Source organism: Malania oleifera, chromosome 3 (genome assembly GCF_029873635.1).
Source record: "Malania oleifera isolate guangnan ecotype guangnan chromosome 3, ASM2987363v1, whole genome shotgun sequence".
NCBI lineage: Eukaryota > Viridiplantae > Streptophyta > Magnoliopsida > Santalales > Ximeniaceae > Malania > Malania oleifera.
In genome coordinates, this window is record NC_080419.1 from 124,870,043 (window position 1) to 124,942,131 (window position 72,089).

Here is a 72,089-nt window from a genome sequence, read left to right on the forward strand (position 1 = left end):
TACATTTTCCCCTCATAAAAATTTCGTCCTCAAAATTTGTTTATTTATCAGTTTTCCATCTTTAGAGAGAAAACACCTCAATTTTATTAATTATCCTCACTTATGGCGGAGGAATACCGTGGTTATAACGAGGGTTTTGGGAGATTACAACTTTTTCAAAATTCTTCCAAAGTCAGTCATATTTCAACATTAAAAACCCTATATATTCTATGTTACACTATACAAATAAAAATATACAATATTATTCCTTTTATTTTGAGTGGCTCAACTCTAAGCTCCAGTGAATAAGTGTGGATATCTTTGGCACATCTGATCCTCTAGTTCCTAAGAAGCCTTTTCAACGGCATGATTGTACCACAAAACTTTCACTAGTGGAATCTTCTTCGTATGTAACTCATGTTCCTTCCAATCAAGAATCTACACTGGCACTTCCTTATAAGCTAAAGTATCACCCAACTCCAATGCTTCATATCTGATCACATGGGAGGGGTCTGGGACGTATTTCCTCAGCATAGAAATATGGAATACATCATGGATCCTAGATAGGACCGATGGTAATGCCAAACGATAGGCAACTAGACCCACTCTCTCAAGAATCTCGAATGGTCCAATATACCTAGGGCTCAGCTTACCCTTCCTCTCAAACCTCATAATTCCCTTCATTGGCGCCACATTTAGGAACACGTGATCTCCTGCGTCAAACTCCAATTCTCGCCAACTAGTATCAGCATAACTCTTCTGCCGGCTCTGCACTATTCTGATCCTGTCTCTGATGAGTCTGACTTTATAATAAGTCTACTGTATTAACTCTGGCCTCAATACCTGTCTCTCTCCAACCTCATCCCAGTATAACAAGGATCAGCACCTCCTACCATACAGCGCCTCATACAGTGCCATCCCAATGTTGGCCTGGTAGCTGTTGTTATACGCAAACTCAACCAATGGCAAATACTGCATCCAACGACTTCTAAAGTCCAGCACACATGCTCGCAGCATATCCTCTAGAATATGTATGGTTTTCTCTGTCTACCCATCAGTCTGAGGATGAAAAGTTATACTAAACGACAACTGAGAACCCATGGCCTCTTGCAGACTCTTCCAAAAACGAGATGTGAACCATGGGTCTCTATTTGAAACTATAGACAATGGGACACCTTGGAGCCTAACTATCTCTTAGATGTATAACTCAGCCAATATGTCCATGGAGTAGCTAACTCTGATTGTGAAAAAGTGGGCAGTCTTCGTCAATAGATCCACTACTACCCAAATAGCGTCTTGTCCATGCAATGCTGGCGGTAATCCTGAGACAAAATTCACCGTTATATGCTTCCACTTCCACTCAGGAATATGGAGTGGTTGCGATGACCCCACCGGGCTCTGATACTCAGCCTTCACTTGCTGGCACATCAAACACTAATCCACATACTGAGCTATCTCCCTCTTCATGTTACTCCACCAGAAGGACTCTCAAAGATCCCTATACATTTTAGTGCTACCTGGATATACAATATATAGGGACCGATGCGCTTTCTCTAGGACAACCTTCTTGATCTCAGGGTCGGCAGGAACACATAACCTGGTATGGAACCTCAAGGCTCCATCATCTGAAATTTTGAACTCTGGTTCTTGACCATCTTGTACCTTTCCCACAAGCTCTACTAGTTTTGCATCATTCTTTTGAGCTGCTTTAATCCTCTAATGTAGAGTCAGCTGTAAAACCAAGTCAGCAATGAACGCCTGATAATCGCCCTCTACTAGCTCGACACTGAGTCTCTCTAGATCCATCTGGATCGAATGTTGAATCTCCACTGCAAATATAGATGAATCCACTGATTTCCGGCTCAATGCATCAGCGACCACATTAGCCTTTCCCGGGTGGTAGCTGATAGTGCAGTCGTAATCCTTTATTAGTTCCAGCCATCTCCTTTGCCTCATATTCAATTCCTTCTGCGTGAAGAAATACTTTAAACTTTTATGGTCAGTAAATATCTCACACCTACTCCCATATAGATAGTGCCTCCAAATCTTCAGCGCGTAAACAACCGCCGCCAACTCTAAATCATGGGTAGGGCAATTCTTCTTATATTCTTTCAACTGTCGTGAGGCATAGGCTATCACTCTCCCTCGTTGCATCAACATGCATCCGAGCCCTTTATGGGACGCATCACTGTAAATCACAAACCCCTTTTCTCCTAAAGGAATCGTTAACACATGTGCAGTGATGAGTCGCTGCTTCAATTCCTGGAAGCTCTGTTCACATTCCTCAGATCACTCAAACTTCACTCCCTTCCTGGTCAATATGGTCAATGGGCCTGACAGCCTAGAGAAGCCCTCAACAAACCTACGGTACTACTCAACCAATCCCAGGAAACTCCTGATCTCGTGCACGTTTTTTGGTCGTACCTAGTCTACTACCGCCTCAATCTTACTTGAATCAATAGAAATACCACCCCTAGATATAACGTATCCAAGGTAGGTAACCTGTTCTAGCCAGAACTTATGCTTCTTGAGCTTTGCATAAAGCTTCTTTTCTCGCAACACCTGCAACACTATACTTAGATGCTCCTCATACTCCTCTGGGCTCTTCGAATACACCAGTATATCATCAATAAATACTATCACAAACTGGTCCAAGTACTGGTGAAAGACCTTGTTCATCAAATCCATAAACACTACAGAAGCATTCGTCAAACCAAACGACATAACCAAAAATTCATCGTGACCGTACCATGTTCTGAATGCCATCTTCGAAACATCTTCTGCCCTGAATTTCACATGATGGTACCTAAAGCGTAAGTATATCTTCGAAAAGATCTGTGTCCCCTGTAACTGGTCAAACAAATCATTAATACGCGAGAGTGGGTATTTTTTCTTGATAGTCACTTTGTTTATTTCTCGATAGTCGATGCACAACCTCATCAAACCATCATTCTTTCTCACAAATAAAATTGGTGCTCCCTAGGGCGACACACTGGGCCGAACAAACCCCTTATCTAACAGCTCCTGCAACTGCTCTTTCAATTCTTTCAGCTCTGCCGGTGCCATTCTATACGGCGCCTTCGAAATCGGTGCTGTCCCCGGAACCAGATCAATAACGAACTCTATCTTACAATCAGGAGGTAGTCCTAGCAAATCCTTAGAAAATATATCAGTAAAATCCCTCACCACTGGGATCTCCTCCACCGTCAACTCCCCTTATGATACTGCCTTCACACAGGCTAAATATCCCTATCAAGCTTCTAATAGCAATCCACGTGCCTGAATAGTAGATAGTAACTAAGGTGGGCTGCGCACACGTGATCCCACGAATCTGTACTCCTGTCCCTCTGGAAGTCTGAATACTACCTCTCTCTGATGGCAATCAATGCTAGCATAGTGGGCAACTAGTCAATCCATACCCAAGATTATCTCAAACCCATGCATGTCCAGAACCACCAGATTAGCCAACAAAAACCAACCCTAAATATCCATTGGACAATCCCCGAGTACCTTTCTATATATCCCCACAACCCCTGTAGGCGTAGTAATAGACAAACTAACATCTAACTGTTGAGGCTCAAACCCACACAACTTTACATAATACCGGGCGATAAACAAATGCGTCGCCCCAAAGTCAAACAAAACAGTAGCTTTAAATGATAGTATTGAAACTGTACCTGTCACCACATCTCCAGCTGCCTTAGCATCTCCCGGCGTCAGTGCACAAACTCATGCTGGAGCAGTATTCCTCTACTGTCCCCCTCGAGGTGCCTGATAACCTCCTCTGTATGGTCAAGGAGAAGCCACTACCACTGGTGGTGCCTGATAGTTCCTCACGATATGCCCAGGCTGATGGCACTGATAAAAAATAACCTCTCTCGCTCGGCACTCTCCTAGGTGCCTCCTCAAACATCTAAGATATGGAGGGAGCATTTTTCTGACCTGTACTGCTCGATCTCCCCCTCCCTTTCATCGTCCTCCTCTGGTATCATATCTCCTCCACAGCCCTCGACTAGGCCCTGCCTGAAAATCAGAAGGCGCGAGCCTCTTCCTCTGGCTCTAGGCTGCTGCGCCTCTCTGTATGCTGCTCTCAATCACCGTAGCCCTGTCCACTATCTCTGAGAAAGTCTGAGCTCGGAAACCTACCACTTGCTCAAACAGGTTTTGCCTCAAGCCCCCCTCAAACTTTCTCGCCTTCCTCTCCTCATCTGGCACCATATACGGGGCGAACCGGGATAGCTCAACAAACATCGCTGCGAACTGCTGCACTGTTATAAACCCATGTGTCAGATATAGAAACTCCGATACATTTGCACTCCTGATCGTAGCGGGAAAGTACCGCTCGAAGAAAATCTCCCTAAAGTGACTCCATGTCATCGCTATAGGATCCGACCTCTGCTCCTCCAGTACTCTCATTGACCTCCACCAGCGCTTTGCCTCCCCAGTCAATTTAAATATGGCAAATAACACCCTCTGCTCATTTGTACATGAGAGGACTACTAGTATGTCCTCTATGTCTTGAACCCAGTTCTCTGCTACCAGTGGGTCCGCTCCTCCAGAAAAAACGGGGGTCGCATACGCGTGAACTGCTCAATCGTGCAGCTTCGCTCCCCTAAGCTCCTAGCCATCTCAGCCATCCCTATTGAGTGACGCTACACAACACCGCGTCAGGGTTTGCACCACCTATACTGGAAGGTCCTACTCCATCACCTCCCACATTCATGTTACTGTTCCCTAGATCCATCCTGCAAAGGAAACAACTACTCTCGGCATACAATCACTATCACACAACCCATACACCGCTATAACTCATAAATTACTCTTTTATCCACATCCTTAATCCCCATTTAAAATTCAGTCTTACCACTCAGAAACAAGACCTAGCGATAGTATCCATGGTTTTCCTGAAATCGTCACCCTAGGAAAAACACCAAAACAACCCCGGTACTCCTGTCTCTAGGCCGCAAGATAGAATCCTAAATTCTCACCTCATCCTCAAACAATCACTAACCCAAATTTCAATCTACCCATCTCCTATTTCTCTCAAAATCCACTCCTATACTCTGGTATTGTATTTCGTTGTCTACTAAAGTCTGCAGAACCTAACAACCTAGGCTCTTATACCAAACTATGACGCCCCGATTTTCGTATAATTTTTTTATAAATAATAAATGAATATTCATCCGTCATCAAAAACATCCACAAACCGGCCACGTCAACAACCCTACTACCATTTGTACAACCCGACCCGCATTGGGTATTGGGTACAAAGTTATTTTATTATACAACCTAATAGCGGAAGATAGTGTATTTATATCATTCAGAATACAATACCCATAGTATTTACATACACACATATATATCATTATCACAAACTCAAAAACTACTCAACACTAGGGGAATTACACCTCCCCTTGTCCAAAAACACACCATGTGTGTCAGGGTCTCAGCTCCCAATGGTCACGAAGCTCTATCGCCTGGCCTATCTTTGTCCCCTGAAAAATGTAGATAATTGGGTGAGACAAATCTCAGTAAGAAGGAATAAATTATTTACAGTGTGTGGCCATATGAATACAATTATGATACACTTTACTTTTCAAATCATCATTTCATCTGAGAAAATATACTGATATACACATTCTCATAATCGTATAGATGTACAACACAAGTTTTTATAAGATTTAAAATCATTTATCAAATTCTATGATTTCCAACACATATTTATCCGCGAAGTTCCTGAGAATAGGGAAAATTACCCGCCCATACAGGTAGTTTTCCTCTGCCCTAAGACGTTATACAGCCGGGTATGGCCACAACTGATACCTATCAAGGCACTCACCTTACTCAGTAAGCCCTCAAGCGGAGAGTTTCACTTCGCCTCAATTATTTATAGTATTAATTCACACGGTTCCATTTCTCAATTTTATCATTCTTTATTTCTCAATTTCCATTCTTTCTTTCATTTTTCATTTTAGCCAATTTTATCATTCTTTCTCATTTCCATTTTATTTTCTGACTCATGAGCATCCTTGGTATCAAATACTAACATTGCGTCTATAACTCATGGCCACCCTGAGGATCTTTCTATCCACGCCATGCTTCCCCCCATGGTCAAGGTTGTACAGCCCGAAGGCTGGATCTAACCGCGGTTGGCCGACCCGGTTAGATCAAAGTATCATATCACAAATCGCGTTTGTAGTACGACTGGTCAACCTATAACCCTAATCTAGATTCAGGGGACCCAACAACCCTACAAAATGGCTTAGTCGACTGTCACGCCACACGCTCCAAGAGTCCGTGTGGTTGCACTAACACCACTAGCAACGATACCGTGCTCAATATCATAACCATCCATCAGGGTTCACTACCACATACCTGCATTCATTATGCGGTATTGGCATTTCATCAATCATATTGTATATCACAATTTAGTTCAATATAAATATTCTCATCATTTTCTGTGCACAATTCATCATCTCGTAATATCATATATCATATTTCACGTATTTTTCACATTTTCCTAAAATAATCATATCAACAATTTGTACAAACTCATTTCTCATCCAAATAATTTTCACTCACAAATAAATACCACGTTTCATTATTTTTCAATATCAGAAATTCACAAAATCTCATCTTTCATGCAAAACATTTCTACTCACATATAAATACCATATTTCATTATTTTTCATTAATCACATCAGTAATTCTCATTTCAATATTTTCTTAGAAATTACTCATCGTTATATTTTACACTCCAAAATATCACAATTTAAAATTACTCAAATGCCACACAATTTATCTAATATTTATATCATAATAATTTTCAGACAAAATATCATATGTTCATTTTCACATATAAATTCAAATAATAATTTTAAAAATACTACTATAATTTATTCTCTTTACCTGACTTATTGAGAGTCTCGTTAATACCTAGATCCTACGCCTTTGGCACCCGAAATTTAACTCCTATAATTTTGTATTTTTTCCAGATTAATTACTCTATTTCTTCAAAATAGTACCCATCTAACCTTTCTTAGGCTCCATATACCTCAAATTAATATTTAAACTAACATTTAACAGCCCCACTTAATTTTCTAAATTTTGCCTGCGGGTCCCAAAATTACACCCGCAGCACTCACCCGAACCCTAAATTCCGAACATTCTACTTCAACTCTAGATACTCAATATTTTAGTATTTCTAAATTAATCCTAATTAATTAAAAAATAAACCCCTTAATAACCCCGTACCCCAAATTTGGGGTTTTACCCACGACGACCTCACGAGAATTTTGTCCCGCTAAACTTGTAGAGAATCATTCCTAGATTCTCGTGGTGGTGTCCGTTCATCAATCATGCTTATAATTTGTAAGAAATTAAATAAAAAGGGGGAATTGGCTTACCCCACGAGATACGTCTACGCCGCTCCTACCACTAATCTGCTCTGATAGAAATGATGGCAGCGAAGAATTGAGTCCAACGATATCTTCCGCTTTTCGATCGGGTGAAAATCCGCCACGAAATCGAGGAGAGAGGGAGAGAGAATGAGAGGAGAGAGAAAGAGAGTCTGTCGCGCAGGCAGAAGAAAAGAAAAGAAAAGAAAAGAAGAAGAAGAAGAAAAAGAAGAGCTTCAGAAGCTTCAGGATAATAATAATAATAATAATAATAATAATAATAATAATAATAATATTTTTTATTAATAAAAAGAAAAATAAATTTTATTTTATTTTTTTCCTTTTCTTTTATATCCGATTATTTATTTATTTATTTTTTGGGAATCATTCCACTAATATTTTATATCTCTTTTTGAGGTGACTCTGCCTTGTAAGGAGAATTGGTTATGGCTCAATCCTGTAATTGAGTCGGAAAGTCTCCGCTCCGTAAGGAGAGTGTAAGTGGCGTTGCTCTGCCCGTTTAAGTGAGCATATAGTGAATCCTTGAGCTACTGGCTTAAGGCGGGGATGTAGGCTGATTTGACCGAACCTCGATAACAAATTTTGTGTCTCTCTCTCTTTTCCTTATCTATTTAAATTTCTACATTTCAATTTTTGTACATGTATGTTTAATTATACATTGTTTTGATTGTTTTGCATACATTGTTTTGATTGTTTTGCATACATGCTTTTATATACTGTATATTTGGAGGATTAAAATTGTATAAAAAAGACCCTAGGTTGCAAAATACTGATTGCGAAATTAATTTGACTTAGGAAGTTTTTTTAAATACCCAATTCAAACCACCTCTTGGGAATACACCATTTCTCTCAAGCTTGATATATGCTTGACATGAGATAGTAAAAATCAGTCGCTTGCTCCTGTGGACGTAGGCAAATTGTTGAACCCCGTAAATTTCTTATTCTGTGTGTTCTTGTTGCTTTCTTTTTATTCATTGTGATTGATTGCTTGTTATGTATATTCATCATTGAGTGTTTGCATTACTTGTTCTGAAATTATTTCAAGTTGTATAAGGTTTCTGCTGCGCATTCGCATCAAGAAAATTCATGGCTCAGACTCCATGTTTCCAAACTTATACACACACACACACACACACACACACACACACACACACACATATATATATATATATATATATATATATATACACACATATACGCACACATATTGCATATTATCCTTTCCTGTTTGACTTTTTTTTTTTTTCATTACAATTTGGTAAATAATTTGAGCAATCAATGTATGGTATGACTAGCCAAGCAAAAATAAAAAATCAAAAATAAGTATGGTATGACAAAAAAAAAATAAATAAATAAAAATATATATATATATATATATATATATAAGGATTTGTTTAGTGGTTCAAATATATTTCTTTTTTTTTATTTTTTTTATTTTAAATAGTACAAAAATATCACTTTGTTAGCATTTGGATCATATGGTTGGAAAATTTATTATTTTAAGTTTTTTGTTTAGATGTCGAGAAAATAGAAAATAATGTGATGTTGTTACTAATTTTTAAAAAATAAAAATAAATAATAAAAACTATTTTTCACAATTAAGTATGTTGAGTAAGTGCACTTCTATTTGTTTCATATGTTCTTTTTGATTCATATAAGTAATATATATATATATATATATATATATATATATATATATATATATATATTTGGTTATAAACTTCTCCCTAAATCTCTTGCCTTCAATTTTTTTTTAAATGATCCTACAACATATCCTATAAAAATATCTCAAATTTCTAAATACAATCCACAATAAAATGTTTGGTTAAAGGAGAATCTTCCTACACTATTAATGGGAGAAATTCTTAAATAGGAGAATTTATCACCTATTGGTAATTTGGAGAATGCAAAATACTAAAGTTAAGGAGACATTCTTCAATACTTTCTTAGTTGTTGATGCAATAATGTAATACAATTATTGGTCATTGTTATACAAATTTGTCTTCTTATATGCACTTTGGACCAATTAAATGGATTCCTACTGATAATAACCAGATGAAAATAAATGTTGATAATAACTCTTCAATCAAGTCAAGGCAAATTGGAACTGGTGGTCTTATCATAAATCATCTTAGTGACAATTGGGACAGTTACTAATACGATGGTAAAACTAGAAGCAATTTGGTATAACCTCAATCTAGTTTACAACGTAAGAATACATAATGTATTTGTAAGTTAGATTCTTTAGAGATTTTTTTACCACCGAATGAATACAAATCCTATGTGCATCCTTTATAATTGTAAAAATATCAAATATTTCAAATATTTGAATTAAAGCCTAATCTGTCAACATTCGTTGCGTGAATGAAGGAAATTAGTATGCAAGTTATTTATTCGAGTTTAGTAAATATTTTTTTGGTGTGGATATGGTGTATCCTCCTAATTTTTTTTTCCCCTACTTTCATCTTTGAGATTCCACAATTAAAAAAAAAACAAAAAATCACAGTTTTTTCTTGAAGAAGACTTATTAGTTAGACAATAAATTATTTCTTCACTGGAGCCTGCATTTAAATTGTATAATATCACACCTCGTCTCACATCATTCTTGTAAATTTAAAAATTTTAGTACATCTTCTTTAGAATCTTTGACTATGAAGGCTTTAAAAGAAGAAAAACTTAAGAAAATTAATTGAACTAAAAACCAAAACTTAAAAATAATGAAACAAAAAAGATATTTTTGGATATCACCAAGATAATTGATTGTGTCATGAAGACTTTTGCTGCATAAAATTTATTTAAAAAGAAAAACAATTAAGTATGAGAGAAGGTAGTTGAAGAAGCAGAGCCACGCAAGGTGGTGTTGGTCCAACCAGGACCCTTATTTTCTTATCCTCTCCGAGTGCTCTGCGCCATTCATCGGTATGTCTTTTTGTCCCTTCTTCTCAGCTTCCCTGTTTCTCTCATTGGTCAGTCCCCTTCTCCTGTTGATACTTTATTGTTCAGACAAAGAATATACGTGAAATTTCAGCGGGGAAGGGCCTTTGAGTTCTGAATTGCGCCATTTGTCTATTTGGGTATCCGCCAAATCTTGAAAAGATCGCTTCTCTGTAGATTTCTCTTCGATTTACTGTTCAATTGGCATGCGGGTATTTCCCAAAACTGCAAAAGAACTTGAAGAGAATTAGGGAAGGGCGAGACAATGAAAATTCAGTGCGATGTGTGCGAGAGAGCGCCGGCAACCGTGATTTGTTGCGCCGACGAGGCGGCTCTGTGCGCGAAATGCGATATTGAAGTTCATGCGGCGAACAAGCTCGCTAGCAAGCACCAGAGGCTTCTTCTTCAGTCCCTCTCCAGCAAGCTCCCTCCGTGTGACATTTGCCAAGTATATTTTTTTTCGAATTATTTCATCTTTATTCTTCTACGGCTATGATGTTTGTTTGTTGGAAATTGGTTGGATCTTTTAACCCCTCTAGTTGTAAGGTTGTAAATTTTCTTTTCCTTTACTTTTTTGAGAATCAAGTTATTTTGCTAGAGGTTTTTGCCTTGAGGACATAGTTTGTAGGCTTGTGTTGAGAATTCTAGTTGGGAGTTTGTCTCTCATTGGAAGTGAGTGGATAATGGGTTGTTGAAATTGGTGTGATCCCAAAAGGGGGTGAATTGGACATTTAATACTTTTTCGCTAATTTAAATAATTACGCCGATTCATCACATCTTATATCCCATTCAAAATAAAATATGTATATAAAGTAAGTGAGCAATGTGTGCATACATATACGGGTGTTGTATATCTCATTTAAATTAATTCTATGTGCATGCAAGATGGTTATAACAAAACATAAACATGCATACACATACTGAAATTAAAGAGTGGAAAGTAAATGAGATAAGGAGAGAGAGAGCGACACAATATTTGTTATTAAGGTTTAGCCAAATCAGCCTATGTTTTCGCCTTAGGCATACCTCCAAGGATTACACTATCCCTGCTCACTTAAACAGGCGGAGTAGAAGCCGTTACAATCTCTCCTTATGGGACGAGGTAAATCTCAGTTGAATTATAAGGTTGAGCCCAACTTATCTCACTTATGTGGCTGAGACTCTTCAGTTCAATTTCCTGGTTGAACCCAATCGGTCTCACTTACGGGGCTGAGACTCTCCAGTTCAATTCCGGGCTGAATCCAACCGATGCATTAAAAACATTTTTGTACATATGAAAATACTTCTACAACTAAGTTGAGATGTACAACATGAAAGTTCTATAACATGCACTCTAATATGATATGAGTTATATTCAGTAGAATAAGAGTGCTTTTCTAAAAATGATTTTGCACAAAATAAAAATACAAACATTTGATATTCAATGTGCAAATCAAAGTAAGAATGTATTTCTCCAGTATAATATTTACTATGGAAATATATGGAGAAATATCGAAGCAAACTCCCAAAATAATTTTCAAAGTGAAAAGGAAATGAAAGAGTTAATGCCTTGAATGAAAAACAAAATGCCTATAAAAATTACTCTCTTGTAAAAATGATTTACAAGTAAATGAAAGAGAGTTTTGGAGAGTAAAAGATTGGCCCCAAGAAATAGTTTTTGCAATAAAAAGTAAGTTAGAGGAACTTTGATTAACAAGAAGTTAAAAATATTTGAGAGAAAATATTTTCTAATCAAAGTTATTAATCAAAGCAAATGAAGGAGTATTTATAGTTTTTCAACAAAATATGACCGTTGGGGACAAATTAGGAATTTTGGAAATGTTTTAATTGAGTTTTAGCCTTAATTATCTCGGTAAAAAATTGGCAACCCGAGAGGTTCGGTTTGCTGACCCTTAGGGTTGGTCGACCCAACAAACTTAGAGAATTTGAATTGAAATTTAGGTTCGGTTTGTCGAAGGCAGTGGCCGGTCGACCAAGCAAGTCGAAAATCCAAACTTTCAAGGTTCGGTCGCCCGCCCTCAAGTTCTGTTTGCCAGATCATAAGGTTCGATCGCCTGGGGCCTTTTTGAACTACAAGTTCGGTCGCCCGAGAGCAGTGGAAAAGCTAGTGACCAGGGTTCGGTCGACCGTGGAAGCTACACTCATTTTGGTTCAATCGCCAGAGGCATGGTCAACTATTGACCTCTAGCCAGTTCGGTCGACCAAGGCATTTTATATTGCCAAGGTTCGATCACTTGAAACATCACAAAAAATGGCCTTAATGTCCTCTTTGGTCTCTTGTGCAATTTCAACCTGGTGAAAAAGCATGTGGTATTCAAGTGTAAGGGTCATGGTTCCTATTGTCATTCAATGGCTTAAGCTTTTTAATTAAACCCAAAAACCCAACATCGGTCGACCTGCCCTTAAGTCTGTCTATGGCCTTTGGTTCCCTACGATCAGTTTAAGGCCTATTTGAGCATTAAGTCATATCATGCAGGATGTATAAATTTATTACAGACCAAAGATATATAAAATTAATGCAATACAATTAAACTCAAATGTGTTCTTCTACTCCTCTGCTCTTTGACATCATGGAATACGCCAGTTTTGAGCTTTTAAGTCCTGTCTTGACTTCCATGTTCTCTTGATCTTATGTGTGATCTGAATTATATATGTTCAACATTTAAATACAAACATAAGAGACAATTGTGTTTGTCAGCATCAAAACAAAGATCGAACTCAAAAAGCCAGCAATCTCCCCCTTTTTTATGATGAAAAACACATAAGAGTAAAATAAGTACAGCCTAAAAAGGCTCCTCCCAACAATATGTATAGAAAGTATAAACAATAAAGTACAGACATATTCACGAAAGAAGACATTACAAATTATCATGCATTTAATTTTAGCATTCAAACACAGGCTCAAAAATTTGCCCCTATGTCATTTGCCCTCAAGAAATTTCCCCCTTTTGGTCATAAACATTTTGGTCATAAATATTTTGCTCATAAAAATTCTCCCCCTTTTGGCATCAGCAAAAAGGGTTAAATTAAGTAGAAAACCTTTGAATATTTAAAAACACACTTAGGAAGAGAACTCCCCTTTTTGAAAAAAATTTCAATTTGTTTAGAAAATACTCTCCCTTTATGGTTTTGGCATTTATTTTTCATACAACACAATATAACTGGTTATTAAAAAGAATACCATGATAAACATGGTCAAACTAGAAGTATACACAAACCAATTCATGTTGAACACAACATAAGACCCGCAAAAGATTGGAATTTAAAAACATGCGGCATATGATTGCAAGTGTTGGTTTGAGCATAAGAGTGGTCTAACTAGTTCATATGCATTTCATGAACAATCAATGAACCAGTTATGCAATGCAACACCCTTAAGACAATTTCATGATAAAAAATTTTTAAGACAGGATAGCATAAGTCATGAAGCATAAAGCATAAAGCAAGAAACTAGATATATATCATTTAAAATCATTTCTTGTCATAAGAATATAGATATATATAAATATATACAAGTAAATAAATATCTATATTCCCCTTATGATTATCAATAAATGTTAGGAGGGATGCTTGCTGAAAAAGAAACTTTAATTCAAGGATCAAGCAAGCATTATTTTTCTGGTTTTTCATTTAAACACAAATTACAAAGTACCATAAAAAATGCAACCACATAGATCCAAAGATGTTAAATAAATTTAAAATCAAGGATCATATGGCAAAGTAAAGAACTGTGGCAAACAAAATATTTTCATATATAATTTTCAAAACAACATGCTTTAAAGTACACAAGCCACAGAAATTTTCAAGAACAAATCTAAGTCTATAATGTTGGTGAGCATAGCAAGATATAATTTTAATTTCTAAGTGCTCCCCCTATCAATCTGAATATGTGCTTAGACACTGTGGATAACACATGCATCAGAAAATGCAAACATTAAGTTATGTGCAGTGTTCGTGCATACCAAGAACAATCCATATCAAAGATAATTCAGTGAAAATAGGATATGATGTTCAAGGTGTGCCAAAAGGTCTTAGGACTCAAAAAGTAGAAACAGTAATAATGTGAGTCCATGGGTCAGGTGACTTAAAATCCATTTCCTGAAGGATGGGGCTTAAACTCCCCGGTATAGTCTCAAGCACACATAAGTGCGTTTACGTCCAAGGATGAATTTTCAATTAAGCACATTCAACATGTGTTCATCCTTCTTAATATTACTTAGAATGCAAGAGATTATAGGCATTAAGCACTTATTCATTTTTCCTAAAAGTGGGGCTTAAGCCCCCCCTGTATATTTGCATGCATACATACTTGCATTTAGCTCAAGGATGATAGTCATTTAAAAGCATTCCTCATACGTTCATCCTTTCCAAAGGATTTCAACATGCAGCAAATATTAATCATTCAGCACGTATGCATGACATATTGCATTTCATTTTAAAAGCTTGATAGCCAATTTAGGGCTATACTCAAAGGTAATTGCAATAGTGGACCAATATGAAAATAACACAACTCAGAATACTCAATGAGTATATAATAAGTGAATGCTGCCCCTATGTCATGCAATTGCCCTAGTTTATGGACCATCATCAAAACATGTAACGATTGATTACAGGGATGATGTTTTACCATTTGGGTCCGGAATAAAAGTATATAACCCAAAGAATTGGACCAAATGGTGTCCATGAACTAGTTTCTCCTAGGTCCATAAAATGCGTACATGTTTTCAGTTTAGCGCAAACCAATAGGATTTAACATATACTAATCTATTTAATGATCTAGCAACCTAGGAAATAAACATGAAGACTGTGTATGTTATTTAGTTTAGCACATACCATTTATAATTCAACATGCACTAGCTAACTAATTAATTATTTTGCATGCATTATAAAAATAATCAAAAAGTTCACCTAGCATGCATTTTATCATCATTTATTCAAGTGCATGGTTTCATTTTTAGGAAAAGTTCTATCAAAATTTCGGCAACATGCCGTCTGTAAATTGAATATTTTCCCATTTTTCCATGTACCTAAAAACCTAATAGATTCACGCAATCAATTTATAATTCAGCTCAAACATGCGAGAACCTATATCCACTACCAGCATATAATTCATATCACTACATCCGCGATTTAGGAGGCATTCAATAAAGGCATGCAATTCAGTAGACAATATCTGTAGACTATCCATTAAATAATATATTCATTTTACAAGCAATGGATAGTTGCATTCAGCTCAAAGCAAATAATAAGGAAAATTATCCATTCATTAGAAAATATAATCATTAGATGAGAAGGGACATATAGAATTCAGTTCAAATGATTTTACTTAACCATCCATCAATTTATGTAACTTTAAAGTTAAGAATGGACAGTTGGCGTTCAGCCCAATGCAGTTTATAAAAAATATAGCTTATCCATCTTTATATGATTAATCTTTAAAATGAAGGATGGATTGTGAGCATTCAAAGTAATGATTATGATTAACTATCCACCAAGGGTTTAAACATTCCATAATATATGGATAGTGATTTTCAGTTTAGAAATAAACACTTTGCTCTCCCTCATTTATGCAGTCAACGAATATATATTCAATTATCAATACTTGGCATGGCTAATATTTTCTAATATGGGGATGAGCTTATAAGTTCCTTAAATTAAATTTATCATTTGAAAATAATTTATTGGTTAAGCTCAATGATGAGTTTAGGATTTTACATTTCATACCATAAGATACATTTCCTAAAACTCGATGCAGTATGAATGACAAATTATGCCTCTGCAATATCTAGTATGCCTTTTTATCCCTCTTCTCAGCTTCCCTGTTTCTCTCCTTGGTCAGTCCCCTTCTCCTGTTGATACTTTTTTGTTTAGACAAAGAATATACGTGAAATTTCAGCAGGGAAGGGCCTTTGAGTTCTGAATTGCGTCATTTTTCTATTTGGGTATTCGCCAAATCTTGAAAAGATCGCTTCTCGTAGATTTCTCTTCGATTTACTGTTCAATTGGCATGTGGGTATCTCCCAAAACTGCAAAAGAACTTGAAGAGAATTAGGGAAGGGTGAGACAATGAAAATTCAGTGTGATCTGTGTGAGAGAGCGCCAGCAACCGTGATTTGTTGCGCCGATGAGGCGGCTCTGTGCGCGAAATGCGATATTGAAGTTCATGCGGCGAACAAACTCGCTAGCAAGCACCAAAGGCTTCTTCTTTAGTGCCTCTCCAGCAAGCTCCCTCCGTGTGACATTTGCCAAGTAATTTTTTTTTTCGAATTTCTTCATCTTCATTCTTCTATGGCTATGATGTTTGTTTGTTGGATTGGTTGGGTCTTTTAACCCCTCTAGTTGTAAAGTTGCAAATTTTCTTTTCTTTTCCTTTACTTTCTTGAGAATCAAATGGAATTTTAGGTTATTTTTCTAGAGGTTTTTGCCTGGAGGACATAATTCTGGTAGGCTTGTGTTAAGAATTCCACTTGTGAGTTTGTCCCACATTGGAAAAAGTGAGTAGATGATGGGTGCTTATATACATGATTGGGGCCAAGATCCAATAGGCTTAAGCTTTTGGGTCAAGTTGGTGCTCACTCATGTGTATCGAGACACCTATGGACTCCTCTGCTTCTAACAAGTGGTATCAGAGCCGACTCTTAGATCATCTAAGCTTCCAAGATGGATCCAAATAGAGTCGTTGGGCCCAAGACCCAATAAGTTTAAGCTTTTGGGTCAAGTTAGTGCTCACTCATGTGTATCAAGCACATCTATGGACTTCTCTGGTGTTAACAGCTTGCAGTCAGCTTTGGATACATTAATGCATGTGAGTTGTTTTATTCAAGTATAGCTATAAGTGATTATCACCTGCGGTATGAACTTGGTGCAAAGTATTGGCAGGTATGATCCAACCTCATTCATTCACTTTATTGGGTCAAGTTGGTACTCATTCATGTGTATCAAGCACACCTATGGACTCTTCTGGTGTTAACAGCTTGCGGTCAGCTTTGGGTACATTACGGCATGTGAGTTGTTCTATTCAAGTGTAGCTATAAGTGATCATCACCTGCAGTATGAACTTGGTGCAAAGTATTGGCAGGCATGATCCAACCTTTTCCATTCACTTTATTGGGTCAAGTTGGTGCTCACTCGTGTATCAAACACGCCTATGGACTCCTCTGGTGTTAACAGCTTGCAGTCAGCTTTGGGTACATTATGGCATGTGAGTTGTTCTATTCAAGTATAGCTATAAGTGATCATCACCTGCGGTTTGAACTTGGTGCAAAGTATTGGCAGGCATGATCCAACCTCTTTCATTCACTTTATATGTTTATTTCATGCAATTCTCCCTCAGACATACAGCAATTATCTGCATCTGCTGGACAGGAAAGTTCAATGGGCTAAGATCAAATGATACTAGAATTCTTTGTTCAAATTTTAAATCTTCTTGATCATGAACAATAATGTTTATGCTAATTTTTAACAACTCAATCAGTGGAAATAGGATAGGCTCATGTGAATTACATGCATGGGTAGTGAAATAGAGTTTAATGAACCAGTGGATTAAAAAAAACATGTTATTTTTCTGGAGAACAAGTGGAATTTTAAGCCTGAAACAGCTTTCAAATGATCCAAAATGACTTTTAGAGCCCAACATTTCTAGTAGTCTTAGATTTTAAAAGTATATTTTGTCATAGGCAGTTGTTACAAATAGTTAATAAGGCTAATGATGCTTGGGCTGATGGGGAAGCTTACCTGTTTATTATTGCACAATTACGGGTTTAACGCGAGATAAAGTTGATGTGCTAAATCTTGGACAGTTTGCTGACAGATGGATTTATTCATATGGTCAATGGACTAAAGAAAACATGGTATTTTTCTGGAGAGCAAGTGGAATTTTAAGCCTGCAATATTGTTTTATGTAGAAGAGAATATCTGGTTAAAAGGAAGCAGTTTCGAAGCACAGCTGCGATTTTGATTAATCCACCTTGAGGCTTGCAGTGGCAAGTCCACATACTTGAAATCAATGTCAGCTTTGGTAAGAGATGTACATAAGGCTGACTGATCTGATCGGTATAGTGCAAAGAAAATTGGAGTTACCCTGCATCTCATAAAAGCATGCATCTCAAATTTATTGAAGTTCTACAGTCTAGGGAAACTCATGGTCCTGGGAAACCAAGCAGGAAAATCCGTGAAAAGTAAGGAAAATGTCAAGCCTCAGAGATGTTCACTCAAAAAATTAGGAACTATTCATTATATATGTGAAATTTGAGATTACTTCTTTAACTACAAAAAACTAAGTCAGGTTTTAAGGATGCTTAGTGGTTAAATACATATAACTAATAAGTGGGCCACTTTGTAGAAGATGACAGCAAGTCTTTTGGTAAGATATGTAGGTTATAAAGTGCTCAGGTACAAGCCTCCTTACGGGGTCAAAGACACCCTCACCTTCCACCTTCCCTTACCTACCTAATTTTAATATTACAAGAAGTGAAGAAGAAAGAAAGTTCTTTATGCTACTTATCAGAAAAAAACTCAAGCATTATGGTCTCAACCATGTTATGATTTGTTTTATGTGCTCGTGTTGCTTTTTGCTAAAATCTCTCTCTCTCTCTCTCATGTGCAGGAGAATGCTGCTTTCATTTTTTGTGTTGAAGACAGAGCCCTTTTATGCAAGGATTGTGATGAACCAATACATGCAGCCAATAGCCTTTCTGCAAACCACCAACGATTTTTAGCAACAGGGGTTCAAGTGGCCTTGAGCTCAAATTGTAACAGGGCCACTGACAAGAACTGCCCAGATCCACCCAATCAGAACATCCGACAGATTGCCATGAAAACTCCTGTACAGCAAGCCTCTGGCTTCACATCTCCTTCTTGGGTCATTGATGACTTGTTACAGATTTCTGATTTCGAAACTTATGAGAAGGTAAGGGAAATTTCTATGTATGAGAGGTCAAATATTCTTTGCTCATCTTACATGTTTATGTATGTTAGTGTAATCTCTATGCTAAAAATATATAGTTTGGATTCTGGAGAACCTGGAGACTGAAAGAGTAATTTTAGATGGCATTACTCACTCTTTTTATGTTACACTAGCATTTGTTTCAATGAGTGTAGAGAATCAAATACACACATATTAATGAAATTTGAGATTTTCTGCAGAAAGTAAACAAACTGCTCACTTCCTATGTTTCCATGCCCAAGTCGATACCATCCACTAGTTTAAAACATGTTTTCAGAAACTTTACAATTCATCAAGTAGCACTTCCTCTGTCCAAACAACTTGTTGCGCGTAAGACATGCATAAACCCACAGAGCTACAGGTCTCTTCATGTAGCAGAATAATTTAGCAGATAAACATACAGAACATAAAGTTTTAAGATTGTAAAAAATGAAGAACACTCATTAGAAGTTCTTGCAAAAAAAAAGAAAAATTAAAAATTAAAAATTAAAAAATCAAAAGCCACAAAAAGTTTGCAAATGTTAACCTTCGCTGGGGTTGATTTGGTAAATCCTGAAGCAGTTGTTTTGAAACTCTCAGACTTAATTTTGGTCACAAGGCTCTGGGATGTTGACTACCTAGAACCTTTTCAGGATTTTTCTTACTAACAATGAAAATTTATAGAGCTTCCGACTCATTTCTAAGCAGTATTTGATGCAGAAGTGAATTGCTAAAACCATCAGCATGATCTGTATGACTATATATGCTTTATCCCTTGATCCATTTGTTTTTGTTTGGTTTTCTTTTTTGTTAATTCATGTTTCTTCCCCTCTCTGTGCAGAAAGAACAGCTTGAGTTTGGAGAGCTTGAATGGTTCGCCGGGATGGACATCTTTGGTGAGCAGGTTCCTCAGGAGACATTAGCAGCAGCTGAGGTCCCTCAACTTCCAATTCCACAGTCCACCTCATACAGACCAACCAAATCCTACATGCCCCACAAGAAACCCAGGATCGAAATCCCAGATGATGATGATGATCACTTCACTGTCCCTGATCTTGGCTGAACTTCGATGCGAATAAAATGTATGGTGTGGAAGCACATGCCTGTAAGGATGATGGGTTACAATACATATCATGGATGTAACTATCAACATTTCTTTTTTCTTTTAAGGGGAAGTTGTAATCATGTGTGTTGGTAAAAGGTTTGTTTTTGGCAACTCACTTTCTGTCTTTCTTTTTTCTTCTAGGGGGCTTTTGGGCAAGGGAAAACTTGTCTATTGATTTACAGAATAGCGCTTCAATGCTGTAGTGTGCATTACTCATTACACTGTAACTGAGTAACTATTAAATACTATTGCTGTATGTTTATTGCTGTTAGCATTGTGTAAACTGTAAGCTTCTGTATATTCTACAACATTTTGCTATAAAATGGTGAAATCCCAATGGCCCATGCTGACATTCAAACTAATTAAAATTCTGAGCTTCAGCCTTGGTGTTCTGAGCCTCTTATTTTTTTAAAAAAAATATATATAATAATAACCAGAATCAGGCACATTTCGGAGACCAACATATAGGCAGTGCCTGCATGGAAGACCTTGTAACGTTCAGTCTTGGTTAAATTCAGTGCTTTAAATGTAAAAAAAATAGGCTGCTAGAATTACCGAGCATTCTGGGAATTACACAAATATGACAAGAAATTATAAGATTTGACGGAATAAAAAATTAAATAACTGATAAAAGTCTCTTCATTTTTCTCTCGTCTCAAACTGATGGCAGCAGTTTCAGAAAATGAATTGATGTCAAGTGCAAAATGGTTAAAAACCCTATTTTGAATTAACCAATTAGAAAATCCCATGCAGAAGCAATAAATGGCGCATCTAAGCCTTTCTGAATTTTTCTTTGAGAATTCAGCAGCAAAACACTGCATTATAAATGATAATTTCCCCCTCATTTTGAGAAATGACATTAGCAAAAAAACTATTTGATGATCTTAGAAAAATGGTGGATGGAAAGATTGCACTTTCTTCACTAAAGATGGTTAGGTTGAGAAGACCAGTATCTTCCAGACAAAAACACCATTTACCAACCAGGCTCTCAAGCCTCCACTTCCAGCACCCCACAAGTTCTTCTTTTTTTTTTTTTTTTTTATTGGTGCAAAAACGCCATCTACCAACCAAGCTTTCAAGTCTGCACTTCCAGCATCCCCAAGGCTTTTTGTTTTTTTTTGTGGTGGGGGGGGGGGGGGGGGGGGGGGGGGGGTGGCGGAGGAAGAGAGACCAACTTCTTGGCATGACCAAAGAAATCAACCTGAAAACATATTCCCTGAACAGGTTCTTTAAATGAAACATACCAATCTAGTTGATTCCCAACACCTACAACCAAATATGCCTATATAAAGACCTTCCCATGAACAGCTGAGACCACAAAACTTTTCAGATCCATCTGACCCCTAGCAACCAATGGCTAAACTGATGTGTTCCATGATCTCTTTCTGTTTCTATTGCACCATTCTGACCATCTGTCTGACCTTTATCCAAAGGATTGTTCATTCAAAAACCCTAGGGTCGGATGCTGAAGCTCTCCATTCTCTGCTGAGTTCTCTCGATCCCAATTCCATTTCCAGCTCTTCTTTCCTCAATAGCTGGAACTTTCAGGCAGACCCGTGTGAGAGTTCGGGAGACCAATTCCTTGGAATCTTATGCACCATCCCTGAGGACAACTCTAGCAGCAGGGTAACAGCCATTAATCTGGATAGAGCTGGGTATGATGGGTTCCTGTCACCAGAAATTGGGAACTTAACAGAGCTCATCATCCTTAATCTAAACAAGAACATGTTCCGAGGTCCAATTCCTGATACAATTTCCAATCTACAAAAGCTCACCACACTTACCCTGTCAGAAAATTTCTTCACTGGAACCATCCCTACCGGAGTTGGTAACCTTAGGAGGCTTGAAATTGTCGACCTGTCACAGAACAAGCTCTCTGGCTCCATTCCTGCCTCCATATCTGGGCTTCGGAGCCTAACACATTTAATATTGTCAAACAATGGGTTCTCAGGAACAATCCCCGACCTCACAGGACTCTGGCAACTAACCTCTTTAGATATTAGCAGTAACCAGCTCTATGGAGGTATGCCAAAGCTTCCCAAAAGCTTACAGACAGTATCACTCAGCCACAATATCCTTTCAGGCCGTATTTCTTCAATAGGGAACCTTGAACAGCTCTTATCATTAGATTTGAGTGATAACAGGTTTTCAGGTTCCATAGAAAAGGAAATTCTCACATTGCCCGAAGTGATTAGCGTAAACGTTTCACTGAACCGTTTTACATTATTAGAGGTGGGAAAATTTACCGGCAGCCAAACACAGCTTCAAGTGATTGATGCACAAAGAAATTCCCTGCAAGGACATTTGCCCGTGGATCTGGTCACTGCAGAGAACTTGACATCTATCAACTTGGGGAATAACCAGTTCTCGGGTCGAATTCCAAGGGAGTACGGTGAGAAGCTGGGGGAATCCTGGAGAATCTTGTTCTTGGATCACAATTTCCTTGTGGGGAGTCTTCCCCCTCAGTTCAGCAGCACTGGAGCAATGACGGTCAGTGGCAGCCTTGCAAACAACTGCCTTAAGTGCCCATCAAATGTCCCGTTGTGTCACGGAGGGCAAAGACCAGCTTCAGAATGTGTGGGGCAAGATAGTAGGAGATGATTAGAGACCTGAACGAGCAGAACTGTTGGTATGGTCCAGCAAACTCATAATACTTCCAGTAATGCATTTAATTAGGTAATTACATATTTAACCACCTGTGGTAGAGACCAGTCAACTAGAAAAATAGGTAAACAAATTATTTCACCAGTATCTTCTCCTCCGTAAAACGATGTATGAGTGAGTTTAAACATGTTTTACTGTTCCATGCAAACACCATTCCATTGTATTCATCAAGCAGTAAAAGTATGAGCATCCAAAGAAAATGATGGACATTTAAAGGATTATGATTAAAAAAGATATCAAAATCAACCAGCTGGAAATAACCAAAATGGCCAAATTGCCTTTAAAAAGTGAGTGTTAGGAACATGAATTGTTACAACTACAGTATAGAGAGTGAAAAAGCTAGAAAAGCCAGTGGACACTAATGTTGCCAAGCCATATGAAAAGAGGGAACTGAGCCAAAGCAATGAAGAGCAAGAGATAGTGATGCTTGCTGGAATCATAACTCCTCACTTCTGCAAAAAGAACTCGTTTCATTGTTTTCACCAAGAAGATCCCCATGCATAAGCAGGTCCATGGAACCATAAAATAATACGAATAACTCCAAATGATCCTTCCAAGAACTGCCAAACACATCCCTGTGAAAGTATATCCTGCATAAGCCACAATGTCCAGCAATGGTGCCTCTCCACTACCCAATGAAAGCAATGATACTTTCAGCAGCGAAACTTGCAAAGCCCAACCAACCAATCCCTTGACAAACAGCCAGTTCAGAGCTTCCGGGCTAAACCTGGAAGAAAGAAGAAAACATGTAATAAAAATCTAGGTGCATGAGAGAGAGAGAGAGAGAGAGGGTGGGGGGAGCAGATGAAGAAGATGAAGATGTGGATGGTTCTGACACAAACCATGAATAAATAAGAGTAGAAGAAAATGTTCAATTTCACTTTCAATGCATTACACAAGACTTGTTTGCAGTGAAGAAGGGTGTATCATCAGAGTTGCAACATTAGAAGGGGGTAGGGCCAAGGAGAGTTGGTTGCAGTGAGAGAAACAGAATATTTGACTGAAATAAGATATAATAAGTTACAGATCATCACAGACACTTTAGCCTCATATTCCTCGGTGCCAAGGATCACCATTCACCATTTCAAGAAGTGAAGCTATTTTAAACGAGCTATTTGTGTTGCAGATCCAGAACTACTTTCTCACCTTTTGAAAGCATTGAGAATCAAGAACATCCAGAACTGGAAAAGCATCAAGGAATAAAAAAATGAAGGCCGATTCTGTTCTTTAAAAAAAATAAATTTAACTGCCAAATATGGGCCCAATATTACAATTTTTGTTAATATTTAGAAACAACTCTGTTTTTCAAGAGAAAAATACAAATTTTAATTTCATTTGAATTTCATTTTCCACACCTTTTATTTAGTGACAACAATGATCTCTATGCTTAGAACTAAGCACAACAACCCATTTCCAAATTTTCCAGCATGTAAAACCATTGATGAAGATCAGTTATGCCTCATCACTCACATGGACAACACATGCACACACACGCATGCTTTGTTTGGGGGGGGGTGGAGGGAAGATATTTGATATAATGAAAAGAGAAATATATTGTGATCGGGGGAGAAATTAAAAAGAATGGAGCATAAGATGTCCTCCTATAAGAATAAGAAACAAAAAGGAAAATAAAAATACAAAATTGATTAGCTAAAACCAAATTTATCAACCCTGCAAAGCCAAAGAATCCCACTGAAAGCCTGTATGCAATTCCCATGAAGCAAGCAGACAAAGAAGCTTGTAAGATGCAAGAAGACCTTTTCTCCCAAGCAACTTCAAAGACAAAGATGGGCCCTTGAACATTAGAGCATTTCTCTCCAATCAGATGCCCAAAACACCACAGCATTCTAGCATCCTTCCTTCAATAACAAAAAAAAAAAAAAAACCAAGCCTCAGGTCCCACTAGGTGGAGTTGGCTACATGAATCCATTTCTGCCAATTCACACGTCAAGGGCATTTTCCTTGGCTTAAGATCTATTTAATCCCTCTTCACAATCTCATTCTGTGTCATTTCAGATCTACCCTTACCCCTTCGACTACCGGTAACAGTAACGAGCTCACTCCTCCTCACTAGTGCACTATTTGGTCTATGTTTCAAATGTCCAAGCCATCTAAGTTGCCCCTCCCTTATCGTGTCTTCAACCGGCGGCACTAGGCCTGACTTATTACAAATATGTATTTTCCTTGATTTATCCTTTAATTTTATACCACTAATTCACCTTAATATTCGCATTTATTTTGTTTCTTAGTTGCCCAACATTACCACTTAATGGGACTAAGGCTTGGTTTTGTTGTTGTTGTTGTTGTTGTAGTTGCCCAACATTCTGCTCCATAAAGCATGGCTACTCTTATAGATGTCCTATAGAACTTTCCCTTTAGCTTTAAGTGTACTCTATGATCACATAGCATTCACGACGCACTCCTCCATTTTAGCCAACCTACTTTAATTCTATGTACTACATCCTCTTCAATTTCTCCTTCCAGTTGCATGATAGATCCAACACATCAAAACCTAGTGCTATTAATTTCTTGCCCACCATGTTTAATCTTTTTCTCCTATATTCCTCTTACCATAGCTGAAAACTACATTTCATATATTCCATCTTATTTCTATTTATTCTCAAACCTCTAGATTCTAAAGCTTCTCTCCTTACTTTCGTCAATCAACACAATATCATTTGCAAACAACTACCATGGTACCTCATTTTGGATACTCCTAGTGAGTTCATCAATCAATAGAATGAAAAAATACAGGCTCAAAGCAGATCCTAGATGCACACTTATTATGATTGCAAAATCCCTAGTCCCTTAACCTGAGTGCTAATCATTTTATCATACATATCCTTAATAACATCAATATACCTACTATACACTCTCTTCTTTTTTAAAACCCACCATAGAACTTCCCTAGGCACCCTATCATAGGCTTTCTCTATGTCAATAAACACCACGTATACTCTCTTTTTTTTAAAACCCACCATAAAACTTCTCTAGGTACCCTATCCCTATGCAAGTCCCTCTTCTTTTCCCTAAAATTTTCTATTTAATCTTCTTAAAAGATCCAAGCATAAACCCAAATTGATTTTCTAATACGTAATACCATGTTTCTAACCTTATTCTATATTCAATTACCCTTTCCCACAGTTTCATTGTATGACTCAAGTTTAATTCCACAATAGTTATTACAATTTTGAATATCACCTTTATTTTTGCATATAGGAATTAATGTGCTCTTCCTCCATTCATTTCTCATTTTCTTTGTTTTTATAGCTATGTTGAATAAATTTGTAAACCAAATACATCCACTATCCCCTAGACATTTCCAAACTTCAATTGGGATGCTATTTGATTTTATAGATTTTCACTTCATTTTTTTAAGGCCATCTTAACTTCAATTACTCTAATTTTGCGAATAAATCTCATATTTTTTTTGCATTTTCCTTATTTGTCACTTTAAAATTTAAGCCTTCAATCTAGTTTTCATTAGATAACCTATTAAAGTAGCCTTCAATCCTGCATCATTCTGGACGTGGACAGGTAAAGATGCTAGTTCAAGAAACTAGGATTAGATTAGCAACTTGGAATATTGGGACACTAACGGGTAAAAGCATGGAAATTGTGGATACAATGATCAGAAGAAGAATTAATACAATTAACCTTCAAGAAACTAAGTGGGTGGGAGAGAAAGCTAGAGAAATTGATAAATCAGGATTTAAACTTTTGTACACTTGGAAAAGAAAATCATAAGAATGAAGTAGGAATTATTATAGATCAGTGTTTTGAAAGGTGTTTTTGAGGCGCGCCTTGAGCGTTTTCGGACAAAAACACCTAAAGGTGTATGTGTAAAAGCGTAAATCCAATAAAGCGTACGCCTCAGCCAAAAAACCATGCTTTTTTACGCCTCATATGTAAGGCGTACGCCTTTCGGTATTCGTAAGTCCAGAACCCAAAACACACTGAAACCCTATCCTCCCTCTCTCTCCTGCGAAGCTTCTTCTCCTCTGCTCTGTCGCCAAAGCCTAATGAAGCCTTCGCTCTCTCTTCGAAGCTTGGACGAAACTCGACGAACCCTCTGCTCTCTCTCAAAGCCTCAACGAAGCCTCTGCTCTCTCTTTCAAAGACTCGACAAAGCTCGGTGAAGCCTCTGCTCTCTCTTTCGAAGCCTTTGCTCTCTATCGAAGCCTCTACTCTCTCTTACGCCTCGACAAAGCCTCTACTCGAAGATCGACGAACCCTCCGCTCGAAGCTCGAAGCGTCTGCTCACTCTTACGCTTCTACGAAGCCTCTACTCTCTCTCTCTCTCCCTCTCGAAGTCTCTGTCAGACGGGTCTAACCATATTATTTGTACAATCAACCAAGAGTTGACTAAATGAATATTAAAAATTATTTCCATTTTCTCATAAGAGTTGGGTTCAAGCTGGAGAAGTTTCAAGCGTCTCCCAAACAACCCCTTAACAGGCTAGAGAAATTTGTAATTTGGCTTTTTATCTTCTGTTTGAAAACTTATGGCTTATTTTTAATACTTAAGAATTATATTTTTATTTTTTTCTCCATTATTCTAATATTTTTCTCATTTTTCTACTATATATAATTTTTTTTAATTATTAATTATTTTAAAAATACAAGCCCAAAATTCGCAGAGGGTAAAACGCCTCACCTTACGCCCTCGCCTTTTAAAACACTGTTATAGATAAAAACTTAAAAGATAGTGTTGTTGATGTAAATAAAGTAGGGGATAGAATTATAAAAATCAAGATGGTATTAGGAAAAGAGATAATAAATATCATTAGTGCTTATGCTCCTCAAGTCGGCTTAGCATAAAATCTTAAGAGACAATTTTGGGAAGATACGGATAGTATTATACAAGGCATACCAGGGACTAAGAAAATATTTATAGGAGGAAATCTAAATGGACACGTTGGAAAAGACAATAAAAATTATGAGAGGATACATAGAGGATATGGATATGGAGACAAAAATGAGTCTGGGGAGATGATCTTAGACTTTGCTATATCATATGATTTTAGTATAATGAATACTTGTTTTAAGAAGAGAGAAGAACACTTAATAACCTTTAAAAGTAGACAAAATATAAGTCAAATGGATTTTTTTTTTTTTTTAACTAGGAGGGTAGATCGTTTATCATGCAAGGATTGTAAAGTTATTCCAGGTGAAAGTCTAACCACACAACATAGAGTCTTTTGTGTTAGATATATGTATTAAATAATGGAAGAAAAAGGATAAAATAAATCAATGTAAGAGAACTAGATGGTGGAACCTAAAAGGAGAAAATATAATAAAATTTAAAGATAAAATGATCAAAGATGAGGATTGGACCATAGAGGATGGGATAGATACAAATACTCTTTGGATTAGATTAGCTAACTCTATTAAAAAGCTAACAAAAAAGATTTTAGGTGAATCAAAGGGAAGATTCTCGAATAGCAAAGAGAGTTGGTGGTTGGATAAAGATATACAAAAAATCATAAAGACAAAAAGACTTTGGTATAAAACGTAGCAAAAATGCAAAAACAGGGATAACTTTGAAAAGTATGAGGAGGTAAGAAAAGATGCAAAAAGGCTGTTAGTGAAGCTAAATACAGATCATTTAATAGTTTGTATGATAGATTAGATAAAAAAGAAGGGAAAAGAGATATATTTAAACTTGCTAAAACTAGAGAAAGGAAGAGTAAGGACTTAGGAAATATAAAATATATAAAAAGTGAGGAGAATATTGTCTTGGTTAAGGACGAAGATATTAAAGAAAAATGGCGAAGTTACTTTAGTAAGTTATTTAATGAAAACCAAATAGAAGGCTTAAACTTAGAATTGTCAAATAAGGAGACAACTAAAAATATGAGATTTATTCGCAAAATTAGAGTTAACGAAGTTAAGTTTGCACTAAAAAAGATAAAAAAATGGGAAAGCTATGGGACTAGATAACATCCCAATTGAAGTTTGGAAATGCTTGGGTGATAACAGAATTATATGGTTAACTAATTTAATTAATACAATTATAAAAACTAAGAAAATGTCAAATGAATGGAGGAAAAGCACTTTAATACCTATATACAAAAATAAAGGAGATATTCAAAATTAATATAACTATCGTGGAATTAAACTTATGAGTCATACAATGAAACTATGGGAAAGGGTAGTTGAACAAAGATTAAGGTTAGAAACGAAGGTCTCAGAAAATCAATTTGGTTTTATGCCTGAGAGATCTACCGCAGAAGCTATATATCTTTTAAGAAGATTAATGGAAAAGTTTAAGGAAAAGACGAAGGACTTGCATATGATATTTATTGACCTTGAGAAAGCATATGACAGGATACCTAAGGAAGTTCTATGGTGGGTTTTAGAAAAAAAAGGTGTATGTAGTAGGTATACTGATGACTTTTTGAGTCCGATCCTTATTTTGATGCTGACAAAACATAAGTATCTTATGTGTGCAATTAGTGTGTGAATAGGTTTACATAACAGCACAAACATAAGATACAGGAGTAATGGAAGCCTAGACGGAAATTAAAGCTCACATCATCCGGCATTTTTCCATCCACAAGAGCAAAAGAAGAAAAAGACGTTTACCTTTTATTGTAAATGCATTTAGTACTTAAGTTTTGGTCTTTAATGATTGCATTGCAGGCGTGATGGGATGAATGAGCTCAGAAGACCATAGAATGACCATAGGAATCCCTTAAGCTATAATGTCATACTTATAATAACAAGGACAAAAATTATTAGGTCAAAGAGAGGCATAACCTTAGTTTATCAAGGGGCTCAATCGACCGACCCCTTGGTGTTATAAATGCCTCGGTCGACCGAAAAGAGAGAAAGTCAAATTTTTGACTTGTCTTGGTCGACCGAACTGTTTTTGAACTAACCTTCCTTGGTCGACCGACCTATACAAATCTTACTTTTCCACCTGCCTTGGTCGACCAGCCATACAGTTCAAAATTGCCTTGGTCGACCAAACCTCATAGATGGTCAACCAGCCTTTTGCCTTGGTCGACCGAACCCACGAAGGGTTCAGAATCGCCCAAAGATGGTCGACCATCATGCTTCTCTAGTCAACCGAGCTTTGATTAAAAATGCAAGGTTTACATAGGTTGGTCGACCGGCCCTTACCCTTGGTTGACTGAACCTCTCAGGTTGCCAAGTTTTTACTGTGGTAAATCAAGGTTAATTTTAATTAAACCCCATTAAACTTTCTCCAAAATTCCTTCAATGTCCCCAACGGTTATATTTTATGGCAATTCTATAAATACCCCTTCATTTGGTCAAATTAAGGGTGATTAGCATTTTTTATTAGCAATATTTTCACTCTAAAATTATTGTGCTAATCTTGATATTTTTACTCACATACAAGCAAAACTTTTCACTCTCTTTCATATTGTTGCCTGCATATCTTTCTAGAAAGAGAACTTAGATCACACCTTCTTCATTTGCATCCTAATTGCATCTTGAAGTTAGGTTGAGTAGATTTTATTGTGAGATTTTCAAAGCATACTCAGAAGCTTAAACTCTCTCCTATATTTGCATTTGTTAATACTGATTGTTGAGAGTTAGCTTAAATGTTTTTCCCATAGTATTTTACTTATAAATATTTGATTGGGAAAAATCTTTCATAGCTTGTGATCTTGCATCCTTGTTACAAGATTCATAAGCTTGCTTCGAGATTCTAACAAAATATCTTCTAGCAAGCTTAAACTCTAATACCCATTGTGCTTCATATTTGAAAAGTATTATTGAGATATTTGCATAGGGTTGTTAAGATAATTTGATCATTTATATTGTGAATATACCATCTAGAATCAAGGATCTCACTCACTCACACATATACATATAGATATACATATTGTTGTGAGTTGATAAATTGTATTAACAAGATCTCACTTGAGCCTAAACTCCCATCATCTATGAGTGCATTGAATATATTGGTGTACATATCTGCTTAGTGTAAGAAGCATCTTTATTGTACACAAATTGAATATTTGTTGTATTCCGACATGTGGTCGGAAGAGGGAGACTTGCCCTGTGAAAAATCCCGAATTGCTCAGAATCAGTTAGGAGAGCACCGGATAGACTTAGATCCGGTTAAGAAAGTCCCGAACTTATTCAGACCCGGTTAGGAAAACTAGGTGCACCATCCTGTAAGGTGTTGTAATCGGTGTCGCTCCACCCACAAGTGAGCATTAGTGGAATCCTCGAGCTCGCGAGCTAGAGGCGAGGACATAGGCAGTATTGATAGAAACACAACAATAAATTTTGTGTCGGCCCTCTATTTTATTTCCGCATGTTCAATTTCAGCTCATGTATGTTTTATGTTCGATTTATTAATGCTATACATGTGTTTAATTATTTGAATATTTGATTGGGTTTCTAATTATATAGAAAGACCCTAGATTTGTGTAATATTGTTTGTGGAATTTCAAACTGACTTAAGAAAAAATTTTTAAATATCCAATTTACCCCCTCTTGAGAATACACCAATTCCAACAATTGGTATCAGAGTCTCATTGCATAGACTTAAACGTTTTTGCAAAAGATCGCAATGGCTCACATTGATGTATCCTTATTCGGTGAGGGACAGTCACTTATTAGGCCCCCTGTATTTTGTGGTGTCAATTACACCCATTGAAAAATTAGAATGAGCGTTTTTATAAAATCAAAGGACTGGGGGGTCTGGCAAGTGATTGATAAGGGAATTTGTATGCTTGAAAATGAAAATGATATTAATTTGTTGCATGCAAATTCACATGTCATGGATCTACTGTATTGTGCTTTAAATTATAATATTTTTCTTGAGATCATGACATGCTCTAGTGCCAAGGATATATGAGAAAAGCTAGACAGGAGGTATGGAGTAACGAAGAAAGAAGAGACTGCCACTGCAGAAGCTCCAAGCTCAAATGATCAGGTAGTGGCAGATCATAGGCTAATTGCATTAGCAGACAACGAGGTATATAATCCTCACTCTATATCGTTTGATGATTCGTGCGCTCAATGTTGCAATATATCTTACGAAGAATCATCGGATGACCTCTATGATAAGTCTGTCTATAATGCATGCATTGATTCATGTGATAATTATTTTGATAAATCTTGTGACGAATCAATTGCTGAAATTTATAATGAAAGCATGTCCTCTCCTGAAAAACTAAAGAATACTTTATTAAAAATACGTAAGGTTCTAGTTAGGATGTCTAAGCAGAAAATGATCTTGAAAAAGGAAAATAAAAGGGTGGCAAAGCAATTTGGAGAAATAAAAGATTATCATGCCACCTTAGAAAAGAGAAAGATTAAGAAGATATTAAAAATTATCTGCTTAGAAGAAGAAATGGATAATTATTCTAGAGTTACACTCAAAGTTAAAAATGAAAAGAATAATCATATTAAACCCTTAGGAATCAAAAAGAAAAATCTTTTCAAAAAGAGTACGGGCTTGGCTTATAAATATCACAATCATTTCTATGCCTCATCAAGCGAAAATAGAATAAATAAGCATGCTCCTTCACATACATACAAAACTTGCTTATTTTGTAAAATGAGATGGCATACCCAATCACGAGGCTTAGAAAAGAAGATGATATGGGTGATTATGAAAGCAAACCTCTCAAGACCTAAAGAAGAATGGATTCCAATTGGAATAATTGCTTAATTCTTTCTTAGTTCTTGGGTTTAGGAGTAATGATGACTAAAAGGCATAGGAAGTGGTTTGGGCTCAAAATGTCGAATCTTAGTATATGCATTCACTATACTATTATTATCCTAAGACTTACAAGAAAGTTTAGCCAATACAAAAATTCAAGGAATTTATCCAATCTGAACTTCATGCATAAACATCATAATGATTGGGTAAAATACGAAATCATTGGATATTGCATGCTAAAAGGAAAATCCACTTCCAAATGGACAAGGCACCTTTTCCTGGCAAATAAATCTTAATGCTTAATCCTTGCTTAAAGTTTGAAAATCCTCAGTTAAGCATATTTTGTCCATTGCACAAGTTTGACCTTTAGGAAATCCATTTCATACTATATATCATCTTATCCTAAAACTCTTCTTGGTGACTAAAAGCCTTGACCAAATATTAGTCATCACTCTAAGTCATAAGCACTGATCATTATAAACTCCATATTTATTAAGTGTTTATTCAAAGACATCCTTCTGAAATCAAAATTAGAGACATCGACTAAGATATTCAAGTCTTATTGTTCAATCAAAATAATCCCTTGTGCTCTAAATGTAAAATTCTCTAATTTTGATTCATGATAATGCCGTCTTCCTCAAGTGGCAAACTTTACCACTCCACGATCATATCTGGTAAAGTATCATCCACTCCTTGGTTGGTATCCTTGCTCAAAAGTGTGATCATATCTAAAGGATACTTTCCAATCACCAAAGAGCATCATTCAAGAACGTTCATATACTCATAATGCTCTTTGCCCAATTTGTTTGGACATGTTCTCTTCTACGAATATATCTTGAATTTTGTCCATTCGTAATCACTTCTGAATACTCTTATGAACATAATAGAAATTTAATCCTTAAGAGTATTCACTTTTCCTACAAGCTCTCAAACTTCAATCAAATCTTTTAGAGCTTCAAATGATTTTGAATGGCTAAAGTGGTTGCACTAGGTTTCAAATCTAGATGGTGAAATGAAATTTCAAAGAGACCTATGCACATGTAGTTAAAATTCAAAGCCATTCGATCTTATGCCTCTCATGAGTTGAAATTCATAAGAATAGAGGCAAATGGAGGCTTATGACCCTGAAGAAGTATTACTTGTTATTTTTTGGTCCTCTAAGCCAAAGCATTCACGACCAAGTTTGAATCATTGAAAATTTAGTGTACTTGGCTAAATTTTTTTAAAATTGATAAAGGCATATGAAGGTAACAGTGCATAACTCAGGGGGAGCTTATATCTTTCATGGCCATATAAATTAAAACGCTCTTATTATCTTGTATCATTTATGCTTATATGCCCATATAAGTGCAGCATTGCAACACACTATCCATAATTCAATAAATGGTTAAATTTCTTTGATGGATAGTTTATATCTTTTCCTAGCACGAACTATCATTGAGCTATACTCAATATCTTGAGTTAATTGTCTACTAAAATGCATGCTTGTATTGAATGTCACCTGCATGGCTGATGCAATGATGAGAATTGCATACTAGTAGTAGAATTAGGTTGTTGCATGCTTTATATGAATTATCTACTAAAAATAACCAATTATCAGGTACAGGTTTTATGGAAAAATATCTGACTTACAGACGGCATGCTGCCGAAATTTTATTAATTTTTTTCCCAAAATAAAACCTTGTACAAAGATAATTATGATAAAAATAACGCTAAAATTTTTTGAAAGTATGAGTGAAAATTTATTGAATATAATTTCATACTTACATAATCATCACCTATTCAGAAGAGTTGTGCTCCATCCCTATAGAAAGAACATAAAGGACTCATATGCATCACACATATTTAGCTTTTTTGAATATTGAGGCTCTTCTTGAAACCCGAACATCATATCCAGCTCTTAAAGCTATATGATTAGATATGGATTGTACTCAGGGTTATGAACATTAAATCATGCCTTAATATATCTTTTCTTATGCATCTATAGTCTATAGGGAGACTATACTAGTCAAGTGATAAAGATCATTGAATCGATACTCAGTATCATGGTATTAAATAACGGCCGTTATGTAACGGAAAATCATCTCTCCGATTCCGTTACAGCCCGCATTAGCGGTGAGCAGAAAATTCACGTGCGTAACGGCCGTTACAGAACCGTAACGGCTGAAAACGGCTGTTACACTAACGTTACGACCCATAACGTCCGTTACGACACATTACAGCCTACAGCCCCTTACACTACTGCATACCTTCCTTATCTCCTCAAATCGGCTCCATTTTGTGTGTCTCTCTCCATCATCTAGCTTAGATCTCCTCATTTGAAGCCTCCAAAGAAACAAAAGCAGCTTCGAAGCTTCGATTTGTTGTGTTGTTCCCTCTTTCACTCTTCGTCTCTTTTGTACACCTTCAATCTACGGATCTGAAGCTTCAAAATCCCCAAAATTAGCTTCGATTTTTGCCTTGAAGGTGTTCTTCGCAGTTCGCAGCCATCGCAGGTCAGCTGACTGGCAGTTCGTCTTGAAGGTGTTTGATTTTTCCCTTGAAGGTGTTTCGATTTTTCCCTCTTCGTCAATTCGTCTCCAGGTCGCCTCCATTCGCAGGCTCGCAGTCGCAGCTCCAAAAATAAGTTTTGAAGCCTTCGATTCCCCCAAATTTTGGGCGCTTGCAGGTTGCAGCTCTCTTGCAGCTTCGGTGGGGACTCGGGACTCGGGAGTGGGCATGTTTCTTCAGTTCTTCTACTTCATTGGTTAATGTAATTGTAAATTACCAATTTATTCTAAATTAATAATTTAGTTTATTTTATAATTTCAGTTTATATTTATTATTTAATTAGTATGCAAATTTATAAATGATTATATAAGTAGAATTTATTAATTAAAATAAAAAAATTAGTATAAAATTATTAAAACATAAAATTTATAAAGATAGAGAGTTAAAGTACAGATTTAGTAAAAAATTATTAATTAATATTCTACATAATTATTTTTTTAAATACCTTAACTATTAATAATTTAATATTAGATCTAAAATTTATAATAAATCCTAATTTCTACACAATTAGTCAAGTCTCAAGTGACTCAAGTACACTACCATTTAAATAATTAAATTGTAAGATTTACAATTCCATATTTATTTTTTTAAATTGTAAATTGTAATATAAATTATTGTATTGTAATATAAATTATTGGGTCTATTGACTCATTTTAAGTAACTTTATGTCTTTAATCAATTGATTCTTCATTTTAATTACATTTCTACATCTTTTTTACCCATTAAACTAATGTAAACTTTAAAAAAATATGCCTTTTTTTGTAAGCAGCGCACTAAAATTAATATAAAAATCATAATGCCTATTAAAAAGCATTTGTAGGTTGAATGAAGGTTGTCAAAATTCATTAAAAATCATGCATTAATGGATTTCATGCTTATTTTTCAATTTTGGCATGGTTGCGCATGTGTGAAAAAAATTCACAGCTGTTATGCCCGCTTCCCGTTATGTAACACCCGCGTCTCCCACGTCCCACGACACCCGCGACCGTTACGCGACGTTACCCACTACCGCGATTTTGAACCATGTTCAATATAGTTATTCTTATTATTAATTGCTTATACTGTTTTACACTTAAACCCAAATTAATCTTTGATAAGTATAAGCACTTAAAAGCATCTAAGCAACTACTCAATTTCATAGGGGGAGCATCTAAATATACTTTCTTATCTTGTTATGCTCACCAATAATTTCTACTTAGATCTAATGTTGAACTATCTGTGGCATGTGCTTAATTATAATGATTTTATTGAAAATCTTGATTTGAAATATATGGTTTAGCCAGTGTCTTAGGTTCTGCCATGTGATCCTTGGTTTCAAATTGTTTTGATATTTTTAGGATCCATATGGTTGCCTGTTCTGGTTATGTTATGACTTGTGCTTAAATGTTTAATCCAGAACAATGATGCTTGCTTGAGCCTTGCATTAAAGTTTCTTTTTCAGCAAGCATCATCCTCAGTACATTTTGAAATCATCAAAGGGGGATTTTTCAAATGCTTTATGGCAAGAAACACTTTAAAAGTTAAAATTCTTTATATCTTGCCTTATTATTATTATTATTATTATTATTATTATTATTATTATATATTGCACAACTAGTTTGTTGATTAAATATGAAAATGAATGTGAACCTATTAGACTGAAATCATACTCAAACCAACTTGCAAAGGTTTGTGGATAATTCTAGTCTAACCTTGTTTGTCATGCTACTTTAATCTTAAGTGACCAGTTATATTGATCTATGTGCTCAATTGCCATATTTTTCAAAACAATTATATCTTTTTGTGTGTGCCCAAATTTTTTTAAAATAGGGGGAGTTCTCTTGAGCTAAGAATTTTTTACATGCCCATATCTTATACTAAAAAGGAGGAGAATTTTAATGCTCAAATGGTTTTATAACTTATCCCTCTTGCTGATGACAAAAGGGGGAGAATCTTTCTGAGCAAAATGTTTGAAAATAATTCTTAAAAGGGGGTTAAACATCTGAGTTGCATGCATGTCTGTGTTTGTACCTTATTGCTAAAATTAAATGCATAATTTAGTTGAAATGTCTTCTTTCTTAAATATGCTTAAAACTTTATGGTTTATTTTTAAGCTCTGCATAGTGTTAGGGGGAGCCCTTTCTGGTTGAACCCATTTTGCTCTGGTGCGTTTGTCATCATCAAAAAGAAGGGAGATTGTTGACTTTTTGAATGTGATCCCTATTTTGATGCTGACAAAGCACAAGTATCTTATGTGTGCAATTAGTGTGTGAACGGGTTTACATAACAGCACAAACATAAGATACAGGAGAAATGGAAGCTTGGACGAAACTTAAAGCTCACATCATCCGGCATTTTTTCCATCCACAAGAGCAAAAGAAGAAGAAGACGTTTACCTTTTATTGTAAATGCATTTAATACTTAAGTTTTGATCTTTAATAATTGCATTGCATGCGTGATGGGATGAATGAGCTCAAAAGACCATAGAATGACCATAGGAATCCCTTAAGCCATAATGTCATACTTATAATAACAGGGATAAAAATTATTTGGTCAAAGAGGGGCATAACCTTGATTCTTCAAGGGGTTCGGTCGACCGACCCCTTGGTGTTATAAATGTCTCAGTCGACCGAAAAGAGAGAAAGTCAAATGTTTGACTTGTCTTGGTCGACCGAGCTGTTTTTGAACTAACCTTCCTCGGTCGGCCAACCTATACAAATCTTACTTTTCCACCTGCCTTGGTCGACCAACCATACAGTTCAAAATTGCCTTGGCATAGATGGTCAACCAACCTTTTGCCTTGGTCGACTAAACCCAGAAAGGGTTCAAAATCGCCCAAAGATGGTCGACCATCATGCTTCTCTGGTCAACCGGGCTTTGATTAAAAATGCAAGGTTTACACAGGTTGGTTGACCGGCCCTTACCCTTAGTCGACCAAACCCTTTAGGTTGCCAAGGTTTTACCACGGTAAACCAAGGTTAATTTTAATTAAACCCCATTAAACTTTCTCCAAAATTCCTTTTATGTCCCCAACGGTTATATTTTATGGGAATTCTATAAATAACCCCTTCATTTGGTCAAATTAAGGGTGATTAGCATTTTTAATTAGGAATATTTTCTCTCTAAAATTCTTGTGCTAATCTTGATATTTTTACTCACATACAAGCAAAACTTTTCACTCTCTTTCATATTGTTGCTTGCATATCTTTCTAGAAAGAGAACTTAGATCTCACCTTCTTATTTGCATCTTAATTGCATCTTGAAGTTAGGTCGAGTAGATTTTATTGTGAGATTTTCAAAGCATAATCAGAAGCTTAAACTCTCTCCTATATTTGCATTTGTTAATACTGATTGTTGAGAGTTAGCTTAAATGCTTTTCCCATAGAATTTTACTTATAAATATTTGATTGGGAAAAACCTTCCATAGCTTGAGATCTTGCATCCTTATTGCAAGATTCATAAGCTTGCTTCGTGATTCTGACAAAATATCTTCTAGCAAGCTTAAACCCTAATATCCATTGTGCTTCATATTTGAAAAGTATTATTGAGATATTTGTTTAGGGTTGTTAAGATTCTTTGATCATTTATATTGTGAATATACCATCTAGAATCAAGGATCTCACTCACTCACACATATACATATAGATATACATATTGTAGTGAGTTGATACATTGTATTAACAAGATATCACTTGAGCCTAAACTCCCATCATCTGTGAGTGCATTGAATATATTGGAGTACATATCTGCTTAGTGTAAGAAGCATCTTTATTGTACACAAATTGAATATTTGTTGTATTCCGACGTGTGGTCGAAAGAGGGAGACTTGCCCTATGAAAAGTCCTAAATTGCTCAGACTCAGTTAGGAGAGCGCCGGATAGACTTAAACCTGGTTAAGAAAGTCCCGAACTGGTTCAAACTCGGTTAGGAGAACTAGATGCACCATCCTGTAAGGTGTTGTAATCGGTGTCGCTCCACCCGCAAGTGAGCATTCGTGGAATCATCGGGCTTGCGAGTTAGAGGCAGGGACGTAGGCAGTATTGGCCGAACCCTGATAAAAAAATTTTGTCGGCCCCCTATTTTTTTTCCGCACGTTCAATTGCAGCGCATGTATGTTTTAAGTTTGATTTATTATATGCTATACATGTGTTTAATTGTTTGAATATTTAATTGGGTTTCTAATTATATAGAAAGATCCTAAATTTGTGTAATACTGTTTGTGGAATTTCAATTGACCTAGGAGAAAATTTTTAAATATCCAATTCACCCCCCCTCTTGGGAATACACCAATTCCAACATATACCGATGTCATTAAGGATATGTACAATGGAGTAATGACTAGCGTAAGGACTATAGATGGAGAATTTAGAGAGTTTCCAATCACCATAGGTGTACATCAAGGATCTGCTTTAAGCCCTTATCTTTTTGCTTTAGTGATGGACCAATTGACTAAGAGTATTCAAAAGGAGGTTCCATGGTGTATGTTATTTGCAGATGATATCGTATTAATTGACGAAACTAGGGGCAGAATAGAGGCTGAGTTAGAATTATGGAGAAAAGCTTTGGAATTTAGAGGCTTTAGGATAAGTAGAAATAAGACAGAATATATGAAATGTAATTTTAGTAATGATAGGAGGAATATTGGAGACAAAGTTAAACTTGATGATGAAGAAATAAATAGAACTTGTAGATTTCGATACCTTGGATCTATTATGCAAGCTGAGGGAAAAATTGAAGATGATATAATGCATAGAGTTAAAGCAAGTTGGGTAAAATGGAGAAGTGCTTCAAGTGTGCTTTGTGATCGTAGAATACCCTTAAAATTGAAAGGGAAGTTTTATAGGACAGCTATAAGACCAGCTATGCTATATGGATCGGAATGTTGGGCGACGAAGAAACATAATATCCAAAAAGTAAAAGTTACCGAGATGAAAATGCTTAAATGGATGAGTGGTATAACATTGAACGATAAATTAAGAAATGAACAATATTCGCAGTAAGTTAGGTGTAGCTCCTATAGATGATAAGATAAAGGAGAGACGACTCAAATGGTATGGACACTTGTAACGTAAGCCACATAGTGCACCAGTGAGGAAAAGTGAGTTAGTTACTGTGAAGGGCATTAAAAGGGGTAGGGGTAGATCTAAAATAACTTGGGAGGAGATAGTGAGTTAAGATTTAATAGCCCTGAATCTGTCAAAAGAAATGATCCATGATCGCATAAATTGGCGGAAAATGATTCATATAGCCGACCCCACCTAGTGGGACTTATGGCTTGGTTTTGTTATTGTTGTTGTTATGATCTCTTTTTTATATTTTCTTCCTTACCTAAAACATTATCATCCTTAATCTGTATACATTCTACATATACAAGTCCTTGCCCTTTCTCTCTCTAACTCTAGCAAGTTTGAATGTCTATTTCCCCTTTTTTTGTATCTAGTCTTTCATATAAATTTTTACAAGTTCTATGTTTAGCTTCACTAATGGCTTTTTTGCATTTTCTTGCATTTTGTATTTTTCAAAGTATTCTATATTTTTCCAATTTCGTCAAGTTTTATACCAAAATCTTTTTGACTTTACGGCTTTTTGGACCTCTTGATCCACCACCAACTTTCTTTATTGACTGAGAATATTTCCCTAAATTCACCTAGAATTTCTTTTGCTATCTTGTTAATATAGCTAACCATCCAACTACACGGAGTATTTGCATCTACCTTATCTCCTATTGTCCAACCACCTTCTTTGAACATTTTATTTTTAAATTTTACTATATTTTTCCCCACAGATTCCACCAACTAGTTCTCTTGCACTGATTTATGTCACTCTCTTTCTTCAATTTTTTAGTACTTATATCTAACACTAGAACACTATGTTGTGCAGTCAAACTTTCACCCAAGATAACTTTACAATCCTTGCATGATAAGAAATATCCCTTCCTAGATAAGAAAAAATCAATTTGACTTTTATTTTGTCTACTCTTGAAGGTTATTAAAAGTTCTCTTTTCTTAAAATAGGTATTCATTATAACAAGATTGGATGATATGGCGAAGTCTACAATATGCATTTTACCTCCATAATAATGAACTTTATGAATCCTCTCATAACCTTTATCGCGTCCTTTACAATGTGTCCGTCTAGATCAACTCCCATGAACGTTTTCTACTAAACCTCATTGGGAGCATAAGCAAGGGAGCTTCCAAAGAGTTTGGAGAGATTCAACTCTCTAAAGTAAGAAAACCACCTATCCACAAACTATTGGCCGCAAAGTACAGCACGAAGAGATGAGAATGCTGTTCATTTGCAATGCAACATCATTTGCTGGGATGGTTAAGCAGGAGGAGGAAAAGAAGTGTGTGGATCCTAGTACGAAGTTTTAGGGCAAGACCATGAGCGATCGCATTTGGCTTTAAAGTTACACAATTAACCCACATAAAAGTTCTCTTACTTGTATTAAGATGCTTTCATTAAATGGATATTTAGGAGAATAGTTTAAACTTTAGGAGTTCTACACTAGAACACTCCCTGTAAAGATGCCTTTTCATTCATTGTCAATATTTTTTTTAAAGTACAATGCCAACCAATTTCTTCAATTTTTTTTTTTTTTTTTTCAATTTGAAGCTAGGCAAATTAATTAGCAGAAATTTGGGTTTATTGGGATTTTCATAATACTAGAATTAGCATAACCCAGAGGAAGATAGCTTTAAACAACTTAATTAGTGGACAGATATTAGGCATCAGTGTTACTAATAATTGGCAACTTGACATGTTTGTTTTCCTCATAAGCTAAACTATGACAAGTTATTGTAACCTATAGCAACTTGGCAACTCACTTTTTTTTTTTTTTTTCTTTCAATTTGAAGCTAGGCAAATTAATTAGCAGAAATTTGGGTTTATTGGGATTTTCATAATACTAGGATTAGCATAACCCAGAGGAAGATAGCTTTAAACAACTTAATTAGTGGACATATATTAGGCATCAGTGTTACTAATAATTGGCAACTTGACACATTTGTTTTCCTCATAAGCTAAACTATGACAAGTTATTGTAACCTATAGCAACTTGGCAACTCACATTGCCATATTGAAATATTTTTTAATGTTCTGTGGCAATACCATAAGGAATTTAATTGTTGGGTTTTGTTGTTTAAGTGATTTAGTGACCAAGTAAATAAAGGTCTGATCCATGGGAATGTAATAATAAGCTTGCAGGTAGATTTTCAGAATAAAATGAAATTATGTTCCTTTCTTAGACTTTCTAGTTTTTAAGTGCAGAACATCTATTCCACTCCAACACTATTGTTCTTCAAGAACTTTCCTTACTCCTGAATTTATTCTCCTAGTCAACATCGAATAAATTCTCCTAGTCAATATCCTTCCTCAGCAATAAAACTACTAGTCTCAAACTTTCAAAGGCTATCCTGCATCAAAATTATGGTTTTTGGGAGAACTCTATTCATCACAAGAAAAATAATTTCAAAAGTAATGTGGAACCCTAAGACTACTGGAATTTATTGACTGTCAAAAAGTCAACTTATTCCAATAAGTGAAGAGCTAGCGCCCTATAACTACAATAACATAGCAGAGGAGACAGCTCCAAATCATGTGACTCCACATCAGTTGTGAAAATTGCTTGGGATGGTTTTCTTGTGATGAATAGAGTAAAACTCTATTCTTCTGATTTACCCTAAACATAAAGTAACCCATCAGGTAATTGAGGAAGATAAAGAAAGAAAGAAAAACACAACAGTAGCTACATTCTCTATCATCGATGAAAAAACAGCAAGGGTGAGAAAGAACCATATAGACAATCCTATTCTCAAAAAATGTGACCAAAGTGATGTTTGTGCTACATGCATACATTTAAAAAAAAATTCTATTTAAAAAATTAAATAAACAATTTTATTTGGATATTGTGTACAAATAATTGTTTTCTTTTTCTCTCTCCACCCCAACCCTCCCCCTCTTATATTCACACACACATACACAAACAATATCATCTCCTCTATTTTTCAAATTTACCTTATACATAAAGTAACCCATCAGGTAATTGAGAAAGACAAAGAAAGAAAGAAAAATACAACAGTAGCTACATTCTCTATCATCGATGAAAAAACAGCAAGCATGAGAAAGAACCATATAGACAATCCAATTCTCTAAAAATGTGACCAAAGTGATGCATGTGCTACATGCATGCATTATAAATCTTCTTTTTAAAAAATGTGAGATGAAATATTAAATAAACAATTTTATTTGAATATTTAGCACACAAATAATTGTTTTCCTTTTCTCTCCCCACCCCAAACCTCCCCCTCTCATATTCACACACACACACACAAAATATCATCTCCTAGTACCATATGACTACCACCAATCACAAACCACAATTCCCACCACCTCCAACTCAATAGGCAATAACACCATTCCTGTCAACACTATCACCATAAAAGAGCCTAGCAAATGTTGCAAGCTGCAACTGTAATTGCCATATCATTTATATATATATATATATATCAAGCAAAGTAATTTATTAGCGAGAGAGAGAGTACAAAAGAAAGAAAAAGGGAGGATAAGATATCCTCCAAGAGAAAAGAAGATAAAAAACAATACAAAAACCAAAAAACAAATAATGGCAAAACAGCTCTACAGAATTAAAGCAACCAAATCCCAATGTTGATCGCCCAATGGTAAATGCCAAAAAAACCCATTTGTGAAGCTCACAGTGAGGCAAGAAACGCCACTCTATACCAATGTAAGACAATATAAGTATCCATATCTTGAAAATTCTGGCATTTCTTTCCATCCATATGCACCAAAAGATAGCCATAAACAAACACCACCACAAAGCCTCTCTCCTTCTCCTTCCCTAAATGCACTGAATGCACAAAACGCCTCTAAAAAGGAAGAGCACGCCCAACTCTCTTTAAGCATACTAAACAACTTAGTCCGAGTGGTCCAGCATAAGTGACAATGTAAAAAACAACACAATCAACTCTCCACACCCTTAAAACATAGGACACACATCAGTAAACAGAAACTTATTAGGTCTTCACTTCTGAAGCAAGTCATCATTGGTATTAATTTTTTCCAAAGTCCTTGTGCGCATAAAGGCCATCTTAGAAGGGAGTTTGGAGTGTGCTTGATATAATTGTCAAAAATTTTAGAAACAGAAATTAAAAACAAAAACAAAAAATGAAACTTGTTTGGGATGACAAAATCAAGAAAAAAGGGGAAAGGGAACAGGGTCTTCATGCAGAGAGATAGAACGAGACAACATGGCAAATCTACGGCATCTTTTGAGTGTGACGACATTGGCTATGATTCAACAGCAAAGGAGCAGTGCAGTGGCAAGGCCATCTCCTCTAGATATAAGCCAATCAAGAGTAACAACGCCAACGCAAAGTAACAAAGGCGATGGCATAAGTATGGCCTTGGGGGGGGGGGAGGGCATCACTTCCAGGTCTGAGCCAACCAACAGTATCAGATGACCTCAAACTCCTCTCAAGTTCATCATCATCAGATGCAAACCAATTCAAAAAGAAAAGAAATTGAGAGAGATGTCAACGGACAACAAAAGCTTCGCTGTCCACACTTCTTTCCTTATTTCAGCCCACAATTATTTCTTTATTTCTCCATTCATTATTCTGTACAGCTAGCATACATTATTTGATAGATTATAGTTTACATGCATAGGGCTAGAATCATGCGGGAACTTACTTGCTTTCCATGTATAGCATTCTCGTAAAGTCTATGTATTTAATATACTGAACTCAAGGCCAAACAGATCAGCCATTCACACAATACTTTGACATGGTATTAGAGCTGACTGCTAATTTTTTCTTTTCCCTCAAATTTTTTTCTTGGTTTCGGAGATGTCTCTCATGCCTTTCGGTCAAGTCTGTGTTGACCAGTGCTCCACCCAACAATTTTTTTTCGATACTTCTTTGGCTGCTGTGGGTCTGCTCTCTTCTAGGATTTTTTTTGGTTCTCCGATTTTCAATATTTCTGAGGCTCGGTGGTGGAGAAGCCTTAATCTTGATTTCTCGGCAACTCTGTGACTAAGTGGCTGTCGGAACAGCCTGTTGTTGTTGTTTCCAGTGACTCTCTGTCCTTGTGATTCATGGAACAGTAGTCTGAGAGTATTGGAGGTGTTGTGCAACGTCCCTCTGCAGTTTTCTTGGTTCGCGATTTATTTTTTTTGCAGGCAGGTCGATCTCGGATTTCTTTACACCTATGTTGATTTACTTTTGGGCTTCTCGATTTTTTGGTACTGCTCGTCTTTCGGCACAGTTTGTTTTTTGGTTATTTTGTTTCTATCTCGGCCTTTTTTTCCCTTTATTTAGCATGGGCTCCACACCTATGGGTGCCAAGTTTATGGGCAACAAATATTCTATGTGGGTTTTTCAATTTGAACTTTTCCTTTAGGGAAAAGATCTTTGGGGTCATATTGATGGCACAGATTGTGCACTTAATCCTGATAAATCCAAGGATTCAGCATCATCTCCTTCATGGGTTGTGCTTGATGCTCGGATTATATCTTGGCTTCTTGGCTCGGTTGAGCCACATATTGTCCCCAACTTGCGGCCTCATCGTACCGCTCAATCCATGCGGACTTACTTAAAGAAAGTATATCATCAAGATAACAGTGCCCATCATTTTCAGTTAGAGCATGCGATTGCCATGTTTCAACATGACAATATTCCATCCAAGACTATTATTCGGAATTTCTAACTCTTTGGGACAAATATTCTGATCTGGTTACCACGGATGTTCTTGTTGCATTTCTTTCCATTATTCAACGTTTTCGCGAGACTAGTCGTTGTGATCAGTTTCTTATGAAACTCTACCCCAAGTATGAATTTGTTCGCTCTTCTCTACTGAATCGCTCTCCTGTTCCTTCTCTTGATGTTCGTTTTGGTGAGTCACTTTGTGAAGAAGAACGGCTTAGTATTCAAGTTACTCTGGAGCAATCTTTCTTGACACCATAAACCTGATTATGACTGAGTGCAAAGAAAGACCATATTACTTTTCGGCATTTCTAAGGCTCGATGGCTGTCGGAGCAGCCTTAATCTTGATTTCTCGACAACTCTGTGACTGAGTGCAAAGAAAACCATATTCCTATTATTCCTTAAATAAGGAAATAAGTGAGGACAGCAAAGCTTTTGCTGTCAGTTGACATCTCTCTCAATTTCTTTTCTTTTTGAACTGGTGTCATTGCTCCAGAGTAACTTGAGTACTAAGTCGTTGTTCTTCATAAAGTAACTCACCAAAACAAACATCAAGAGAAGGGACAAGAGCGCGATTCAGCAGAGAAGAGCGAACAGATTCATACTCACTGATCACGACAACTAGTCTTATGAAGACGTTGAATAATGAAAAAAGGGGCAACAGGAACATCCGCGGTAACTTAATCAGAATATTCGTTCCAAAGAGTCAGAAATGCCGAATAATAGTCTTGAATGGAAAAATTGTCATGTTGAAACATGGCAATCGCATGCTCTAACCGAAAACGATGGGCAACATTATCTTGATGATATACTTTCTTTAAGTCCACATGAATTGAGTGGTGTGATGAGGCCGCAAGTTGGGGACAATATGTGGCTCAACTGAGCCAAGAAGTCAAGACATAATCCGAGCATCAAGCACAACCCATGAAGGAGATGACGCTGAATCCTTGGATTTATCAGGATTGGGTGCACAATCCGTGCTATCAATATGACCCCAAAGATCTTTTCCCTTAAGGAAAAGTTCAAAATGAAAAGCCCACGTAGAATAATTGTTGCCTGTAAACTTGACACACATAGGTGCGGAGTCCATGCTAAATAAAGGAGAAAAAAAAGGCCAAGACAGAAACAAAATAACCAAAAACAAACTGTGCCGAAAGACAAACAGTACCAAAAAATCAAGAAGCCCAAAAATAAATCAGCACAGGTGCATAGAAAATTGAGATCGACTTGCCTGCACTAAAAAAATAAATCATGGACCAAGAAAACTATAGAGGAACGTCACGTAACACCTCCAATACCCTCAGACTACTGTTTTGAGAATTACAAGGACAGAGAGTCACCGAAAACAACAACAAAAAGCTGTTCCGACAGCTACTCTATCACAGAGTTGCCGAGAAATCAAGATTAAGGCTGCTCCGACAACCACCAAGCCTCAAAAATACCGAAAACCAGAGAACCAAAAAAAAAATCCTAGAAGAGAACAGACCCACAACAGTCAAAGAAATATCCAAAAAAATTTGTTGGGTGCAGCACTAGTCAACACACACTTGACCGAAAGGCATGAGAGACACCTCCGAAACCAAGAAAAAAATTTGAGGGAAAAGAAAAAATTAGCAATCAACTTTAATACCATGTATAAGTATTGTGTGAATGGTCGATCTGTCTGGCCTTGAGTTCAGTATATTATATATATAGACTTTACAAGAATGCTATACATGGAAAGCAAATAAGTTCCCGCATGATTCTAGCCCTATACATGTAAACTATAATCTGTCAAATAATGAATGCTTACTGTATAGAATAATGAATGGAGAAATAAGGAAATAATTGTGGGCTGAAATAAGGAAACGAGTGTGGACAGCAAAGCTTTTGCTGTCTGTTGACAAGAGATGGAGTCCATGCCGAAAATGGGGTGGTCGCTGATATGCTGGCCTGCAATTTTTTAAACAAGAAAAAATGAAAAATATGAGAGGCAACGAGTTGGGAAAAACGACAAAAACCACAATTTGAGGTTTTCAAAATTACAGCACGTTGCAGCAACACATTTTTCTTTTTGAGCATAAAAAATGGGACTAAACACATTTCTTTCATCGTTTTAAAAATCTCAAGGCAACAAAAACAGAAAACAGGCAACTGCATGAATAATAAACAGGCACTTAACTTTCCAAATTATAGAGAAGGGAGCAAAAGGAGTAGCACTAGGTATATGAGAATGCGAAAAGAAAGACTTACAAGAAAAATACCCAGAGGCGTCTAAACCCCAAACTCTATTGTCACTCACCAAATGGATCTGAAACAAATGAAGAAAACTAATCAAAAGGTTAGGCTCATTGGTCTCTCATTAATATTTGTGATAGAATGAAAATCCCGAGAATGCTCACACTCTAGCAACAAGAAGAAAGCAAAAACAGCGGTATCAAAGAGGCAATAAACGAAAGTGGCAAGGATACATGGTAGCTAAAGGAGCCTCCCCAATCCAATGATCCTCCCAGAAACAAATTCTCCCCCCATTATCAACCTTAACCATGAGGGGAAAAATATCAATAAATCTGGGACACAAATTTCCAAGGACTCGAATAGATAACACTAGCCCCAATGTCATGGTCCCATATCGGATGTGTACTAGGTAGATCTTGAACTTAAAAGGAGGGTTTAGGTTCCAACTAATTAAGGTGTCTCATGTTCTCATATCGGATGTGTACTAGGGAGATCTTGAACTTATAAGGAGGGTCTATGTTCCAACTAATTAAGGCACCTTTTATAGGACAAACCCGTGAGACCAGTGAGCCAAAACGGACAATACCTCATCGGAGTTGGGTCCAAGACCATTACATTTGGTATCAGCGCCACCCTAGGGCTACTATTATGCGAGTGGATCCGCCCTTAGCGTACGATCATGTGAGCGGATCCGACATAGAGGTGTAAGCCACTTTGACGAGGACGTCAAAGATTGGACGAGAGAGCCTATCTCATGGTCTCACATCAGATGTGTACTAGGAAAATCACGCTGACAAGGGCGTCAGAAATTGGATGGGAGAATCTGTCACAATCTCACATCAAATGTGAACTATGGAGATCTTGGGCTTATAAGAAGGGTTTGAGTTCCAACTAAGTGAGGCGCCTTTTATAGGACAAACCAGTGAGACCAATAGACCAAAGCAGACAATACATCACCAGAGTTGGACCCATGACCGTACCCAACTATAGCATTCCACCCATTTTGAAGGAGTTCAAATTTACTGTGGAGTGCGGATTACCTTAAGCCAAAGAGAGTTAGGTTCTAAAGGGAAAGTGCCACAACCACTTCCCCGCCAAAGAAATGTTTTTGGACACTAAATTACCAAGACCCAGTCCTCCATCCCTTTTGGACCTCATCAAAGTCGTGCACCTAACAAGATGATTTGTATCATTTTCTCTATCAAACTTTGCAGCCCCAAATAGCTAAGAATTACTACAAATAACCTCTCTAAGCAACACTACTACCCCTCATTAATTCCTTCTCTTTTTTTTGGATACGCAACGAAGAAATATACTAGTAAGGACCTCGAGAGGGAGTTAGAGTCACCCAAGTACAAAAAAACAGTTACAGGCAGAATCAACTTTCCTCAAAATCATGGAAGAAATCCAGTACAGGAAGAATCATTTTGCAAAGATAAAGAAACAACAGGATTTGATAGAGAACTTTCAACTGCTTCAAAAGCTGACATTCCACTTCATAATGCAAAACAAGTTCCATGATTATTGCTGCCACTCCATTATTTAACTTTCCTAATGTCACCACACCATCCCTCTAACACCACCCACAGCCTTGAAATAAAAAATAGAGCCAAATATTAAATGTCGCCACAGCGGGGGGAAGGGGGCATCTATTCGGCAGAGTACTTTCAGAAAGATTAGCCAACTGAAACCTTTTTCAATTCCCCTTTCACTTAAATGATCCATGAAAAGTTTTTTGATCCCTGAAAAGTGTTTTGATCCCCCATAGATTAGGGAAAGTGTTCTGATCCATGAATATTGTTCTGCTCCTCCACGAATTAGTGAAATGTTCTGACCCATAAACACTGTTCTACTAAGTTAGGAACCTAACCGATTAACCTAGCCCATTCTGCCAAGTTGAATAGACAATTTCATTTAAAAGCTAACAGCACCTCCACCCCCACCTCTCGCTTCCCTACCCCCACTCCACTCAAAATAAAAACACAAAAAAAAAAAAAAAAAAAAAGCACAAAACATCCTTAATTGGTAATAGAAAAAAGTAAAACAGTTATGATTATCTGTGCTTCCACCTCATCCAAAGTGAAAAACAACATTATTGTAAAGAAATATACAAAAACTTGATGTTCTGAATTCTTACTTCCCATGAAGACCCAACGATAAGCCAGCAAGAACCACGTAAGTGCCAAAGGCCATGAATGGGATGTACAAATCCGGAGCATTAATGTCATAAATTGGGGGTTTGTAGGACAATCTGCCACCCACTGGCTCAGTTATCCTTGTCCAATGCCCCTGGGCAGAAGGAAAATAAGAAAGAGGTGATTAGCAGATAAGAAAGAATGTGCCAATTAAAAGAAAACATAAACAGGTTGAAACCTACCCTGTGGAGGAACGGAAATAGAACAACTTTCAATTTGTTTCGCACGTATTGATCATTCACTTGGAAATAGTATTGAGGATCCGAGAAGTACCTACTTATCTGCCATCAAGGGAAAAAATTATGGATTAATAAGGCCCTAAAGTAATAAATTGAGAAAATATGACAACTTCATCCAAACTCGCTCAAAAATGACCTGAGGACAGCAAAATTTAGAAATAATATTATATTATTAGCTACAAGATAAAGGCATAAAACTCATTTTATCAGGCTATAGTACCCGCTTATAGCACACCAATTGGAAAGTAATGACCCAAATATACGCAGGGATGGAAGTCCAACCCATTCATCAAACCCATGTTTGTTGGAGCTTCAATCCTGAAAAAGTTCTACACACTGAAGAAGTCCCACTTCTATTGTAGAAAATTTTGTAACTTTTTTTGGTTGGAATGCAAATTTTGTATGCCAATAGAAATACACATCAGAATGCATAATTAAGCTTCTGAATACATTCACTGCTAGTGGTTTAATTGTCCCTTGAGATTTAGATTACATGACATTTAAAGACAAAGTCACCTTTATTTCTTAAATGATTAGAAATAATACATACTCCCCAAATTTCTGCATTTCCTAAAGTTATCATTTGAAATGGACAATCCTTCACTCAGCACTACAAAGTACAACAGAGCTTCTCTCCCAACTATTTGGCCTGTTTTCCTCTCCCAGAAAAAAAGATGAATAAAACAAACGAAAAGTGGGTTCATCACTCTAAAAGATCAAGAACTAAAGAGCTCTGAGTGCAATACACAAGGTCGCTCAATGGCATGGAATCTCCTACCATAAAAATAGATGATCTGTCATAAAATTGGATCCAACTAATAAATCACTGTGCTGTGACAGATATCATTCATAACTTGTACATATGTACACACACCCATTCACATACCCAAAAATACATGAATTTTAAGCCTTCACCTGCCACTTACATTGCTTTGCACATACTCTGAGCTCGACCCTAAAATTTTCTCTCCATATGCACCAAGTCCACCTCGAATAAGACCAGAACCAGCTCCATAGAATGCATTCCCAAATGGACTTGTCTGTGGGTTTGCCGGTGGTCTCAGGCCCCCAGGCTGGGCTCCTACATTATTATACATTTCTGTAATAAGATAGAACAGGACAGTACACTATAAGACCAGGTTCACAGAACAAAAACAACATGGATGACATATATGATCTATATGTACAAAAAAGCATCACAAATTAGAGCCAATTAATCTCAAAATGGTTTTCGATGCATAACGAGACCAATTTCAAATAGCCACCACATCCGTCGCAAATTGTAAAAGCAAGCTTCAAACTGTACAAGAGGACCATCACCTCAATTCCAGCATACACAACTTGTTCCAACTATAGCACATTAATAGTAAATGAATGACAGAACAAATAAACAACAATTCAACTTGCGAATTGAAGGAACTTATATAAACACGGAAAAGTTAAACCAAAAAATAAAATTCCAAACTATGTTTCAGCCTTCCCCAGAATAAAATAATAATAATTACAGAAAACTCAGACCTTCTTCAGATGTCCACACAAACACAACCCACATCTTAACAGAAAGCCCATTTAGTAAACCAGTCTCATCTAAAAACCTATTTAGTTCAAACAAAACGCCCCCTTCTTAGTTTACAAGTGAACTGTAAAACAAAGAAAAAGAAGAAGAAATCCATAATCGTACTCTTGAAATGTTAATAGAGTCGTAAATTTCCAACTAGCAAGTGCAACAGAGATGACATCAATTCACAAGTAAGCATGAAATTTCAACTTCCACACGTCCAAGCAGTAGATCATTTCCCGGCAACGGGCAAATTAAGCTATATTCGGTAGCCGAAAAAAAAAAAACAGATCGGGGCAAACTTCCTTCTTGTGAAGACGAAGAGATGCCAAAAGGAAGATTCGTGATGAGGAAAAGGATGATGATGAAGAAGAAGAAGAAAAAGAAGAAGAAGAATAAGAAGAAGAAGTACCTGGTAGCGTCGCCCAGGAAGAGAAGAGAGAAGGGTCTTGATCAGCTATAACCAGAGAGAGAGAGAGAGATCTGCCACGAAGCGAGATTGAGGAGAAGAGGAACAAACAAATCAACATTGTAAAAACCACCCCTAAAATTTTAAAATATATATATAATTTTTAGATATTTATAATTTAAATTCATGTATTCATTTTATTTTTATATTTTAATTAACTACATAAATATTTATTTGACCCATAAAATTGAATTTTGAATGTTAAAGTATTGACAGCACAGCTAAAAACATTTTTTTATAAATTTAAGGTGCGTATATATTAAATATGTTATAAATTCACATGATTTTTTATTTTTATTTTAATTAAATTTTTATATATAATTAGAGATTAGTCTATGAAAGTTAATTTAATATATTAAGGTGTAAGTTACTAAAATAACCAAAAGATAATTTTTATAAATTTTATTATATGTGCATTAATTTATTCTAAATTTACTTGGTCATTTTATTATAATTTAAATTTTAAAATTTGAATATAATAAAAAATCTAATCCATAAAATATATTATGAACTCAATAGGACTTATTTATCTTATAAGCATGATTCATTTGTCTTATATGAGCATATGTCATTTGCTTTAAGAGTGAGGCTCGTTAATCTTGTGAGTAGAGCTTGTATATTTTATAAGCATCACTCACCTATCTTATGAGCATGATTCATTTATCTTGTGAGCAAAATTCATTTATTCTTGATCATTTTATCAAATGAGTTTATTTAACTTGTTGCACTATATCTATAAGGACCTGAATCGAGTGGGTTCTTCTATATAAAATTTTCAGTGAACCCAAATAAATTTAGATTATTTTTATTACTAGAATACTAATTAACTTTATTTACAAATATATGTCTCAACTATTAAAATGCAAATTTCTAAAATTTTAAAATATACAGACATATTTTAAATTGTATTATACTAAATTTTTATTTTACTCTACTCTTTTTGCTCTCGTTCATGCACTTTATATGCCAAAATTTTGGTATACTCTTTAAAATTATCTTAAATGTAAAATAACGATTTGAGTGAAACGACGCTCAATAAGTAATAATAAAATTATTATTAGTGTGTGGTCAAAATGAATTTTCATAATATTATAATTTCATAAAATAACATTTAAAATTATAACTTCAAAACTGCTTTTAACATAAATGTAAATTTAAAAACTTTTACATAAAACTTTTGTCATCAACTACAATAATAAAATTTTATAACCATATACTGTAATTGTTAAATTAAATTTTTTACTTTAAAACTGTAACTATAATATTTAATTATATACATATATACATTTCCTTACACGTTTCCTTTAGATCATCATTTAGGCACAAAAATGGCTCTGTTCACATAAACATATATTTTTTATTCAAATTATCAATAGTTTTGTACACGTAATTAAATATATATATATATATATATATATATATATATATACATATACTGTAAAAAAAAAATCACCCTTAAGCCTGTTAGCCGTAAGTCATGTTTATGTTAGTCGTAAGTCATGTTTACCTCTATGATTGGGTTGTGCGGTTCAAATACTAGATTTAGATGGCTAGTCGGTCAAACTAAATCAACGTAAATCACCATTAAGTGAAATTTTCCCTATTAAATTCTGGTACAATCCTGGTGTGCATTCAGGAGAAATTCACTATCGTATAAAACCACTTTATAAATAGTGTAGGTGCACTCTGATCCATTTAAACTTTAAGTTACGGTACTGAGCATTCGTAATTTATGTATCGTCTGAACCATAAGAGGTTTTGAAAACATCTTATTATATAATTTATAAAAATCTCATTTTTTCTCATATTTTCATGAAATATATAACGTAAGAATAAATTAAAGATAAAAATGGTATAATTAAATATACGTAAAAATAAACTCACGTAAATTTTATGAAAAATAACAAACATAATCAAAATTTACTTACAAATAAATTCAAGCCTAAATTTTAATAAAAATCTAACATAATCAAATTTACTTACCTCTTACTTAACCTTGTGATACGATCACAACGAATATCTCTAAAAATGGTATCAGAAAAAGTGTGCGAGTGAGAATTGTAACGTCGCGACCCGCCACGTGGGGCCCGGGGTGCTACTTTAGTGACGTTTGTGTACCTGATACCCAAGTCATCATATAATATGCAGCAAAAATAAAAGATACAATCTCCAAAATTTCATTACCAAAGTTCTATACTACCTTTATATACAAAAAGGTTCCAAAATCCTTATTACAAATCAATGTACTATACTTATACAAAAACCAATTCAAATTACACTCACCACATACAAAAAACTATACTACCGTCTCAGCCCCTCTAACTTGCTAAGAACGTTTCCCGAAATTTCCTAAAAAAATAGTTTGTAAAGTAGAGTGAGGCACAGCTCAGTAAGGGAAATGCTAAGTTAATGTCAGTGTGTGGCCAACATGCATTTAGTGTACAAAAAATAACCAATTCACTAAGTAGATAAACACATTTATGAAATCATTCTTATTTTACACTCACACACACAATTAGTAGAGGATAGGAAAGATTACCCACCTATACAAGTAGTTTCCCTCTGCTCTAATATCATTACTGCTATTACGACACTCACCTTTCTCAGTAAGCTCTCGAAGTTATCTTATTAATTATTCGTGTTCACATAAATTAACAAATATACATATAAGACACTTCTTCTGACAAACACGCCATTTACTTTCCCCATGGCACGGGTTATGCGGCCTGAAGGACGGACTAAGCCTAGGTGATCAGCCGAAACAAAGTCAAAGAAACAACATCCTCTGCAAATACATCTGCAAGCATCCACAGCAAAGTTACAAGTTTGACGCCCTTACTTCAACCTCACACAGGCAGTCAGTTGGACCCCCTACACTTCTATCCAGATAGTGTGGGTGCACATGGTCTAACTAGCAACGGTACCGCACTCACAATACACTGGTCCCCAAGATTCCTAAAGCATATAATGCAATTTAGATAATAAAAATCACCATATAAAATATCAATTCATATATATTTCTTGTTATTCCAAAAACTTGGCCCCCGACCACAAAATACAACTTAGCATATAGCCGTCAATTAAAACTCGACCCTCACCTGTCAAATAATAATCTTAGCCTTTGGCCGTGATTTCAAACTCCTGCATTTCATAAATAGTTATAGTTTTTTTGCAAGCATTTCTAGTATTTCTCAAACAATTTAGAATTTCACAAATAATTCAATATTTCAAAATCCCAAATCTAGATATACAATAATTCATACCAATTAAATCATCTGCCACACGATTTCCACATTTAAACATAACCATAACCATATAAACAAACAAACTTTCTATCATTCATTTTATTCAAAAATATTATACCATACATCATAAGTTTGTAAAATTCATTTCAAACGGTTGGTTTTCAAAATAACCTTTAAATTTTTAAATAAATAAATATATAACAATTTAATAAATTCACGTTTAATAAAATCCTAACTTAATTTAATCCCCCTTACCTGATTCCTAAAAAGTCCGATAAAATCCCGACCTACGCCCCACAGCATTTAAAACCCCTGAAACCCTAAAATTCAAACTTTATCACATTATTCATCACAATTCTTTGAGTAATTATTCCTAAAATTCTCCTAGGTTTTGAATACCCTAAATAACATATAAAAGCCTAAATTGTTAAACTTACCCCCGATTTAGGATTGGTGCCCCAGAGTTCCAACTCAAAAACTCGCTCCAATTAGATTATAAAGAATCTCCCCATGAATCTCCTGACAATTTCCGTTTATTAATTGGGCTTAAGATTTAAAAAAAAATTGAGGTAAGTGTGAAAATTGGCCTTACCCCAGGAGATATGCCTACGCCGCTCCCACGACAAATCCGCTCCAGTAGGAATGTGGGTGGCAAAGGTAGGAACCCAATGGTATCTTTAGATTTCCGATCAGCCAAATATTGGAGAAGAAATTGAGGAGAGTGGGAAAGGAGACGAGGGAGAGACGAGAGAGAGCTGCTTAGGGGCGACCTCTCTGTAACTTGCTTTCCCAGGAAGTTTTGAAACTTCCTGAGAATGTTAACAAGATATATACTTTTATATATATATATATATATATATATATATATATAAAATATTATATTATATTAAAATATTATTACATTTAATTATTTAATTTATTTTTAAAATTTTAATTTTAATTTTTATAATTAATTATTATTTATTTTATTTTATTTTTTATTATTATTTTTTACATTCCAAAGCATATCATTTCCTAGGGTGGTACAAGAATTTTAATTATAACAAAAATTCTCCTTTCATTACTAATTCTTTTACTCATTAATCTTTCTCTTCATTTGGAAATTTTGTATGAAAAATGAAGGCTGAGAACTTCCTATTTATAGGAAAATTTTTGGGAAAAAAATAGAATTTATAAAATTGTAAGGTGAGGGGTGAAATTATATTTTTTTTTAAATAAAAGAATGGGCAAAGAATGAGCATGGGATGGATTTGGGAAGAGAGGTATATCTAGCTTTACAAAAACCGTAGACATACCTATAAATATTAGAAGTATTACAAATAGAATGTTTAAAAAAATAGTTTATGTTAAGCAACATAAGTATAAGCTATATTGTAGAGACTCGAACTCGTAACTAAAGAAAATAAATAAGAAAAGGGTAAAAAGGGAATTATAGTAGGGTTCATCGACGAAGGCAGTATGTTCATCAACGAAGTCCCTTCAGTTCTTCGTAGCCGAAATTCAGAACGTCGTCGATGAAGAAATGCCAAGCGAACCAAGAAAAAAAATATTCGGATGGGGTTTATCGACAAAGGTAGAGCTTCATTCATGAACTAAATGGTTGGTTTATCGACTAAGGCACCGCTTTGTCGATGAATTTGACTCGGTCAAAGTCTCTATAAAAATCATTTTTGGTTGCTTAAGGGTGAAGAAAACCCAAAAACTCTCTCTCTCTTGAACCAGCGAGTTCTCTCTCTCTCTCTCTCTCTCTCTCTCTCTCTCTCTCTCTCTCTCTCTCTCTCTCTCTCTACGATCCTTCGTCGTTCGTCATCGGTTTCTACGATCGAAGGTTCCTACGTGGATCAGAAGGAGAATCTCTTTCGTTATAGCAGATCAAATCATCGTTTCAAAAATTTTTGGGGTTCTTCCATAAAATTGAGGTAAGGATCTGATTTCGTTTTCTATTCGATAGTTATGTAGTAGTCAAGATTATAGTGAAGTAATGTTCTTTGGTTTTTAGGTTTCGGGGATCATGGGTTGTTGTTTTGGACCGATCCATTCATATTTCTGTTTTCAGGATTTAGGTTAGAGGATTTGTTTACATCAATCTTTTTATAAAACTAAACCGCTAAAAAGTTAACTTATGTTTATATGTATGAAATGACTGCTTATTTGCGAAGTTTCACCTGGTATAAATGTCAGTTTTACGATTTTGGTAAAAATGAGGGTTTTGGCGTATGATCTCCAAACTTTTCAAAACTTTTTTATTTGCATTAATCTTAACGTAGGGGATGCCTAAATCATTTATTTTCCATTTAAATTATATTTATCGAGTTATATACTATATAGCGGATTTTTGATCAAACGAGTGTGACATATGATATGAAATGGAATATGTAAATCTGTTTTAATACTTATATGAACTATAGGAACTGAAGTTCCATTTTACTATGTGAGAAATGTGGAAGACTGGTGCCAGTTATATACCAAGCTATATACATAAAAAGGGTTAAACCGAGAGGGTGTGTGCCAGTTTATACCACAATACGATTAAATGAGTTTGTGTAAATACTAGAACTATACAGGTGATCTGTGAATGTGAAACAAGTTAATTCGTTTTAACGTAAATTGTATATATGATATTTGAAACTGCAGCTTGTTACTATTAGAGCCTTCAAAAGCTCACCATTATACCAAAGCCTTAAAAAGCTCACTGTTATAAGAGAGCCTTAAAAAGCTCAACGTTAAGTGCGGTTCCGTTTCTTCATATATATTGGATATAGTGCAACCACATATATGATTTTTAGTGTGGGTATCGAGATAGTTGGCTGGATATTGGAGTGGCCACTAGTGGATTAATAGACCAGGTGGTACTAGTCAGACTATAGTAAATTGCATAACCCTTAGGCCAAAGGGTAATGTGTTGGCATTTGTTATTATTGTATCTAAGTTGGACAGCATTTTAAATATGCATATTTATGATTTGAAAACTAAAGTGGGAAAAGTCACAAGTTTGAGTACCGGGCGGAGAGATCGTATAGTGTATAGGCTTGTACCCTACTCTAACCTCGGGAACTCTCGCTTGTTATGATGCTAAACCATCTATCATATGATTTAGGTCTATATATCTCCTATATTACAGTATTGAGAATATTTCTTATATGTATCTTCTTTCAATTGAAATAAACGCATGTGATCACACACTGATGTAATATCTTCCACCTTACTAAGAAGTGTCTTACCCCAACATACAACCTTTCTTTCGGGTCCTACAGGACGTCGGTCCTAGTCGATAAGTGTTTTTTTTTATGTAATAGACTCAGCTCATAACATCTTTTGGGGATTGTAAGAACAATTTATGTTTTAAGTAATGGATGTATGTATGAAATAAGTCAGTTAGAAACTTTGGTTTGTCTTACAGATTCCATATGAATGTTTACGTTTTTCGTTGTGCATAAGATTACAGATTAGTATGAATCACCCATACGTTCCTATTCAAGGCGGGTTGTATATGCATGTTTATCAGAGACAGGCATATTATACAGGTGTAGTAGCACTTTGGGGCCATATAAGGGGCAAGGGCGTTACAGTTGGTATCAGAACCTTAACCAGCCGAAAGTGTGATATGGTTCACAATGCCTGGTTATGGAAATGTTCAGAACTTCGATTGCTAGGTTCTGTAGATTAGACTTTACCAAAGTTTAGGATATGGTTAAAACGTTTGAGTTTTGCTTTGTATACCTAGAGACAGAAATCCATTGACAGACTTCTGTGTTTTTTTGGATCAATCGAAAGGTTCAGAAAATCACAACAATCTATTGATGGTTTTGTTTCCAAGTGGAAGGGCAGAACTTGAGTTGGAATGAGAATGTTAAATTAATGGAGTACGTCAATATTAAGAATATGGATTTAGGGAACTGAGTCTATAGTATGGTAGCATTAGCTGATACTTAGGCTATTACCCTTCTAAGGGATGTTCACAATTGCTTTTCAGGATGGAATCCAGGGACAATACTGCCAACATGGGGGGCAGTAGTAGTGAGGGTACTTGTGACAACCCGAATAAAAATGGAAACAGTAACAGAAGGAGGAAATCGACTTATTCGCGTTCGTCGACGACATCGCACTTTGAAAGAAATAACCGAGGGGAGTCATCAGGGCTTTGTCAACGAATGCAGGGGATTCGTCTATGAGGGTTTAAGAGAATTTGTCAACGAAGACATAATTTCATCGACAAAGAAATACCGAGAGAGTTTTGAGCTGACTAAATTTTGTCAACGAGGACTAAATTTCGTCGACGAAATTATTGAAGGATTCGTCGACGAATGACGTGGCTCGTCGATGAATCCTGTTTTATAAATATCAAAAATCTGAGTTTTAACTTCATTGTTAAGTAATCTCTCTCTCCTCTCTCTTCCCTTCAGTTCTCTCTCTCTCTCTCTCTCTCTCTCTCTCTCTCTCGTTGATTTTGGGTTAGATTTAAGCCAGATTGACAATCCGAAGTCACCATGATACTCCTGGGGAAGTTCTCTCCAAATCTACTGGAGCAGATTGTTGGTGAAAGCAAATTAGAAATCATCCCTGAGTTAAAGTAAGGTTTTTTAAGCCAAATTTAGTCTTATGGTAGTTATAGGAAATAATGTATGCATGGAAGTACTGAAATTTAGTACTGTGGGTTTTCAGTTTCAGGGTATTGATCAGGAAATCCTACAGGGGGTAGACCAAGATATTTTAGGGCCTTTCTCAGTAGTCAGGTAAGGGAATAAACTAAAGCAGTCATTTTCATACAAATTAATATTATCTATGAGAAAAGTTATTTTCGGGAAAGCATGTATTGTAGCTATAGATTTCGAAAGAAAATGAACGTTTGAGAAAATTCTGCTATATGTTGAAATGTGTATATATATATATATATATATATATATATATATATATATGTATGAGATGCTAGAATGTACGATTTTAAAATGCAATGTATGGTTTTAATACAACAAATGTGTGGCATGAATATTATTTTACGTGGAGAAATATTTTGATATGATAATGATGTAAATGCAGTATGATCTGAGAAGTTATGAAAGTATACAGTACATTATGATTCTTATAAATGCATGATAAAATGATTATTTTTAGAATGACGTAATTATGATATGTTCGGCACGAGGCCGTAATTATGAAAGATGTTATATAATCATGTATTATATGTTATCGGAACCCAGATGTTAGTTTAGTTCAGTTCAGGAGCTCGGTACCGTAGCTATATAGATTAGATATTTATGTTCAGATTAGTACTAACCACCCCATGAGGGGGTGGGAGATGGATAGTCGATGTGGCTTTCAGTAAAGTGTAGACGTCCACCTGGCAGTCCGGACCAAGGTGTGGCGGGTTCATCGTACTTACAGACATATTTGATTCGATAGTGGTCAGCCAGCCATTGTCGGGTCCCACCTTCGGGCTGCACAACCCATCATGGGGGGTAATACATGACATTAGCTAGTTATTTATCCTGGGTATGTTTTTAGTACTATCAGTTATAACAGATATTTTATGTATGTTACGATTCAGTAATGAATATGAGAGTATATGAGAATCCAGTATGTTATGATGAATGTTTACTAATATATGAAATGTATTGTATATATATAATAGTATTAAATGTTCATGTTGTCACACAGTTGTATTTAGTTTATTTTTCCTTACTGAGATGTGTCTCATCCCCAACATTAATTAATTTTTCAGGAGACCCTGAGTGACCGGCGGGTTATGGCCGCCGTTGAGTCAGCAATATTACCCCGTTAGGAGGGTAAGATTTTGTACTAGGATCAGGAGTATTTTGTGTTTGATTCTAGAGTTATTTTGATATTTTGGAGGTTGTATATAAATACAATATTATGATGTTGTAATAAACTCTGGTATTATTCTTGATTGATGGATGATTTCAATTTTATGATTGCTGCTGCTTAGGTTTCCGCTATGATTGACAAGTGTCCTCGTTACCCACTGGTTCGGGTTGACTTTTCCATTCATTATATTACATTCTATGTTAAGGAATTTGAGGTCGTTACAGTGTTGGTCATTAGGCTGGCAGTGACTCTACGAGTGTATTGCGGGATTTCGAATAGCAGCTTATGGCTGAGATGGTACGAACAACTAGGAGGCAAGACCGTCCCATAACTGAGATGGGATGCTCCATTAATCAGTTCACCGGGCTGAAGCCTTCGATTTTCATAGGAAGTGTAGATCCAATTCAACCTGAGAATTGGATCTAGGAGATCAAGAAGAACCTGGATGTTCTAAACTGCATAGAAAAGTAGAAAGTAACCTTTGCAGCGTTCAAGTTGTCAAGGGAGGCAAAAAGATGGTGGGTGTCGGTAAAGAAGATGGAGGAGCACCGACCGATACCAATAGCGAATGACGTGGGCCTGTTTCAGAGAGTTATTATTTGAACGGTACTTTTCGGCCACAGTCAGAAATGCAAAAATGGAGGAATTCATGAGCCTGACGTAAGAGTCGCTAACAGTGCAGCAGTATGTTGCCAGATTTCAGGAGCTATCCCGATTCGCTCCGTTCATGATACCCGATGAGGTGATAAAGGCCTGGAAGTTTCAAAGTGGTTTTAATAAGGAGATATGGAGGCAGACAACGATCTTGCAGTTGCAGGACTTTGCTACACTGGTAGACAGAGCCACTGTGGCTGTAACATCCTCAAAATTCTTACCATTTTTTTTTAAATGTATATCTACATCCATACCTAAGCAGCGGAACACAAAACACATAGTCATATATATATGTAACTACTGTACAATACAGGAATCTAGTATCTATCGATCATAGCCATACAAAACAAGTCCCTCCAGCAACATCTACCCCAAAAATACAAAACTTTGTCAAAAGCTCACCCTATAACCAGGGTAATCAAAATACTCTCTATCCGCGAGCCTGATCTGCTCGCCCAGCTAGCTCACCTGAAAAATGTTAAAGTCATGGGGTGAGTCGACGCTCAGTAAGTGGAAATATGCTATTACTAGTGTGTGGCAACAAAGTTAGGAATACTATTTAAATAACAACTGAATTGTAATAAAATAGTAAATCTGTAAAGCATATCTTTCTTTTCACAATTTAAAATATAACTGTATCATCTGTGTTTTCTACTCTTCATACTGTTAATATCATACTATACTCATCATATACTGTAAAATTGTATACATATACATAATTGTGTTTTATCTCTGGAACTCTGTATGTCATGATTTAACCCCTTATAACAGGGTTGTGCGGCCCGTAGGCGGGACTTAATCTGATTGGCCCTCCAAATAAGTCAATATTCTCTATACTACCTCAGCCCGGCTAAACTGCATCCACTCCTAAGCTCGAAATTGGCTGCTACCCCGTCAAACTGGCCCCCTCCACCCATTGAACTGGGGAGCTGCATACTCTCCGAGCACGGTCGATAGTACCCACATACTATCTGAGATATGTGGTTGCACTCTATCTGTATATAGAAACGGTACCGTGCTCTCTATTCTTTATCTGAATTTGTCTATATTCTTTCCTCAGGGATCTGATGCTATATATATATATACACATATATATATATATACTCTTTTACTGTTTTCATCATGTTTCCAAAATTACCATAACGCTATCTTGTTGTTCTATAAATACTGTAATCTTTGTATACTGTATTTGTAGCATCTTGATGCTATCTCTGTATATCTGTCTATATACTCTGTATGTTATGGTAATAGGAAACATGGCATACTGTAAACACTATATATACTGTTTTGTATAAAGTTGTAATATATATACTGATCTGAGTAAAACTGTGTACATGTATATGTGTGTGTGTCTATATATATATCTATTTTATGAAACTATTCGTATAAAAGTTGTATATGCATGCATATCTTTCTCTATAATCTCTGTGAACATATAACTATATCTATATATTCTGTATAACTCCGTATACTGGAAAAACTATATAAACTATATATACTGTCTATATATGTGTATTCAGTATAGTTTGATACATTGTAAAAACTATATAAGTTCTTCATCATATAAATATCCACTTAGGCCACACAAGCATTTAAAACTCATATTCTGTAAAACTAGGTAATAAGCTGGTATATACATACGTGTAAAATCTCTGTTAACATTATAACAATTCCTAGCATAGCATATTTCCTTTACCGTAACTCTAAAAAGCCCCTACTAAATCCTGGCCCTATACCCGCAGAGTTCTCCACTCAACACCCTGAAAATCAAATATCCCATAACAAAACATTAGTATTTCTTATTGTATTGTGTTTCTTATAACTGAGGGAAAGGCAAATACTGAATAAAATGTCTTACCCTAAGATTGGGACGAAATCCAAATCAACTCCACCAACGATCAGCTCCAGCAAACTTGTAGAGAACTTCGCCAAGAGCGTCGTGGTGGCTTCAGATCGTTGATCTGGCGTCAACGAGCCCGAAATCGAAGAGAGAAGGGGAGGGAGTCGTAGGAGAGAGAGAGAAAGAGAGAGAGAGGAGAGTTCTTATGTTGATTTTTCCATCAAAATTTGGGTTTTGGCAATTTATAGCCCTAGGTTCGTTGACGAGACACGTCATCTCGTTGATGAGTCTTTAAGGAATTTCATCGACGAACATCCTCCCTCGTTGACGAGTTTCAGGCTGCCCCCAAAACATCTCTCAGTATTTTCTCATCGACGAAAATGGGACCTTGTTGACGAGGTCTTGAAGAACCCTCATCAACGAACCCTTGTGTTCGTCAATGAGGCCTAGGGAAATTTCTTGGAAATTTTACCTCCTAAATGCAATGTCGCCGACAAACGCGAAGCGTTCGTCGATGAGGTCGGCTGCCTCCTTCTATTACTGATTCCATTTCTCTCCCTCTTTATTATTTAAATACTATTATTTTCTGGGTCGTCACAGTGGCAGAGGAGAGTCTGCTGGAGGACGCAGAGGTCCAGGTCCCGAAGAAAAGGCCAGCGCCTCCCACTTCTTCTTCTGGGGCAAGGTAGGGTAACTGGAAGAAGAACAAAAGTGGTACATCTCAGAGCACCACATCCTATCATGGTTGCGCTATGTGTGGTAAAAGGCACTCTAGGCAGTCTTAGAAGACTACGGGGGCTTATATGCGGCGTGGTAAGCAGGGACATCAGGCGAGAGATTGTCTCATGCAGGGAAACAGCGGAGCCCCATAACAACCATATTGAGGAGATAAACACAGGTATGTAGTCATAGGTATCATTTACATGCTTTCTCATAAAGCTGTTATATTATTTGATTATGGGGCAACACATTCCTTTATTTCTCAAGGATTCGTTAAACTGTGTGGATTAGAGGTGCAACAATTAGATTATGAACTGGTATTGGCTATGCCATCTAGATCTGTAGTCATATGTAGCAAAGTAGTTCGTAACATCCCAATAGAAATTCAGGAAAGGGTACTACCAGTTAGCTTTATTGTGTTTGACATGTATGACTTCGATATCATCCTAGGGTTGGACTGGTTATCTACCAGTTATGCCAGTATCAATTGCCACAGGAAAGAGGTGATGTTTAGACTGCCAGGGGAGCAGGAGTTCAAGTTCCTAGGGTTGTGTGTGCGTTCTGCACCATGGATCCTTTCAGCTATGTAGGCTCGGAGATTACTTTTGGAAGGATGCCAAGGGTACTTAGCGTTTGTGAAAGACACGCCGGAAGAAAAGCATAAACTAGAGGGGATTCCAATGGTATGCGAGTTCCCAGACGTATTTCCAGAGGACTTGCTAGGATTACCTCCAGATTGCAAGGTGGAGTTTGTTATAGAGTTGGTTCTAGGTACGACGCCGATATCGAAAGCTCCATATCGTTTGGCTCCAACTGAACTAAGAGAGTTGAAAGAACAGCTTCAGGAGCTACTAGACAAGGGATATATTCAACTGAGTGTTTCACCCTGGTGAGCACCATTGTTATTTGTAAATAAGAAGGATGGGTCAATAAGGATGTGCATCAACTACAAAAAGCTTAACAAGGTGACGGTAAAGAACAAATACCCGTTACACAGGATCGATGATCTGTTTGACCAGCTACAAGGCTCATAGATTTTCTCTAAGATCGATCTATGATCTAGGTATCACCGGTTGTAGATGAAAGCAGAGGACGTTTCGAAGATAGCATTTCAAAGCCAATATGGCCATTACAAATTTATGGTTATGCCTTTTGGTTTGACTAATGCACCTGTGACATTTATGGATATAATGAATAGGGTTTTTCACGAATACTTAGATCGATTCATTGTAGTATTTATAAATGATATCCTGGTGTATTCTAGGAGTGCTGCAGAACATGAAGTTCATCTGAGATTGGTACTGCAAATGCTCAGGGAAAATTGGTTATATGCTAAACTAAAGAAATACGAGTTCTAGCTGGAACATATTGCGTTTCTAGGGCATGTTGTGTCCAAATAAGGTGTATCAGTAGATCTGAGTAAAATAGAAACGGTAGTGGACTGGTCGAGGCCGAAGAATGTTCAGGAGATCATAAGTTTTCTAGGTTTTGCAAGATACTACTGACGATTTGTAGAAGGGTTCTCCAATTTAGTAGGTCCATTGACACGACTCACGAGGAAGAACGTGAAATATGGTTGGACTGATGAGTGCGAGCTGAGTTTTCAAGAGCTGAAATGGCGACTGGTTACTACTTCGGTTCTAACCATTCCATCTGGGTATGGTGGATTTGTTATCTACAGTGACACCTCTAAGAAGGGTCTTGGGTGTGTTCTAATGCAGTAGGGTAGAGTAGTTGCTTACACTTCTCATCGACTCAAAGAGTATGATGATATGGAATTAGCAGTAGTAGTGTTTGTATTGAAATTTTGGAGGCACTACCCGTATGGTGAAAGGTGCAAGATTTGTACTGATCACAAAAGTATTAAGTACATTTTCACCCAAAAGGAGCTGAACATGAGACAACGTAGGTGGCTTTAGTTGATAAAGGACTACGATTATACTATTAGCTATCACCTAGGAAAAGCAAATGTGGCAGCTAATGCTCTGAGTCAGAAGTTAGTTGATGCGTCGGTCTCTACAGTAGGATTTCAACATCAAATTTGTATAGACCTGGAAAGGTTGGGCCTGGAGGTAGTGGAAGGAAATCATCAAGTTGTTCTTGCTAGCTTGGTGGTACAACCGACCTTACAGAAGAGGATACGAGTTGCGCAGAAGGAGGATCCGGAGCTAGTTGAGGTTATGGAAGGAGTCTAGAGTGGGTTAAAGCTGGATTTCAGTATCTTTGGTGATGGTATATTGAGATTTCATAATAGGGTTTGTGTACTGAATGATGTGGAGATTAAACGGGTCATTCTGGAGGAGACACATCATTTGCTCTACACCATACATCTTGGCAGTGCGAAGATGTACTGGAATTTGAGGGAATCTTTCTAGTGTCCCAACATGAAAAGAAAGATCGCTCATTTCGTAGAGCAGTGTCTGACATATCAGAAGGTCAAGGCAAAGCACCAGAGATCAGCAAAGACCACTTTAGCCACTTGACATCCCCAAGTGGAAGTGGGAGCACATCTCAATGGATTTTGTGATGGGATTACCTATGGCGGTGCATGGGCAAAATGCTATATGGGTTGTAGTTGACTGGCTAACGAAGACTACACATTTCATTCCAATCAGAGTCAACTATTCTCTTAATCGACTGGCAGAGTTGTATGTGCAGGAGATTGTATGACTCCACGATGTTCCTATTTCTGTTGTTTCAGATCAAGATCCACGTTTTACATCTCATTTTTGGAAAAGTCTACAGGATGCCTTAGGATCACATCTTACATTCAGTACATTTTTCCACCTGCAGATGGATGGGCAGTCGGAGAGGACTATACAGACACTAAAGGATATGTTGCAGGCTTGTATACTGGATTTTGGTGACAGCTGGATACGATATCTACCACTTGTTGAGTTCATGTATGACAACAGTTACTAGGCCAGTGTAAAGATGGAACCTTACGAGGCATTATATGGTCATCAGTGTCAAACTCCATTATACTGGGATTAGGTAGGTGAGTGGCAGATACTGGGCTCGGAACTGATTCAGCAGACCTCTGCAAAGCTCGAGTTGATTAGGAAGGGAATCAAGGCAGCTCAGATTCGGCAGAAGAGTTATGCTGATACTCGTCGACGAAAGCTGGAATTTGTGGTAGGAGATATGGTGTTTCTGAAGATCGCTCCGATGAAAGGGGTGATGAGGTTCAAAAAGAAGGGGAAACTAAATCCTCGGTATATTGGGCTTTTTGAGATCTTGGAAAGGATAGGTTCGGTTGCTTATCGAGTTGCTTTACCCTCGGCACAATTCAGAGTCCATGACGTATTTCACATGTCAGTGCTAAGGAAGTACGTGTTAGATCCATCACACTTGTTGAGTTACGAACCTCTAGAGATCAGTGATGCTTTATAGTATGAGGAGGTACCAGTACAAGTATTAGATCGGAAATTTCAGCAATTGCAGACTAAAGAAATACCGCTAGTGAAGGTATTATGGCGTAACCATGCAGTGGAGGAAGTTTCATGGGAACTAAAGTCAGAAATATGCTAGAAGTACTCGCCGTTATTTTACAATTCATAAGTATGTATAGTAGTATAGGTGGTACAGATTAAATATTATGGTCTTCGGGAGAGTTTTGTATGTGTATGTAATCTTCCGAAATATCATGTTGTAACCACGGTATTCCTCCGTCATATGTGAGGGTATGTAATAAACTTGGGTCGGAGCTGCTATGTGGGTGGCTGTTGACTCTTTGATAGGATTGAGCTGTGAGTGTAGAATACGTGTAGTGTCTATTTGTAAATTTCGAGGATGAAATTCTTATAAGTAGAGGAGATTATAAAGACACAAACCCTTAAATAAGGAAAATAAATAAGAAAAAGGGTAAAAAGGGAATTACAGCAGGGTTCGTCGACGAAGACAGTATGTTCGTTGACAAAGTCCCTTCAGTTCTTCGTCGCCGAAATTCAGAATGTCGTCGATGAATAAATACTGAGCGAACCAAGAAAAAAAATATTCTAATGGGGTTCGTCAATGAAGGTAGAGTTTTGTCCACGAACTGAATGGCTAGTTCGTCAACGAAGGCGCCGCTTCGTCGACGAATTTGACCCAATCAAAGGCTCTATAAAAATCATTTTTGGTTGCTTAAGGGTGAAGAAAACCCAAAAGCTCTTTCTCTCTCTAGAACCAACGAGTTCTCTCTCTCTCTCTACGATCCTTCGCCGTTCATTGTCTATTTCTACGATCAAAGGTTCCTGTATGGATCAAAAGGAGAATCTCTTTTGTTATAGCGGATCTTATCATCATTTCAAAGATTTTCGGGTTCTTCCCTAAAATCAAGGTAAGGATCTGATTTCGTTTTCGATTCGGTACTTATGTAGTAGTCGAGATTATAGTGAAGTAATGTTCTTTGGTTTTTAGGTTTCGGGGATCCCGGGTCATTGTTTTGGACCGATCCGTTCATGTTTTTATTTTTGGGATTTAGGTAAGGGGATTTGTTTACATCAGTCTTTTTATAAAACTAAACCGTTAAAAAGTTAGCTTATGTTTATATGTATGATATGACTGCTTATTTGCGAAGTTTCACTTCGTAAAAATACCGATTTTACGATTTTATGATTTTGGTAAAAACAAGGGTTTTGACGTATGACCTCCAAACTTTTCAAAACTTCTTTATTTGCATTAATCTTAACGTAGGAGATGCCTGAACCCTTTATTTTCCATTTAAATGATATTTATCGAGTTATATACTATGTAGCGGATTTTTGATCAAACGAGTGTGACATATGATATGAAATGGAATATGGAATCTGTTTTAATACTTATATGAACTATGGGAACTAGAGTTCCATTTTACTATGTGAGAAATGTGGAAGACTAGCGCCGGTTATATACCAAGCTATATACATAAAAAGGGTTAAACCGAGAGGGTGTGTGCCAGTTTATACCACAATACGATTGAATGAGTTTGTGAAAATACTGGAACTGTACAGGTGATCTGTGAATGTGAAGCAAGTTAATTAGTTTTAACGTAAATTGTATATATGATATTTGAAACCGCAGCTTGATACTATTAGAGCCTTAAAAAGCTCACCGTTATACCAGAGCCTTAAAAACCTCACCATTATAAGAGAGCCTTAAAAAGCTTAACGTTAAGTGCGGTTTCGTTACTTTATATGTATTGGATACAGTGCAACCACATATATGATTTTCAGTGTAGGTATCGAGATAGTTGGCTAGATATTGGAGTGGCTAGTGGTGGATTAATGGACCAGGTGGTACCAGTCGGACTATAGTAAATTGCATAACCTGTAGGCCAAGGGGTAATGTGTTGGCATTTGTTATTATTTTATCTAAGCTGGACAGTATTTTAAATATGCATATTTATGATTTGAAAACTAAAGTGGGAAAAATCACAGGTTTGAGTACCGAGCGGAGAGATCGTACAATGTATGGGCCTATACCCTACTCTAACCTTGGGAACTTTGGCTTGTTATGATGCTAAACCATCTATCACAGGATTTAGGTCTATATATCTCCTATATTAAAGTATTAAGAATATTCCTTATATGTATCCGCTTTCAATTGAAAAACGCATGTGGTCACACACTGATGTAATATCTTCCACCTTACTGAGAAGTGTCTCACCCCAACATACAACCTTTCTTTTAGGTCCTACAGGACGTCGGTCCTAGTTGATAGAGGGACTTGGAGGGTCGTATTGTGTTTAGCTTACGTAAGTGTTTTGTATATGTAATAGACTCAATTCAAAACGTCTTTTGGGGATTGTAAGAACAGTTTATATTTTAAGTAATGGATGTATATATGAAATAAGTCAGTTAGAAACTTTGGTTTGTCTTTTAGATTTCATATGAATGTTTATGTTTGCTGTTGTGCATGAAATTACAGATTAGTATGAATCACCCATATGTCCCTATTCAGGGCGGGTTGTATATGCATGTTTATCAGAGACAGGCGTATTATACAGGTGTAGTAGCACTCTGGGGCCGTATAACGGGTTGGGGCATTACATATACTGTGTATTATTTATATGTGTTTCCCCAGACTCAGTTATTTGCAGTGTAACGACCTCAAAATTCTTATCATTTTTTTTTTTCAAAATATATATAATAAACATTCCTACGTAGCGGAAACACAAATTATAAAACCATTTATACATAAACTGTACAATACTAGAATCCAGAATATACAGACCATACAAAAATATTCCTCCATTGTCATCTACTCAAAAAGATATACAGCTCTGACAAAAACTCACCCTATAACTAGGGTGATCTAACTACTCTCTATCCGCGAGCCTGATCTGCTCGCCTAGTTGGCTCACCTGAAAAATGGTAAAATAATGGGGTGAGTCAACGCTCAGTAAGTGGAAATATGCTATTGCTAGTGTGTGGCAACTAAGTTAAGAATACTTAAAAATGGCAACTGAACTGTAATGCAATAAATAATCTGTAAAACATATTTTTTCAAACATTTCTTTCTTCCTTAATTAAATATACTGTATCATATGTTTTCTACTTTTTATATTGATAATATATCATACTATTCTTATCATATACTGAAAAACTGTTTTCATACATATAACTATTTTGTATCCCTGGAACTCTGTACGTCATGATTTGACCCCTCATGACAGGGTTGTGCGGCCCGTAGGCAGGACTCTATCTGGTCGGCCCTCCAAATAAGTCATCATACTCTACACTCCCTCAGCCCGACCAAATTGCATCCTCTCCTAAGCTCGGGACTGGCTACTACTTCGTCAAATCGGCCTCCTTAATCGAGTGTACTGGGGAGCTGCATACTCTCTGAGTACAACTAACGATACCCACATACTATCTGAGATATGTGGTTGCACTCTATCTATATCTAGCAACGGTACCCTGCTCTGTAATTTGTATCTGTCTGTGTATCTTTCCTCAGGGATCTGATACTATATACATATATACATAAATACTCTTTTACTCTTTTCAAAACTACCGTAACTCCTTCTTTCTATACTGTAAATGCTGTAATAGTTGTATATATAACATTTTGTATACAACTATGATACACATATGGATTTGAATAAATATGCATACATGTATAAGTATATATATAAATATCTGTTCATGAAACTACTCGTATAAAAAATGTATATGCATGTGAATTTCTCTGTTTATGTATATCCTTATCTGTATAATCTGTATAATCTTTCACTGA

General features: G+C 36.3%; 3 protein-coding genes across 4 annotated transcripts; 2 read left to right on the forward strand and 1 right to left on the reverse strand.

Annotated features, from left to right (window-relative positions):
* Window positions 1–10,220: 10,220 nt before the first annotated feature.
* On the forward strand, window positions 10,221–20,630 carry LOC131150971 (B-box zinc finger protein 24-like). Its single transcript, XM_058102096.1, has 4 exons — window positions 10,221–10,316; window positions 10,426–10,779; window positions 18,937–19,239; window positions 20,096–20,630. Exons 2-4 carry the CDS (start codon window positions 10,597–10,599, stop codon window positions 20,315–20,317), a joined length of 708 nt encoding a protein of 235 aa, XP_057958079.1. The 5' UTR covers window positions 10,221–10,316; window positions 10,426–10,596; the 3' UTR covers window positions 20,318–20,630.
* A 762-nt stretch (window positions 20,631–21,392) lies between these two features.
* On the forward strand, window positions 21,393–23,750 carry LOC131150972 (probable leucine-rich repeat receptor-like protein kinase At1g35710). The gene has a single exon (XM_058102098.1). It carries the CDS (start codon window positions 21,713–21,715, stop codon window positions 22,958–22,960), a length of 1,248 nt encoding a protein of 415 aa, XP_057958081.1. The 5' UTR covers window positions 21,393–21,712; the 3' UTR covers window positions 22,961–23,750.
* Window positions 23,229–52,691, reverse strand: LOC131150973 (uncharacterized). Of its 2 annotated transcripts, none has more exons than XM_058102099.1 (5): window positions 52,551–52,691; window positions 51,507–51,679; window positions 50,524–50,622; window positions 50,284–50,435; window positions 23,229–23,750 (listed from the first exon to the last, which is right to left on the reverse strand). In XM_058102099.1, exons 1-5 carry the CDS (start codon window positions 52,666–52,668, stop codon window positions 23,363–23,365), a joined length of 930 nt encoding a protein of 309 aa, XP_057958082.1. In that variant the 5' UTR covers window positions 52,669–52,691; the 3' UTR covers window positions 23,229–23,362. The 2 variants fall into 2 exon arrangements, with proteins under 2 accessions (XP_057958082.1, XP_057958083.1); XM_058102100.1 differs by having other exon boundaries at window positions 51,507–51,661; window positions 52,551–52,686.
* Window positions 52,692–72,089: the final 19,398 nt, after the last annotated feature.

Bases quoted from the DNA above. Each gene is read 5' to 3' on its own strand.
- LOC131150971 (XM_058102096.1), top strand. From the start codon at position 10,597: ATGAAAATTCAGTGCGATGTGTGCGAGAGAGCGCCGGCAACCGTGATT. The intron at 10,780-18,936 runs GTATATTTTTTT...TCTCATGTGCAG, and splicing joins CTCCGTGTGACATTTGCCAA to GAGAATGCTGCTTTCATTTT. The intron at 19,240-20,095 runs GTAAGGGAAATT...CTCTCTGTGCAG, and splicing joins ATTTCGAAACTTATGAGAAG to AAAGAACAGCTTGAGTTTGG.
- LOC131150972 (XM_058102098.1), top strand. From the start codon at position 21,713: ATGGCTAAACTGATGTGTTCCATGATCTCTTTCTGTTTCTATTGCACC.
- LOC131150973 (XM_058102099.1), bottom strand. From the start codon at position 52,668: ATGTTGATTTGTTTGTTCCTCTTCTCCTCAATCTCGCTTCGTGGCAGA. The intron at 51,680-52,550 runs GTACTTCTTCTT...ATCTTATTACAG, and splicing joins TTCCTGGGCGACGCTACCAG to AAATGTATAATAATGTAGGA. The intron at 23,751-50,283 runs GTAAGAATTCAG...TCTTTCTTCCAG, and splicing joins TCGTTGGGTCTTCATGGGAA to GTTTAGCCCGGAAGCTCTGA.